At 33.8% G+C, this 70,504-nt stretch overlaps 8 protein-coding genes, 4 non-coding genes and 1 pseudogene across 12 annotated transcripts in view; 10 read left to right on the top strand and 3 right to left on the bottom strand.

Moving 5' to 3' along the window:
* The window catches only part of LOC18015992 (protein REDUCED WALL ACETYLATION 1), a 4,002-nt gene extending 2,967 nt beyond the window's left edge, over positions 1-1,035 (top strand). Inside the window, exons 13-17 of the mRNA XM_006398266.2 lie at positions 1-54; positions 146-202; positions 284-380; positions 466-626; positions 703-1,035. The exon at positions 1-54 is cut by the window's left edge and continues 9 nt beyond it. Coding sequence (XP_006398329.1) covers positions 1-54; positions 146-202; positions 284-380; positions 466-621 — 364 coding nt within the window. The 3' untranslated portion in view covers positions 622-626; positions 703-1,035. The remainder of the gene's footprint in view (positions 55-145; positions 203-283; positions 381-465; positions 627-702) is intronic.
* Positions 1,036-1,819: 784 nt separating this feature from the next.
* LOC18015991 (LRR receptor-like serine/threonine-protein kinase FLS2) lies at positions 1,820-5,607 on the bottom strand. The gene is made up of 2 exons (XM_006398265.2): positions 2,434-5,607; positions 1,820-2,348 (listed from the first exon to the last, which is right to left on the bottom strand). The coding sequence occupies exons 1-2, from the start codon at positions 5,588-5,590 to the stop codon at positions 1,969-1,971; spliced, it is 3,537 nt and encodes a 1,178-aa protein (XP_006398328.1). The 5' UTR covers positions 5,591-5,607; the 3' UTR covers positions 1,820-1,968.
* A 1,833-nt stretch (positions 5,608-7,440) lies between these two features.
* TRNAL-UAG lies at positions 7,441-7,520 on the bottom strand. The gene has a single exon. It is a non-coding gene; the product is annotated as a tRNA-Leu (tRNA).
* A 15,025-nt stretch (positions 7,521-22,545) lies between these two features.
* LOC112086455 lies at positions 22,546-22,652 on the top strand. The gene has a single exon (XR_002899533.1). It is a non-coding gene; the product is annotated as a small nucleolar RNA R71 (small nucleolar RNA).
* A 3,267-nt stretch (positions 22,653-25,919) lies between these two features.
* LOC18015990 (agamous-like MADS-box protein AGL29) lies at positions 25,920-26,697 on the top strand. The gene is made up of 2 exons (XM_006398264.1): positions 25,920-26,228; positions 26,536-26,697. The coding sequence occupies exons 1-2, from the start codon at positions 25,920-25,922 to the stop codon at positions 26,695-26,697; spliced, it is 471 nt and encodes a 156-aa protein (XP_006398327.1).
* Positions 26,698-36,946: 10,249 nt separating this feature from the next.
* On the top strand, positions 36,947-37,053 carry LOC112086452. The gene has a single exon (XR_002899530.1). It is a non-coding gene; the product is annotated as a small nucleolar RNA R71 (small nucleolar RNA).
* Positions 37,054-39,996: 2,943 nt separating this feature from the next.
* LOC112086456 lies at positions 39,997-40,104 on the top strand. Its single transcript, XR_002899534.1, has one exon. It is a non-coding gene; the product is annotated as a small nucleolar RNA R71 (small nucleolar RNA).
* A 2,261-nt stretch (positions 40,105-42,365) lies between these two features.
* Positions 42,366-43,140, top strand: LOC18015989 (agamous-like MADS-box protein AGL29). The gene is made up of 2 exons (XM_006398263.1): positions 42,366-42,674; positions 42,979-43,140. The coding sequence occupies exons 1-2, from the start codon at positions 42,366-42,368 to the stop codon at positions 43,138-43,140; spliced, it is 471 nt and encodes a 156-aa protein (XP_006398326.1).
* Positions 43,141-44,383: 1,243 nt separating this feature from the next.
* Positions 44,384-44,791, top strand: LOC18015988. Its single transcript, XM_006398262.2, has one exon. The coding sequence runs from the start codon at positions 44,461-44,463 to the stop codon at positions 44,671-44,673; it is 213 nt and encodes a 70-aa protein (XP_006398325.1). The 5' UTR covers positions 44,384-44,460; the 3' UTR covers positions 44,674-44,791.
* A 3,981-nt stretch (positions 44,792-48,772) lies between these two features.
* On the top strand, positions 48,773-51,561 carry LOC18015987 (3-oxoacyl-[acyl-carrier-protein] synthase I, chloroplastic). The gene is made up of 7 exons (XM_006398261.2): positions 48,773-49,340; positions 49,632-50,063; positions 50,303-50,476; positions 50,603-50,716; positions 50,811-50,912; positions 51,030-51,096; positions 51,181-51,561. The coding sequence occupies exons 1-7, from the start codon at positions 48,888-48,890 to the stop codon at positions 51,246-51,248; spliced, it is 1,410 nt and encodes a 469-aa protein (XP_006398324.1). The 5' UTR covers positions 48,773-48,887; the 3' UTR covers positions 51,249-51,561.
* Positions 51,562-51,814: 253 nt separating this feature from the next.
* LOC18015986 (DNA replication licensing factor MCM3) lies at positions 51,815-55,887 on the top strand. Its single transcript, XM_006398260.2, has 15 exons — positions 51,815-51,935; positions 52,021-52,121; positions 52,480-52,688; positions 52,775-52,905; positions 52,988-53,226; positions 53,304-53,540; positions 53,622-53,776; positions 53,886-54,094; positions 54,183-54,342; positions 54,430-54,629; positions 54,722-54,781; positions 54,874-54,963; positions 55,058-55,260; positions 55,354-55,573; positions 55,654-55,887. Exons 1-15 carry the CDS (start codon positions 51,873-51,875, stop codon positions 55,708-55,710), a joined length of 2,334 nt encoding a protein of 777 aa, XP_006398323.1. The 5' UTR covers positions 51,815-51,872; the 3' UTR covers positions 55,711-55,887.
* A 365-nt stretch (positions 55,888-56,252) lies between these two features.
* Positions 56,253-59,344, bottom strand: LOC18015985 (la-related protein 6A). Its single transcript, XM_024155257.1, has 11 exons — positions 58,905-59,344; positions 58,561-58,642; positions 58,150-58,244; positions 57,960-58,025; positions 57,780-57,859; positions 57,603-57,687; positions 57,454-57,501; positions 57,287-57,352; positions 57,042-57,197; positions 56,762-56,837; positions 56,253-56,659 (listed from the first exon to the last, which is right to left on the bottom strand). Exons 1-11 carry the CDS (start codon positions 59,214-59,216, stop codon positions 56,481-56,483), a joined length of 1,245 nt encoding a protein of 414 aa, XP_024011025.1. The 5' UTR covers positions 59,217-59,344; the 3' UTR covers positions 56,253-56,480.
* A 7,994-nt stretch (positions 59,345-67,338) lies between these two features.
* On the top strand, positions 67,339-69,404 carry LOC18015984 (annotated as a pseudogene).
* Positions 69,405-70,504: the final 1,100 nt, after the last annotated feature.

Below are 70,504 nucleotides of genomic sequence, written 5' to 3'. Positions count from 1 at the left end.
ATGCCTTCGGAATTTCACCCACCAGCTTCGGAGTGTCTCATTGACTCTCTTTGCGTGAGTAAACTCGCATTTGCATTTAAGCTAAATCCAGGTTTGATATGCTCACCTCATTTCCATGTAATACATTTTACATTTCCCTGTGCAGGTGGCTTGGCAAGATCACATTAGAAACTTACATTTCCCAATTTCATATATGGCTAAGGTTTGTTTTCTGCAACTTAAAAATCTTGTTTTTCCGGAAACTTAGTTTGATCTCTTGTTGACGAAAGATACCAACTTTCAGATCAAACATGCCTGATGGGCAACCAAAATGGCTTCTCTCTATTATTCCGGGATACCCTATGCTCAATTTCATGCTCACAACGGCGATATACGTCCTAGTAAGAAACCAGACCAACTTCTTTCCCCTGTCTTTTCCATTACCAGACTTTCTGAATTATCTCTGTGTTCTTCTTTTTTCTCCAGGTATCTCACCGTCTCTTTGAACTAACTAACACGCTTAAGATAGTTTTCGTACCCACAAAAGACAACAAGCGGCTTTTCTCTAACTTCATAGCTGGGATCGCCATTGCTCTTCCCCTCTATTGCTTCTCATTCGTGCTTCTTCAGATTCATCGCTAAGACCCGTGAGTTCCCTGTTCTTCTCACTGTTTTACTCATCAAAATTCTAATTAAAACTCTGTTGAAATCTATCATCTACAGGCAGAAAGTAGTGTTGTTTTTTGTGTTTCTTCGTTGGAGTCTCTCGTCAAAGCAAAACAAAATAAGATAAAGACAAGTTAGCTTTGTGGATCATTTTCTTGTGCATATTTAGCTTCAGAGTTTGTTCAACAAAGCCAAGACAAGGATCTCAGATACCAACAATGCTTTGCTCTGTTGCCATATGATATCGAAGTAATTGTTTTCAATATTTTTTTTATATAGTTTCTTTAGATTTTTTGTTTTGTTTGTAAGCATTAAGCAAACAATCTGTGTGGTCGTCCAAAAAATGTATATTGATGTTAAAGTATTAATCAAATTGCCAAAAAGGTGAAATAGTGATGTTAGTATTAACCAATTTGCCAAAAAGGTGAAAAACGATCGATATAAGGTCTACACAATTTGCAATAAATAACTAATGCACAAATTAGACTTGCTTTGCCTTTGCAATAGGTGAAACATCATCTTTACAATGCTGTCTTAACCATATGTATCTTCTACACCTTTGATCACGAGCTTTCAATTGCTGAGAAAGTTCAATTCAAATTTTAAGAGTGTGAATCTTTGTGAGTTTAGAAGATGAGAGAAGATAGCAGGACATATATCTATATCTTCTCTGTTTAAACATATGCTTACCATCACTATGTAGATTATCTCATAATCCAGAAACAAATTTGTTCAGACAAGAGTAGCTTGGAGCTTCCTTAACCTGAAAATTATAAGAAGATAAAAGTCACACCAGCCTTAGACAAAGATTATCTTAGTACCATCGGTGCTCAATGACATTGAAATATAACAATGCTAGAGGAGATCAATGATAGTTATTGTATCTTCTTGACTTCTTGTACCTTTGATAATTCTGCAGAATCCATTTCAAGAAAATCTATAATGGAAACTTCAGATAAAACTCACTCAGAGCTGATTTGCTAAATTTCATTGGAGTCTAGTTATCATTAACTACTCAAGAAGGAAAACAAGAGTGACATACTCAATCTTGGATCTTTGTGATCCATTTTTTTACATTCAACACAATATATAAATATCATGTTGCCTGCCACTAGCTAACTTCTTTTTAACTTCTTTTTTTTTTCCCTGCAATTAAGAATACATAAAGACGGTATGTATTTCAATAGTAATAAGAGTTCGGTTTTATATTGTACAAGTTTGCAGAAACAGAGCAAAAACAAAGCAAAAATCAGAAACTTTTTACAATAAAATAAAATTGAATTTGAAAAAATAAAAAAAAGAGGAATTTCATTCCAAGTTGCTTCAAACTTCTCGACCATGGTTAAGATCTGGAACTGAAATCGTCTTTCCTCTGAGTTTCATCAAATGTGTAAGAATCTCATTCATATCTGGTCGATCTTCAGGTCTAGAGCTTGTACAGAACAAACAAAGCTTCAACAGGTCTTCAATGGCTTCTTCCTGTTTCCGAGAAACGATGCTAGCTCTAATTTCTGAATCAAGAACCCTAATTATCCCTTCCGTTCCTTCTCCAATCGATTTCTCCACCAGTTGACGCAGAGTCACGCCTTGTGATTCTTCGTCGCTCAGCGAAGTCGGTCTCTGTTTCGTCATTAGCTCCATCATTATAATCCCGAAGCTAAATACATCGACTTTTGTCGTCACTTTCCTCATATAAGCGAACTCTGATCATGGAAAAACAAAAAGTTTGTCACTTTCAGGTAAATCAATGACGAAACTAATTAAAGTTTCAAGTTTTTTTAGTCATACCTGGAGCCAAGTATCCAATTGTGCCTTCGAATACTGATGTAGAAGCTGTAATGCTTCCATCTTCGCGTAACCCTAGAATCCGAGCAGTCCCGAAATCGCTGACGTGAGCTACACGTTCACCGTCGAGGAGTATATTCGCCGGCTTCAGATCGCAGTGAACGATTGGGAATCCAAACCCAGAGTGAAGATAATCGATTCCGCTCGCGATATCAACACAGAGATCGAGTCTCTCCGAGAAATTCCCAGCCGTTGATGCAGAAGAGCCGTGAATCGCATCCTCTAAGCTTCCTTTCTCCATAAATGGAAGCACCAAAGCTTTCATTTTGCCACTCTCCCAAGCAAACCCTAAGATCTTCACCAGGTTCCGATGCTTTAACTGGCTAAGTGTTTTGGCTTCTGTGTAGAACCATTTGTCTGATTCTGCAGAGAATTGCTTCAGGTTCAATACTTTTACTGCGATCTCTCTTCCATCCTCTAAGTGGCCTTTGTACACTGTGCTTAAGCTACTTGAACCGATGATGTTGGCACTGTTGAAAGAGTCTGTTGCTAGCTCCAACTCTTTGGGATCGAATCTCTTGAGCTTCAGAGCTGAATCCAAATCCGGCAATGGAGATTCTGATGAGTTTTCGATCTTTTTCACCTTTTTCTTGCAACAGGTGAGCATCAGGACAAGAAGCAGTAGTGCAAGAAGAACAGCGGCTGATCCAAGAACAATCACGATGATTGTAGTTCTCTTCGAGAAATGGCTCGTTCTCTTCTTGATCATACATGGCTTGAGAGGCTTCTTGCTACCACAGAGATCTGTGTTTCCCATCAGATCAGATGCGTTGATGTTCTTAAACACACCGGATTCAGGAACGTGGCCTTTGAGGTGGTTTGAACCGAGTTTGAGTTGTTTCAGAGTCGAAATACTGGCGAGGCTCTCTGGAATTTCACCAGTGAGATTGTTACTAGAGAGATCCAGAGAGACTAGCTGCGTGAGATTGTAACCTAAGCTCTTGGGGATTTCACCAGAGAGACTGTTCCTTGAAAGGTTCAAGCTTCTGATCATATCCATGCCGTGTTGTTGGAACACTTCGTCTGGGATCTGACCTGAGAGATTGTTCCTCGAAAAATCCATCAAGAACACGTTTTTGCAGGCCTTTAAAGATCTTGGAATCGACCCGGACAAGAGATTGTTCGAAAAGTCGATTTCTTGAACCATTTCTAGCTTTCCAAGCTCATTGGGGATGGTTCCTGTCAAGAAATTGTTTGAGAAGTTGAGTTTAAGCTGCAAGTTTCTCATGGAAGATATCAGCTCCTCAGGGATGGTTCCGGTGAGAAGATTGTCAGAGATATCTAATGTGTTGAGATGAGAAAGCGACTTAAGGCTTGAAGGGATTGATCCGTTGAACTTGTTTCCATGAAGACCCAAGTAGTTAAGCGACTCAAGCTTCGAGAACAAGACAGGTATTGGACCAGAGAATCTGTTGTTGGATAGCTCAAGCAGTGAGAGTTGCTTCATATCAAACATTTCTTCAGGAATTGGACCTTGTAGATCATTTGTATGCAGCACAAGTCCCTGGAGGAGAGTGAGATTCGATACCTCCCTCGGGATTCTTCCTGTGAAACCATTAGCTTGAAGGTGCAAGATATTCAACTCTCTCAGATTCCCAATCTCTCCAGGAATCTCCCCAGTGAGTGAGTTATAAGAAAGTTTCAAAATCCTTAGTTTCTTAAGCTTCCCAATCAATGGCTTGAGAGTTCCTGTTAAGTTGTTCTCTACCAAATGAAGAATCTCCACGTTTGAACAGTTGAAGATATCATCTGGAATTTCTCCGGTAAACCGGTTGGCTCCAAGAGAAATAAAAGTGAGATTCATAAGTCCGAAACCTCTCGGAATCTTGCCAGACATCTCGTTATTAGACAGGTCCAGGACTTTAAGACTTGTGCAGTTACTTATGCTTGAAGGTATCGGTCCGGTAAGAAGATTGTCGTGCGCTGAAAGGTTCTGAAGATTTGAAAGAAACCCTAAATCCTCCGGGAGCTCACCGGAAATACGATTGTACCCCATCGTTATCATTGTCAAGTTCCTCAAGCTTGTGATGGACTGTGGAAACTCTCCTGTTAAGTTGTTGGAGTGAAGAGTAAGGACTTTGAGTGATGTGAGGAAACCAATCTCTTCCGGTATTGGTCCGACCAACTGGTTTTCCGACAATCCCAAATTTGTTAATTTCGTTAACCGAAACAATGAGGATGGAATTGAAGAATTCAGTTTGTTTTTGTATAACCGGAGTGCCTCCAGCTGAACCAAATTCCCTAATTCAGCTGGTATTCTTCCGGTTAACTGGTTACCATACAGCTCAAGTTGGACCAAGCTCGTGCAGTTTCCGATCTCAGCTGGTATTTCTCCTTGCAACAAGTTATCAACTAAAATGAGAGACTGTAAGTTCGAGAGATTTCCTATCTCTTTCGGTATTTCACCGGTTAACTGGTTACCATTCAGGCCTAAATCAGTTAGATTAACCAAAGTACCAACTGATACCGGAATCGAACCAGTAAAACGGTTTGAGCCTGCTACAAACATCTCGAGATGAACCAAATCTCCCAAGCATTCTGGTATTGTTCCGGTTAAGTTGTTGTTTGCAACTCCTACTAGTACCAAAGATCTAGTTTTGCAGATTGCTTCAGGGAAATCACCGGTTAACAAATTATCTCTCAGATCAAGATACACAATATTCTTAAGCTCCCAAATCTCAGAGGGAATCGAACCAGAGAAATAATTTAAGTAAAGAATGAGCTGGTTTAGCTCGGCTAGTTTACCGATTTCAGCCGGTATTTCGCCGGAGAAATTATTTGAAGTGAGATCAAGAACCTGGAGATAGGTGAGATTTGCTATGGATGGAGACAGAACGCCTTGAAGTTGCTTCTCCATCAAGGAAACTGAGACAACGTGACCGGTACGATCGCAGGTGATTCCGGTCCAGTTGCAGTGTCGTACCGAACCGGTGGTGGTCCAATCCGTTAATACACCTAAAGGGTCGCTGGAAATGCCATTCTTGAAGGATCTTAAAGCTTCAATCTCTGGTTCAAAGCTCTGTTTCGCAAGTGAAAAGCCAGAGAAGAAGAAGAAGATGATGAGAGTAAAGATCAAAGTGGTCTCTGAGAGTGACGTCATGGTTTAGATGAGTTGAAAATGGGGACAAAATTATTATGAGAGAATTATCTATACACACACGGGTCATATGTTTATATATATGAATATGGGCAAGAAGATATAGACATTATGTTTGAGGGATCATGTCACGGATGTGAAAAGGCCAAGACGCAATATATATGTATATTAAGTTCATAATTCACATAATTGATAATTCGGTCAAGTTGCATATAAAGCCACTAAATGCATTCCCACTCATACACAGGCTTAAAATGCATCTATGTTAGTATTATATATGATATTCATTTAATCTCACAATATAAATCACTTTTTTCTGCATCCAAACGTTTTATATTCAAAGTTTTAGATATATCATCAGTAGGATGAAAACACATATATGTTACTCGTTTGAACTAACGATATAGAGTATATGATACATACGGAAAATTCAATATATACATATTCTTCGAAAGATTATTGCTCTTCCTTCTACAGTCTACACTTATCTTTTTATTGGGTAAAGTATTTTATTCAATATAGATTCCTTAGAATGGGAACAATATATGTATATATAATAAATAGTATATAGTTTTTGTGTGTGTTATAAGGCTTAATAATATATAGTACTCTAAGATTCAATGCGTGATTGAAAATGAATTCGAGCTTGGCAAATTAAAAGAAAAGCCTTTTTGGTCAAAGAGTAGCAACATTGAAACTGATACCAATTCATCGTATTTTAATAACAAAACAATTGTCATCTTTTTTTCCTTTTGTTTTCTAAGAAAACTTTACATCCTGTTTTAGGTCTATATAATTTAATTCGTTAACACGTCTTCTAATATCTGACTAGAGGAATCAAAAGCCGTATTGGCTGTCTGCCTGTCTTAATGAGATATTTTATATACAAGTTGTGTTTCGTATGAGCAAATCTAATCCGTCAAAAATTACAGTCCCGGGAAAAAAAAAATGAGAACAAAACTCCCTCTGTCCAAGTTTATTTATATCCTGATCCTGAATCCTAGAAATATTAATCTTATGATGGTAATTGATAAGTAAAGAGATATTGTTATATGATATAAAGTTTTTTTTCTTTCTGAATTTGAATGAGAGCTCAACAAGATTTTTGAGGCATTTGTTACTGGATCTTAGCCATCGGATATCAAATCAATTATGGACTGGGATGGATACGGACAACCTGTATCCGGATACTATGCTTACTTGACCTTGACTCATTTTAATACTAACATTTTTAGAATACCAGTACTAATGCAGTAATGCTTACTTGACCTTGACCGTTTAGTACTTAACTTTTAAAATTTTCAGAAAACTAGTTGACTTGACCTTTTTTCTTAATGAATGTTAAATTTATTCGAACCCGAAAAAAGCATCGTTTTCTACATTAAAGATGCAAGAGTTGGTAATAAATTACATACAATCTTAAAAAATCACTTTACCATTTTCGACTAATATCTCGAAGCGAGCCAGACTTGAAATCCTTCCTAATACTTAGTATCCTCAAGTAACTGGATTGAGCTGAACTGATTCTTGATGCCCTTGTCAATAAACTTGATCAAGAGAGTTGCAGCAGACGGGATAGAGCCATGCTGTCGATCATTTCTCTCCCTCAAAAAAACATGGATAGTCATTTGGAAGAGATACCGAAGTATGAAAGTTGGTAGCCGATCCCTGAAAGGTCGAGATATGAGGCTTACCATTGCTGACCAATCATGCGAGTAATCTTGTTTCAGAATTCTTTTTGCTAGATTTTCCCAGACTTGAACCGTTTAACAATAATATTTAAAAAATTTCAGACACAATTACATATTAATTTGAAAATAAGACAAACAAAGGAGTTGGAAAGAAAACAAAAATGACAGCTGTGGGATTTGAACCCACGCCCTTTCGGACCAGAGCCTAAATCTGGCGCCTTAGACCACTCGGCCAAACTGTCACTTTGTTCTAACACTCTTATTATAAATATAATAAGATTCATTAAAGAAGGGGAACTATCCTCCTAACTCTGGAGTCTATTCTTCGTGTCTGAAAGTGCTTCTCGGTCTTTGATATCGACAACTATGTAATGGGTTTGAATTTGCCAACTGAAGAAGAGTAGAGTGTCATTACCAATAGAGCTAACAACTTTTCTACATATATAATTGACCTATAAGATGTGGTTCTAGTCAAGGCCGACTCTTACACTTCAAAAATCAAATACCAAATTTAAAAATCTGTGCAAATTTCATATCTCTCTCTTATCGAATTTAGTGTTTAAGATTGAAATGGTTTTAGAATTTTTTAAAAATGAAATAACACACTAATCGTCGTTTAATGGCTATATAGCATAGATTTTAAAGAAGAGATAAGAAGAAACCCTTAAAAATTATGATCTGAAGGAGATTATAAGTCTAAATTTGGAGGACTTAACTGCTTTTAAAGAAATGCTTGAAGTTGTCCGAGATGATGAAGCGTAAACATATGGAAATGGAGGCTTATCGTCTCTATTGATGCTCTCAAAAAGTAACAATAAGAAAAAGAAGAAGAAGAATATATAGTACCTTTTTACAAAAAAAGAAAGAATATATAGTACTATAAATCATATTGTTAGCCTAACAATATGTGTGGGATAATTTTGGTTTGTTGTGATAACTGAAGAAAATCACGAGGTTTATCTTTTTAAGTTTTGAACTGGATTTTCATAATAATTTAAGTATGTTCTTATAATTTACAATATGTCCAATCATTTTTCGGACAATAATTATATGCGATCATGTTCGTGTTTTTTCGCTAAAATGCCAAATAATTTTTCCACTGTCCCGGCAACAGCGTGTCACCTTTTTTTGCCAACAATGGGGTTCTACATTTCAAGAACTATAGTTTTGTCAGAAAAGTATATACACCAATTTTTGGATTGTACTTTAGAAAGAATCATATATACACATAGTTTTTAGTAACTCACACACAATTTGGATTGCTTTTTTCTTCTAATAAAGAGGTAGTTCCTAATATTATTTCATATGTTTTTAGTACTACTTGATTTATATTTATAATTACGAATATGTTATTTGTTAATAACATGCATTTTTGTGTCTTTTTGTACCGCTTCGATTGCCATTGTTAATGGACTCCACGTCTTCTTTTGGTCTGTGTGTTTAATAACTGAGGAAGATTTGGAGGTGTCATTGCGGATGTATATTATGTTAAGAGGACATGGGAAAAGATCATGAAATGAGCACATCAGAGACCAAAGAAGAGATTAATAAGATAAGCAACATCATTATCTCGGAGGCTTTATCTAAAACCACAAGAGGAATGGCTTTAGATAAGCTACAAGAGGTAGTTCTTACATTGCTTTGATATTGTTTGTGACATATTTTGATGTTGTTTGTGATGCTTTTTACAGACGTGTGTGACTGTTTTGATGATGTTGTTTGTTCTGATTTTTGGAGACATGTGTGGCTATTTTGATGTCATTTCTGATGATTTTATTGCATAGTATTTAAGAACTACTTTCATGCTTTTTTGATGAGTTTTGCTCAAGCTTGTCATGTGTTTTGGGTGCTGATTCAAGGACTGTTTTGATGCTGTTTCTTAAAAAGGTTTTATATATACCTTCACTATTTTAAAATAATTTAATGAGTTTTCTGAATGATTAAATGTTTTGAGTTACATATTATAACAGAAACGTATTGTTTTTTTTTTTTTTTAATCTGGTATAATAACTGTTATCTCTAAAGTGAAAGAAATATATCTTTTGTTCAGTAAACAAAAAGCTGAAAATTAGAGCTTGTTCAACAGAGAGAAAGATAGGTAGAAAGAGAATCAAAGAGAGACAAAACAAAATTATTAAGACTTATTGATTAATCATGAGAATCCTACATATTTTGAAAGAATGATAATCGACATGATATCTTTTCATTACTACAAAAAATCCCAGATTAGTTATTCCATAAAAGCTTTGAAAGAAGAATTATTTCTTCATATCTGAGAAAATTCATGGAGATGAGGAGTCCTGTTTCTTCGCAATAGAATTGTTTAACATTTTGAGCACAGCGTTCAGTAATGTATCCACAACTTTTTTTTTTTCAGCGTACTCCGTCATCTTCTTTTCCAATTCCTAAATTTTACAACACTCTAATCAACATTTGAACAAAAAAATAAAATAAAATATATAAGAATATTAAAATGAACGCTTACCTTCACATGCTCTTCATCTACTTCTGATGTTTCTTTAACACGATCGACTTCAGCTTTAATCTCGAGAATTTCAGCCTCTGTAAGAACCATTTTTTTTTAAGAACAAGGTGAAAGATTTATGTCTAATATTTTGTTGCCCTTTTCTTGTCAATGCTTGATCCTCATTTTATAGATGTATTGTGACAGGTGAGTAAAACACAACTAATATATATATTTTTAAGGAAATTAAACACGCGTCATCATCTGGATAAATTTCACACTATTCATTTTAACGTATCTATTTTTTCTTTAAAAAATATAATATTTCTATATATTATAGCGCGTGTCGCGTAGTAAAAATAATTCTATACAATAAGCGCGTGATGTTTCATATAGAATATATTTGCAACTAGACCAGATCTTGCGTATACACGTATAATTTAGAAATTCTACATTTGGCTAAAAATTCAAAAAACTTTAAAAAAATAGATTATCCATCAAAATAAATAAAATAAGATTAAAACCGCTAATATGAAATCACTCAGTGATAGAGAAATATACCAGGGTAATAGTTATTTAATTAATTTGAACTCTCTTATTTTTTATTTGGTTTTTCATTAACTTAGGTCATATATTTTCAAATATTTGATTTTCATATTTCTATATCTGTGAATTATGTTTTTTTTTTGGTATTTTTCTTCTCATATGTCTACTATTTTGAAAGAGTAATTAATGGTCATATTTATTATTAAATTATAATAATTCTTTATTTTTATCATTTTGGATTTTTATTTTCTTTTCTGAATCAACAACTAGAATATATCTTCCTTTTTTATTGATAGATATTTTTAAAATACCAAAATCTCATTGTCTGATACATGTCAGGATTATGTTAATTAAAAAGTTTGAGATTTAATTTTTAAGAAGTTGGTTTGTTCATAGTAGAATAAGATTAATTTGCCTTTTATCCAAAATAAAACCTAATTTTTTTTGTTTTTTTTTTATTAAAATAAAAATAATTGTATAATCAATGAGTTAAAATTTAATGTTTTTCTATTAAAAATTGATATTATCTTATTCTATACTATTGTGTTTATTTCAATGACCATTTTTTAAAATATGATTTATTTACCTTTTAAGATTTAATTTATTTTTATTTCTTTTTAATATCTAGTTTTTTTAATTTAATTTTTATTAGAAATAAATACAATCCTTTCTACGTGGACGAATCGCGTACAAGCACGTGGCGTTCATGACTTTTTTGCAGGTATAGCCCTCAGGGCCAACTTAGGATTCGTATTGGGCCTCCGACCTAATGCGGCCTAAGCTCGTAGCACCGGACCTCGAGTCCAGTTGGATTCGGGAGATCCGACGTGATGGGCCACTTGTTCCTAGACACCTCGTGTCTGACTGCACAGGCCATGTTGTCAGAAACAAGAAAGTCGGAAACTGAGTGGTCAAGAGGAGGAGAAAACACATTCTCTATGTCCTTGACCTAAACTCGGTGATCCAGAAGGGTCAGGATATAAGGAAAAGTGACCCACACAGGTACTCGGAGAACATTGTCTTCCATCAACGGCAGTTTGGTCCCCTTATCGAAGGATCCGAACCAGGTATGAGTGAATCATTTTGAGCAGGAATACTAATCAAATTTTTCTCCATTCAACAATAGGAATATGTCTTAGTCTGATTTGATTGCCCATACCCTTTCGCGCCCAAGAGAGTGGCATTTAATGCATTTTTCTTATGTGTATTAGGTGACAGTGACCTTTCGCAGGAGCCAGGAAGAAAAGCAGAGGTTCAGAAAAAAGCCATACCGCGTCTAAGCCTCCGACCCAAATTGTACACTGAGAACGAAAAGAACGCACCAAAAGGTGGTCTCGTTGCAGGCAGAACACACCAAAGAAATTTGGTGAGACCATCAGAAGCGTGACGCCATCACAAGATTGGAATCAGTCAAGTCGGATCATGGGATGACCCATCCGATCTCCATCCATGGGCCAACCCGGTATACTAACCTGGGTCAGATAATTCCCTATAAATACTTTATCATTTCCTACGGAGAAGGGGTTCACACACTTGGCCATCTTAAGTCTCATGATATCTCTCCAAATACTTGTGGTTCTTAAGTTCAAGAATACTATGTGTGTTGTATTATTATTGGTTTCTTTGATACATTTAGATTTTTTTCTATATAGATAATTTTTTTTATCTTTAAATGAAAATTGACGTGTGTCGAACATACAAATCAATCAAGATATATCAACATTTTATTTTAGTCAACATAATTTTTTTGTTTTAGATAGCTAATACTACAACACGCATATTATTCAAACAGTAACTAATTTAAAGATAAGTTTTAAGAAAATTACTAATAATACTTTCTAAAGGTTTTTTTGTCACAAAATATTAGCTAGTAATACTTTCTCAAAATTTATTTTTAAATTAATTACGGATTGAATAATATGTGTGTTGTTTTATTGTTGGTTTCTTTGATACATTTAGATTTTTTTTATATAAATAGTTTGTTTTAATTTTTAAAAGAAAATTGTCGCGTGTCAAACTTACAAATCAACCAAGATATATCAATATTTTATTTTAGTCAACATATTGTTTTGTTTTAGATAGCTAATATTTTGTGACAAAAAAACCTTTAGAAAGTATTACCAGTAATTTTCTTAAAACTTATCTTCAAATTAATTACTGTTTGAATAATATGCGTGTTGTATTATTATTGGTTTCTTTGATACATTCAGATTTTATAGATAAATTTTTTTATCTTTAAAAGAAAATTGCCGCGTGTCGAACGTAAAAATCAACTAAGATATATCAACATTTTATTTTAGTCAACATGATTTGTTTATTTTAGATAGCTAATACTTTGTGACCAAATAACATCAAAACTTTAAAAAGTATTATCAGTAATTTTCTCAAAATTTATTTTTAAATTAATTACGGATTGAACAATATGTGTGTTTCTTTGAAACATTTCGATTTTTTTCTATATAGATAGATTTTTTTCTATGTAGATAGATTTTTTAACTTTACATGAAAGTTGCCGCGTGTCACACGTACAAATCAACCAAGATATAACAATATATATTTTTAGTCAGCATAATTGTTTTGTTTTAGATAGCTAATACTTTGTGACAAAAAAAACTTCAAAACTTTAGAAAGTATTACCAATTATTTTCACAAAACTTATCTTTAAATTAATGATGGATTCAATAATATATATGTTGTATTATTATTGGTTTCTTTGATAGATTTACATTTTTTTCTATATAATTTTTTTTATCTTTAAATAAAAATTGATGCGTGTTGAACATACAAATCAACCAAGATATATCAACATTTTATTTTAGTCAACATAATTGTTTTATTTTAGATAGCTAATACTTTGTAACTAAAAAACATCAAAACTTAAGAAAGTATTATCAGTAACTTTCTCAAAACTTATCTTCAAACTAATTATTCTTTGAATAATATGCATGTTGTATTATTATTGATTTCTTAGATATATTTAGGTTTTTTCCTATATAGATAGATTTTTTATCTTAAAATTAAAATTACCGCACGTCAAACATACAAATTAACAAAGATATATAAACATATTATTTTAATCAAAATAATTGTTTTGTTTCAGATAGCTAATACTTTGTGACCAAAAAACATCAAAATTTTAGAAAGTATTACCAGTAATTCTCTTAAAATTTATTTTCAAATTAATTACTGTTTAAATAATATGCATATTGTATTATTATTGATTTCTTAGTTACATTAAGATTTTTCATATATAGATAGAGTTTTTCTATCTTTAAATGAAAATTTCTGCACGTCAACATAAGTATTTGTTTAGATAGCTATACTTTTTAACAAAAAACAGTGAAACAATTTAGAAAGTATTACCAGTAATTTTCTTAAGACTTATCTTTAAAATTAATTATGGATTGAATAATACATGTATTGTATTATTATTAGTTTCTTTGATACATTTAGATTTTTTCTATATATAGATTTTTATCTTAAAAAAATATTATCGCATGTCGAACGTACAAATCAACCAAGATATATCAACATATTATTTTAGTCAGCATATTTGTTTTGTTTTAGATAGCTAATATTATGTAACCAAAAATCATCGAAACTTCAGAAAGTATTACCAGTAATTTTCTCAAAACTTAATTTTAAATTAATTACGGATTGAATAATATGTGTGTTGTATTATTATTGGTTTCTTTGATACATTTAGCTTTTTTCTATATAGATAGATTTTTTTATCTTTACATGAAAATTAACGTGTGTCACACATACAAATCAACCAAGATATATCAACATTTTATTTTAGACCACATAATTTTTTTTTGTTTTAGATAGCTAATACTTTGTGATAAAAAAAACACTAAAACTTTAGAAAGTATTACCAGTAATTTTCTTAAAACTTATTTCAAATTAATTATTGTTTGAATAATATGTATGTTGTATAATTATTGGTTTTGTTTGATAAATTTAAATTTTTTTCTATATAGATAGATTTTTTATCTTTAAAAAAAAATTGCTGCGTGTCGAACATATAAATTAATCAACATAATTGTTTTGTTTTAGATAGCTAATACTTTATAACCAAAAAACATCGAAACTTTAGAAAGTATTAGGAGTAATTTCTGATAACTTATCTTTAAATTAATTACAGATTGAATAATATGTGTGTTGTATTATTATTAGTTTCTTTGATACATTTAGATTTTTTTCTATATAGATAGATTTTTTTATCTTTATTAAAAAATTGTCTCGTGATGAACGTACAAATGAACCAAGATATATCAACATATTGTTTTACTTAACATAATTATTTTGTTTTAGATAGCTAATACTTTGTGACACAAAAACAGTAAAACTTTAGAAAGTATTACCAGCAATTTTCTCAAAACTTATTTTTAAATTAATTACGGATTGAATAATATCTGTGTTGTTTTATTATTGGGTTCTTTGATACATTTAGATTTTTTTCTATATAGATAGATTTTTTTTGTTTTTAAAAGAAAATTATCGCGTGTCGAACTTACAAATCAACCAAGATATATCAATATTTTATTTTAGTCAACATATTATTTTGTTTTAGATAGCTAATATTTTGTGACAAAAAAACCTTTAGAAAATATTACCAGTAATTTTCTTAAAACGTATCTTCAAATTAATTACTGTTTGAATAATATGCGTGTTGTATTATTATTGGTTTCTTTGATACATTCAGATTTTTTTCTATATAGATAGATTTTTTTTCTATTAGCTATCTATAGGTTTCTTTGACACATTCAGATTTTTTTCTATATAGATAGATTTTTTTCTATTAGCTATCTATAGGTTTCTTTGAACATTTAGATTTTTTTCTATATAGATAGATTTTTTTTGTTTTTAAAAGAAAATTATCGCGTGTCGAACTTACAATCAACCAAGATATATCAATATTTTATTTTAGTCAACATATTGTTTTGTTCTAGATAACTAATATTTTGTGACAAAAAAACCTTTAGAAAGTATAACCAGTAAATTTCTTAAAACTTATCTTCAAATTAATTACTGTTTGAATAATATGCGTGTTGTATTATTATTGGTTTCTTTGATACATTCAGATTTTTTTATATAGATAGATTTTTTTATCTTTAAAAAAAAATTGCCGCTTGTTGAACGTACAAATCAACCAAGATATATCAACATTTTATTTTAGTCAACATGATTTGTTTATTTTAAATAGCTAATACTTTGTGACCAAATAACATCAAAACTTTAGAAAGTATTACCAGTAATTTTCTCAAAATTTATTTTTAAATTAATTACGGATTGAACAATATGTGTGTTGTATTATTATTGGTTTCTTTGAAACATATAATTTTTTTTCTATATAGATAGAAATTGTTGCGCGTTAAACGTTAATACTTTCTTAAGTTTTGATGTTTTTCAGTAACAAAATATTAGCTATCTAAAATAAAACAATTATGTTGACTTTTTATTGATTTTTACGTTTAACGCGTTACAATTTTCATATAAAGATAAAAAATCTATCTATATAGGAAAAATCTAAATGTATCTATGAAACCAATAAAAATTAATAATACACATATTATTCAAACAATAATTAATTTGAAAATAAATTTTAAGAGAATTACGTGTAATACTTTCTAAATTTTTTAAGTTTTTGGTCACAAAGTATTAGCTATCTAAAACAAAACAATCATATTGATTAAAATAATATGTTTATATATCTTTGTTAATTTGTAGGTTTGATGCGCGGTAATTTTAATTTAAAGATAAAAAAATCTATCTATATAGGAAAAAACGTAAATATATCTAAGAAACCAATAATAATACAACACGCATATTATTCAAAGAGTAATTAGTTTGAAGATAAGTTTTGAGAAAGTAACTGGTAATACTTTCTTAAGTTTTGATGTTTTTAGTTACAAAGTATTAGCTATCTAAAATAAAACAATTATGTTGACTAAAATAAAATGTTGATATATCTTGGTTGATTTGTATGTTCAACACACATCAATTTTTGTTTAAAGATAAAAAACAATTTATATAGAAAAAAATCTAAATCTATCAAAGAAACCAATAATAATACAACATATATATTATTGAATCCATAATTAATTTAAAGATAATTTTTGAGAAAATAACTGGTAATACTTTCTAAAGTTTTGATGTTTTTTGGTCACAAAGTATTAGCTATCTAAAACAAAACAATTATGCTGACTAAAATAATATATTGTTATATCTTGGTTGATTTGTACGTTTGACACGGGGCAACTTTCATGTAAAGATAAAAAATCTATCTATATAGAAAAAAATCTAAATGTTTCAAAAAAACCAATAATAATACAACACACATATTGTTCAATCCGTAATTAATTTTGCGAAAATTACTGGTAATACTTTCTAAAGTTTTGATGTTATTTGGTCACAAAGTATTAGCTATCTAAAATAATAAAATCATGTTGACTAAAATAAAATGTTGATATATCTTGGTTGATTTGTACGTTCGACACGCGGTAATTTTCTTTTAAAGATAAAAAAATTTATCTATATAAAAAAAATCTGAATGTATCAAAGAAAGCAATAATAAACAACACACATATTATTCAAACAGTAATTAATTTGAAGATAAGTTTTAAGAAAATTACTGGTAATATTTTCTAAAGGTTTTTTTTGTCACAAAATATTAGCTATCTAAAACAAAACAATATGTTGACTAAAATAAAATATTGATATATCTTGGTTGATTTGTAAGTTCGACACGCGACAATTTTCTTTTAAAAATAAAAAAATGATCTATATAGGAAAAAATCTAAATGTATCAAAGAAACCAATAATAAAACAATACACATATTATTCAATCCGTAATTAATTTAAAAATAAGTTTTGAGAAAATTGCTGGTAATACTTTCTAAAGTTTTACTGTTTTTGTGTCACAGAGTATTAGCTATCTAAAACAAAATAATTATGTTAAGTAAAACAATATGTTGATATATCTTGGTTGCTTTGTACGTTCGACATGCAGCAATTTTTTTAAAAAGATAAAAAAAAATTATCTATACAAAAAATCTTAATGTATCAAAGAAACTAATAATAATACAATACACATATTATTCAATCTGTAATTAATTTAAAGATAAGTTATCAGAAATTACTGGTAATACTTTCTAAAGTTTTGATGTTTTTTGTTTATAAAGTATTAGCTATCTAAAACAAAACAATTATGTTGACTAAAATAATATGTTGATATACCTTGGTTGATTTGTAAGTTCGACACAAGACAATTTTCTTTAAAGAAAAAAATCTATATATAAAACATCTAAATGTATCAAAGAAATCAATAATAATACAACACATATTATTGAATTCGTAATTAATTTAAAGATAAGTTTTGAAAAAGTTACTGATATTACCTTTTAAAGTTGTTTCGCTGTATTTTTGTCACAAAGTAGTAGCTATTTAAAACAAAATAATTATATTGACTTGAATAATATTTTGATATATGTTGATTTATTTGTATGTTTGACGCACAATAATTTTCATATAAAGATGAAAAAAAACCTATCTATACAGGCAAAATTAAAATGTATCTAAAAAACCAATAATAATACAATACGCATATTATTCAAATAGTAATTAATTTGAATTTAAGTTTTAAGAAAATTACTAGTAATACTTTCTAAAGATTTGATATTTTTTGGTCACAAAGTATTAGCTATCTAAAACAAAACAATTATGTTAAGTTAAATAATATATTAATATATCTTTGTTAATTTATACATTTGACGCGTGGAAAGTTCCATTTAAAGATAAAAAATCTATTTATATAGAAAAAATCCTAAATGTTTCAAAGAAACCAATAATAATACAACACACATATTATTCAATCTGTAATTGATTTAAAAATAAGTTTTGAGAAAATTACTGGTAATACTTTGTAAAGTTTTGATTTTTTTTTTGTTACAAAGTATTAGCTATCTAAAACAAAACAATTATGATGACAACAATAAAATGTTGATATATCTTGGTTTATTTGTACGTTCGACACGCGATAATTTTCTTTTAAAGATAAAAAAAATCTATCTATATAGTATTTTAGGTATCGAAATCCACAAGGACCAAGTATACGCTACGAGAATGCAGAAAGAAAGTAAAGCTAAGCCTAATGACAGGTTGTTTTGTGGTTTAAGACTTCTAGAAACTAAGAAAAACAAAGTAATGAGATGTAGATTCAAATGAGAAAAACGCTAGGTCTTCGGGTAATTCGCAGGAAATCAAAACTCAATAAACAGATTATCAAATAAGGAATGAATTAAGGACCGTTCTCGAACTCAAACATAAACGTCTAGCTAACCCACTGTCGTGGAACTAACTACTATGTCTAATAACCTAAGTGTCTAAACTGTCATTTGACCTTAAAGTTCTAGACATGCATTAAAGTTCTGGTTTGATAAGTTCACAAATCACCTTAGCATCAGCTTTCGTAGCTTTCGTTGGCTAAGGACGATTTGCTCATCTAAGTTCTGTCACGAAATCTATATCACTTTCATGTTTAGATTAATCCTAAGATCATAAACTAGGTGATCAATCTAGTCTAAACCTTAAACTCAACAATAGATGAAGAACTCTATGTGATTCCCTAATCTAAGAAATCCAATTTAGTGATTCATGTAAATCCCTTGAAATCCTAAAAACCTAACTGGAGAACTACTCAGACATAGATGCAGATAAAACACAGAAAGACGGAGAATAACTCATGATCAATAAAATAGAAATCCAAAAGGGTTCAGAAATCTTCTTAGAGATGTAGAGTCAGAGATTCGTCTCCCTAATCTTACAAATTTCCAAAAGCTCAAAAGTCTGAATATAATAGAAAGCGTGTCCAGAAAAGTGATGAAAATAGGTTTAAATAAGTTTGCAGTCGTCCAGGGCCGAAAACAGAAGAAATTGGGCTGAAACAGGAAAAAAATTTCCTTCTTCTCTGGGGAGGTGGAACGATCGATCTGAAATATCTGGAACGATCGTTCCAGCATAGATCGATCGTGCCTTACAGAATTGGCCGTGCTGGAAAATGTCCGTAATTTCTGGCCGGATCATTCCAAAGCTGGCCGGATCGTTCCAATCTTTTTTTCGCACTTTTTACCGTTTTTGCTCCAAAGTCTCCAAACTTCATCGTGAAACGTTTTCTGACCTGAAATGATTCTAAAATGACTAAAAGACTCGGAAAACACTCTAAAACTCAGGTTAGAATGCGTTAAAAATGCAACACATCAACTCCCCCAAACTTAGCGTTTTGCTTGCCCTCAAGCAAACAAAAGACCAAGAATAAGGAAGAAGTTTAAAAACGCGGAGATTCACCTTTTCTTTTGGAAACTGCAATAACCTCCCAAATCAGTGATTCGCATATTTTAGAATTAATCCCAGATCAATCACCATGTACTTCTCTGTAAGCATCACAGCCTTTCAAATTCAACCCATAGTTTCACAGAATAGCTCGACAGCCTTCATCGCTGGGTCTCATTGATGATTCCAATGCCAAGGACCTTCTAGACTTATTCCCATACTGTATACCACAACAAACTGACCATAACACACAAAAATACTATTCCTCTCCCCAAGACTTATTCATTTGCAATATCTTTTTTTTTTATTCATCAAAGGCGTAGATGAATAATTGGGTCCCGGGAAACTTTCCTACCCCTCACTTCCAACCCTTGTGTGATCATTTCTTTCCAAAGTAAAATGGTGAGGTCCTGGGAAATTTTCCTACCCCTTTACTTTGGAAGAAAATCATTTCATCTTTTGTGCTTTAGTTAATGCTTAGAATAAGGGAGAGGAGTACCAAGTTTTTCACCACACAGGTTCTTTTTTTGTCACGTATGAATGAGGAGTCAAGCCATTTGAACATCAGTCACATCGATGAGGTAAAAGGAAGAACTCAGAAATTAGCTCAGGCTTTCTAAATTCTTCTGGAAACATGGGTGCCTCTGATTACCTGGTCAACTTTTGGATTTTTTATTAGTCTAATCCAAAACTAATCCTGCAATCACTCAACCAAGAAATCAGAACAATAATCCCAAGAAAAAGATCATAATCTGAAACAAGGTTTTGACTCAATAAAACTCAAAATAACTCAAGAAAAAAAAACAAAAGTAAGAAAATAGCATTAGTAAACGATAAAGGCCCTTCCCCAGACTTAAATCACACCGTTCCAGTGTGAAAAAAAATCAGGAAGAGGACATTAACAAGCTCCACATTCAGACATCTCTAGCTTCAGAATTCTGCTCATGATACCCTTCACAACATCCCTTTCCCTTTAAGCTCTGAATTGAGAATAGTTCTAACCTTAGAGAATGGCTTTGAGGTTCCTTTTCACTTCACCTCATACTCAATCGAGTCTCCATCACATTTCTGAAGGATCAAGGTCATATGAGAGTGTCCTTTGACTCTTTTATTCTTCATCTTCCCCTCTGCCTTAGACTTTTTGATGACTCCCTCGGTGATGATAGAGGGAACATCTAAAACATTCATGACTTCATTTTCATCATAAGACTCTTTCCAAGAATCAACCACCAATGTTTCTCCCATGATAACACTAATGCAAGAGACATGTTTGGGAGCTCCTCTAGTGGGAATGGCTTTGTGGAAGATCATCTTGTCAATGTTAGAGAGTGAGATTCTCTTACTAGGCATGTCTATAATTGCACCCATTGTAGCCATGAATGGCCTTCCAAGGATTAAAGGCATTTCTGATCCTTCGATCATCTCCACAACCTGAAAATCAGTAGGAACCAGATCATCTCCAACTTTAACAAGCAAATCAGGGATAGTACCATATGGAATTGTGGTAGAAAAATTCGCGAATGCAAGAGTCATCTGAAGGTGTCTTATACATGTATCAACAATTCCCAACCTCTCTGCGACAGCCTTTGACATTAAATTCACACTGGACCCAGAATCAACAAGAGATTCTTTGAACTCAACTCCAGAGATGGAACATGGAACAGCAAACTTTCCAGGGTCTTCAATCTTACTCAACTTTTTCATTGGTGGTGGTGTACTTCTTGCTCTGATAAAGAGTGCCTTAATCTCTTCTAGAGTTTCTCTGCAATTCTCGAAGAAATCATACAAAGGCTTGTTTTTCCATGCTTCTTCAAATGACATCTCATAGGGAATTCTCCTCACCATCTTCTCAAAATCACTCAGCTTCTCTGCAGTAATGGAATTCCTGAGATGTTTGGGGGTTTTAGGATATGAGACCTTAGGGACATATACTCGTGGCCTGACAGGAGTGCACTCCTTTTCTACCACAACATCATGTGCCCCTTCCTCATCTATCAACTCAGGGCTGTCACCATCTTATCGTAAACCATTACAGCGTTGCAATGCTCTCTTGGATTTATCTCTGGATTTCCAGGAAGATTTCCAGGTTGTCTTCTAATAGCATATGCAGTCTGTGCTACCTGTGTGTCAAGCTTCTTTACTTGAGTGGCAAGGGACTCATACTTGTAATCGATATTATCAATTTTATTGCTGAGATCATGATACATCACATCTACCATAACATGGATCTCTTTTGCAGTCGTCTGCTAATTAATCATGACTTGCTGCATCATCACTTCAAGTTTAGACTCTTGTGTAGCTAGATTAGAGCCGTTCTGATTCTGAAAGTTGTGCTGTCCCTGATTCTGCATGTTTGTCTGGCCCTAAAATCCCTTAGAGAAAATGCTGACACCTTGGTATTGCACAAATGGTTTCTGCTGAAACTGCAGACCCTGATTTTGCGCACCTGCTTGTTGTGGGTAAATTTGATCTTGAGGATTTTCAACAATGGGACTTCTGTAGGACAGGTTGGGATGATTTCTGTAATTTTGGTTGAATCCTCTGTTGAAATATCCTTGGTTCTGCACGTAGTTCACCTCAGCATGATGTCTTTCTGAATCATCTTCAGCAAATTCTTGATACAACCTCTCATCACCAGCGTTGTCACAAAAGTTGATAGCCTTTTGATTTTCCTTCAGTAACAAGGCTATGATGCTGACTTGGTTAGTCAGCTCGTCTATCTTCCCAGACTCAATGCTATTGATGCGTCTCGATCTGTCATACTCAGGATTGCGCTGGCTGGAACTAACAGAGAGATTCTCAATAAGCTCAATGCCTCCTCCTTAGTCTTTGTCATGAAGTTACCATTTCTAGCAGCATTCAGACTATTCTTTGCCTCCCAGTCTACTCCATCATAGAAGATGTTCAGTACCTGCTCATCTGAGTAACCATGATGAAGACATTTTCTGAGATACTCTCTGAATCTCTCCCAAGCTTCATTGAAAGAATCACCGCCATTCTGTTGAAATTGAGTGATCTTAATTCTGAGTGATGCTGTCTTAGCCTTGGTGTAGAACTGATCCAAGAAAGATGACCTGAATGCTTCCCAAGAAGTCAAAGAATTAGGTTCAAGTGATTTCAGCCATCTAGCTGCTCAATCAGTCAAAGAGAAAGAAAAGAGTTTGCACTTCAGATAGTCTGCAGGGACTCCATTTGAGCTTGTAGTACTGCAAATCTCTTCAAATCTCTCAATGTGATCCATGGGATTTTCTGAAGCCTTCCCATAGAACTGTTGCCTTTCCAAAAAAGCGATGATTTGAGGTTTGATCTCAAAGTTCTGTCTCTGAATAGGTGGTGGACGAATTGGTGACCTATCCTGGTAGAATGAGAATCAATTGCCCCAATAGGTATGCGCGGAGGCTGCCTCTGGTTCCTCTAGAATTTTTCCTGCCTGTTAACATTGTCCCCAAGTTGCACATGTCCAGCTGCAGCAGCTGCGGCTTGCTTCTGAGTTTCAGCTTGTCTCTGAGCCTCAGTTTGCCTCTGAGCTTCAGCTGCAGCTCGTGCTGCAGGATCATCAGCAGCATTTGGATCAATGAGATCATCACGAGCAGGAGGAGGAGGGTTTATGGGGTTCCCATCATCATCAAAGAGGCACTGGAGATTCAGATCATCTTGATTTTGAGCCATGTTTCTCCTTCTTCGTCTGCTCTCACGTTCTAGTTGTGCTAGCTCCTCGTTGTTCAAATCCAACAGATTTTCAGAATCGTGGCTTCTGGTCATAAACCTGAAACACTAAAAAAAAACAAAAAAAAAAACAAATTAGCAAAAGAAAAAGAAAAACTTAGTCTGAACTTTTGTCCAAGGCTCGTAGGCACTCATTTGGTCCCCGGCAACGGCCCCAATTCTTGAAACACTTTAGGAATAATCCTAAAATTCACTGCAAGAGCACAGTAATCAAAATAGTATTTTAGGTATCGAAATCCACAAGGACCAAGTATACGCTACGAGAATGCAGAAAGAAAGTAAAGCGAAGCCTAATGACAGGTTGTTTTGTGGTTTAAGACTTCTAGAAACTAAGAAAAAAAGTAATGAGATGTAGATTCAAATGAGAAAAACGCTAGGTCTTCGGGTAATTCGCAGGAAATCAAGACTCAATAAATAAATTATCGAATAGGGAATGAATTAAGGACTGTTCTCGAACTCAAACATAAACGTCTAGCTAACCCACTGTCGTGGAACTAACTACTATGTCTAATAACCTAAGTGTCTAATCTGTCGTTTGACCTTAAAGTTCTAGACATGCATTACAGTTCTGGTTTGATAAGTTCACAAATCACCTTAGCATCAGCTTTCGTTGGCTAAGGATGATTTGCTCATCTAAGTTCTGTCACGAAATCTATAGCACTTTCATGTTTCGATAAATCCTAAGATCATAAACTAGGTGATCAATCTAGTCTAAACCTTAAACTCAACAATAGATAAAGAACTCTATGTGATTCCCTAATCTGAGAAATCCAATTTAGTGATTCATGTAAATCCCTTGAAACCCTAAAAACCTAACTGGAGAACTACACAGACATAGATGCAGATAAAACACAGAAAGATGGAGAAAAACTCATGATCAATAAAATAGAAATCCAAAAGGGTTCAGAAATCTTCTTAGAGATGTAGAGTCAGAGATTCGTCTCCCTAATCTTACAAATTGCCAAAAGCTCAAAAAGTATGAATAAAATAGAAAGCGTGTCCAGAAAAGTGATAAAAATAGGTTTAAATAAGTTTGCAGTCATCCAGGGCCGAAATCAGAAGAATTTGAGCCGAAACAGGAAAAATCAAAATTTCCTTCTTCTCTAGGGAGGTGGAACGATTGTTCCACCATAGATCGATCGTGCCTTACAGAATTGGTCGTACTGGAAAATGTCCGTAATTTCTGGCCGGATCATTCCAAAGCTGGCCGGATCGTTCCAATCTTTTTTTTGTACTTTTTGCCGTTTTTGCTCCCAAGTCTCCAAACTCTGTCCTGAAACATTTTCTAACCTGAAATGACTCTAAAAAAACTAAAAAAAAACTCGGAAAACACTCTAAAAGTCAGGTTAGAATGCGTTAAAAACGCAACACATCATCGACACATGACAATTTTCTTTTTTTTTTAAAACAATTGATATATATAAAAAAATCTAAATGTATCAAAGAAACCAATAATAATACAACACACATATTATTCAATCCGTAATTAATTTAAAGATAAGTTTTGAGAAAATTACTAGTAATACTTTCTAAAATTGTTTCACCGTTTTTTGTCACAAAGTATTAGCTATCTAAAACAAAATAATTATGTTGACTTATATAATATGTTGATATATCTTGATTTATTTGTATGTTCGACGCACTGTAAGTTTCATATAAAAATAAAAAAAAACTATTTATATAGGAAAAATCAAAATATATCTAAGAAACCAATAATAATACAATACACATATTATTCAAACAGTAATTAATTTGATGATAAGTCTTAAGAAAATTACTGATAATACTTTCTAAAAATTTGATTTTTTTTTGTCACAAAGTATTAGTTATCTAAAACAAAACATTATATTAACTTAAATAATATATTGATATATCTTTGTTAATTTGTACGTTGACGCGTGGAAATTTTGATTTAAAGATAAGAAATCTATATATCTACATAGGAAAAATTCAAAGAAACCAATAATAATATAACACGCATATTCTTCAAACAGTAATTAATTTGAAGATAAGTTTAAAGAAAAATACTGGTAATACTTTGTAAAGTTTTGATGTTTTTGGTTACAAAGTATTAGCTATCTAAAATGAAACAATTATGTTAACTAAAACAAAATGTTAATATATTTTGGTTTATTTGTATGTTCGACATGCATCAATTTTTATTTAAAGAGCAAAAATCTATCTACATAGGAAAAATCTAAACGTATCAAGAAAACCAATAAACAGACAACACGCATATTATTCAAACAGTAAATAATTAATACTTTCTAAAAGTTTGGTATTTTTTGCTCCCAAAGTATTAGCTGTCTAAAACAAAACAATTATGTTGACTAAATTTTTTCATAAATACTGTTTAAATAACATATCTTGACAATAATTTAAGGGAAAACTGGCAAATTCATTCAAGATAATTAGAAATACGTAAAAATGGTAAATTTCAAATATTTTGTAAGAACAATAGTTAAAACATACATTATTGCATTTAACCTACTTGACCCTGTCCATCTATATAATGTAGTAGAGTAGTAACAACAACAATAACAAAACAAAAAGAGAGATCTAATCATAAGAAATGGGGTTTAGAAAGATTAAGATAAACTACATTGAAAAGAGCCTCACAAGACGAATGATTATCTCCAAATGTCGAGCAGGTATATTCAATAAGGCCAATGCACTTGCAAGGCTACACAATGTCGAAGTGGCTGTCTTCATCAACTCTCCTGCTGGAAGACAGTACCTGTTCAGAAGTCCTGGCTTCAACTCTTATTCAAGAAAATCAGGGCGATCTTCGGCCTCGTTGAAGAAAGCTAGGATTCTCAAACTTCAGGCCAAGCTTGTTGGTGTTATGAAAAAATTGGAAGCAGAGAAACAACGTGAGAAGGTAAATTGTCACATTTTTAATATTTGTTATATCATTTATTTACTTTGTTAAAATATGATGAATTTACACAAACGAAAACAACATTTACAACCTTAAAAAAAAATAACCAACTTGTTTAAAACAGTTTAGCACTATGTCTTGATATTGAAATCTTCGACCAAAACTAACCCGCATTTATTGCTTATCTATTGTCAAGTCATGGAAAAACTATAGCTGGAGGGGTGGAACCTATTGATCTTTACATCTTTTATCTATTTTTTTTTCTTTTTGTCCACAAAACATTATATTCTTTTTACATAAATTATAGGTTTTGAAGAAGAGGTTTGAGGAGACACTTCAAAAGTACAATATGAAAGAGATTGAAAATTCATCATTAGAAGAGTTAATTGCCTTCAAAGAAAAGCTCGAAACTCTTCGAAAAACCGTGAACCAAAAACGTATGGAAATGGAGGTTTCGTTGTCCTATTGAAGCTCTCAAGAAATAAGAAAATGAAAGAGGACATAAAGTAGTCATATCGTTTATCTTGTTGTCTTTTTTCTGGGTCAAATCTTGTTGTCTTTTTTAATTTTGAATTTTCATAATGAAATTAAAGTTTTCTTTTAATAATTTTCAAAATATGTGATCGTTTGCATTGATATTTGCCATAATGTTCCATGAACGTACGGTTGGGTTAAATTTGTCTAATTTTTTTATGTGGCACCTTTCAACAGTTTTCATGTGTTATGTGGACGAGATTAGAATCGAGACAATTTCATATCTATACATTTTTATATAGTTTCTGATAGATGTAATATATAAATCATTATATATGTAGAATTCTAAAGGTATCCTAGATTTAATATTTTATTTTACATGGTATCATTTAGAGACCCTAGTATCATTATTGTAATGTGTAGGAGACTAATCTTTTTTTGTTTGTGCCTAGTATCGTTTTTTTGAATGTTTTAGAGACCCTAGCTAGTATCATTTAGAGACCCTAGTATTATTACAAATCTTTTTTGAATGATACAAATAAAACATTTAATCCTTTTTGAATGTTTTGTTTGTGTGTAGTGCTTTTGCCTCGTCGTTAGTATTCTCTAGTATACTAAATATAAAAAAAATAGTTAAAACACATTTTGGACTATATTTTCTTATAAAAAGAGGTAGTTCATGTTGACCCAAAACAAAATGGTTACACTTACACATGACTATGCTCTTTAGATAAAATCAGAAGCAGATTCATTCATTGTACACACATACTATTCAATCCATAATTAATTTAAAGATAAGTCTTACTGGTAATACTTTCTAAAGTTGTTTCACTGTTTTTTGTTAAAAATTATTAGCTATCTAAAACAACTTATGTTGACGCGCAGAAATTTTCATTAAAAGATAAAAAAAACTCTATTTATATATGAAAAATCTAAATGTAACTAAGAAACCAATAATAATACAATATACACATATTATTCAAACAGTAATTAATTTGAAGATAAATTTTTAAGAGAATTATTGGTAATATTTTCTAAAATTTTGATGTTTTTTGGTCACAAAGTATTAGCTATCTAAAACAAAATAATTATATTGATTAAAATAATTTGTTTATATATCTTTGTTAATTTGTATGCTTGACGCGTGGTAATTTTAATTTAAAGATAAAAAAATCTATCTATATAGGAAAAAACCTAAATATATCTAAGAAACCAATAATAATACAACATGCATATTATTCAAAGAGTAATTAGTTTGAAGATAAGTTTTGAGAAAGTTACTGATAATACTTTCTTAAGTTTTGATGTTTTTTAGTTACAAAGTATTAGCTATCTAAAATAAAACAATTATGTTGACTAAAATAAAATGTTGATATATCTTGGTTGATTTGTATGTTCAACACACATCAATTTTTATTTAAAGATAAAAAACAATTTATATAGAAAAAAATCTAAATCTATCAAAGAAACCAATAATAATACAACATATATATTATTGAATCTCTAATTAATTTAAAGATAAGTTTTGAGAAAATAACTGGTAATACTTTCTAAAGTTTTGATGTTTTTTGGTCACAAAGTATTAGCTATCTAAAACAAAACAATTATGCTAACTAAAATAATATATTGTTATGTCTTGGTTGATTTGTACGTTTGACATGCGGCAACTTTCATGTAAAGATAAAAAATCTATCTATATAGAAAAAAATCTATCTATATAGAAAAAAAATCTAAATATTTCAAAGAAACCAATAATAATATAACAGACATATTGTTCAATCCGTAATTAATTTTAAAATAAATTTTGAGAAAATTACTGGTAATATTTTCTAAAGTTTTGATGTTATTTGATCACAAAGTATTAGCAATCTAAAATAAATAAATCATGTTGACTAAAATAAAATTTTGATATATCTTGGTTGATTTGTACGTTCGACACGCGGCAATTTTCTTTTAAAGATAAAAAATCTACCTATATAGAAAAAAATCTGAATGTATCAAAGAAACCAATAATAATACAACACACATATTATTCAAACAGTAATTAATTTGAAGATAAGTTTTAATAAAATTACTGGTAATACTTTCTAAAGGTTTTTTTGTCACAAAATATTAGCTATCTAAAACAAAACAATATGTTGACTAAAATAAAATATTGATATATCTTGGTTGATTTGTAAATTCGACACGCGACAATTTTTTTTTTAAATAAAAAAACTATCTATATAGAAAAAATCTAAATATATCAAAGAAATCAATAATAAAACAACACACATATTATTCAATCCATAATTAATTTAAAAATAAGTTTTGAGAAAATTGCTGGTAATACTTTCTAAAGTTTTACTGTTTTTGTGTCACAAAATATTAGCTATCTAAATAAAATAATTATGTTAAGTAAAACAATATGTTGATATATCTTGGTTGATTTGTACGTTCGACACGCAGCAATTTTTTAATAAAGATAAAAAAAATCTATCTATACAAAAAAAAAATCTAAATGTATCAAAGAAACTAATAATAATACAACACACATATTATTCAATCTGTAATTAATTTAAAGATAAATTATCAGAAATTACTGGTAATACTTTCTAAAGTTTTGATGTTTTTTGTTTATAAAGTATTAGCTATCTAAAACAAAACAATTATGTTGACTAAAATAATATGTTTATATATCTTGGTTGATTTGTACGTTTGACACAAGGCAATTTTTAAAAAAAAAAAATCTATATATAGAACATCTAAATGTATCAAAGAAACCAATAATAATACAACACATATTATTCAATTAATAATTAATTTTTAGATAAGTTTTGAGAAAGTTACTGATAATACCTTTTAAAGTTGTTTCCCTGTATTTTTGTCACAAAGTATTAGCTATCTAAAACAAAATAATTATGTTGATTTAAATAATATTTTGATATATGTTGATTTATTTGTATGTTCGACGCAAAATAATTTTCATATAAAGAAAAAAACTATCTATATAGGAAAAATTAAAATGTATCTAAGAAACCAATAATAATACAATATGCATATTATTCAAACAGTAATTAATTTGAAGTTAAATTTTAAGTAAATTACTGGTAATACTTTCTAAAGATTTGATGTTTTTTGGTCACAAAGTATTAGCTATCTAAAACAAAATAAATTATGTTATGTTAAATAATATATTAATATATCTTTGTTACTTTATATGTTTGACGCGTGATAATTTTCATTTAAAGATAAAAAATATATCTATATAGAAAAAAATTTAAATGTTTCAAAGAAACCAATAATAATACAACACACATATTATTCAATCCGTAATTAATTTAAAAATAAGTTTTGAGAAAATTACTGGTAATACTTTGTAAAGTTTTGATTTTTTTTTGTTACAAAGTATTAGCTATCTAAAACAAAAAAATTATGATGACTACAATAAAATGTTAATATATTTTGGTTTATTTATATGTTCAACACGTGGCAATTTTCTTTTAAAGATAAAAAAAATCTATCTATATAGTATTTTAGGTATCAAAATCTACAAGGACCAAGTATACGCTACGAGAATGCAGAAATAAAGTAAAGCTAAGCCTAATGACAGGTTATCTAAGTTCTTCGGGTTATTCGCAGGAAATCAAGACCCAATAAACAGATTATCAAATAGGGAATGAATTAAGGACCGTTCTCGAATTCAAACATAAACGTCTAGCTAACCCATTGTCATGGAACTAACTACTATATCTAATAACCTAAGTGTCGAAACTGTCGTTTGACCTTAAACTTCTAGACATGCATTAAAGTTCTGGTTTGATAAGTTCCAAATCGCCTTAACATCAGCTTTCATTGGCTAAGGACGATTTACTCATCTAAGTTCTGTCAGGAAATCTAAATCACTTTCATGTTTAGATTAATCCTAAGATCATAAACTAGGTGATCAATCTAGTCTAAGCCTTAAACTCAACAATAGATGAAGAACTCTATGTGATTTCCTAATCTAACAAATCCAATTTAGTGATTCATGTAAATCCCTTGAAATCCTAAAAACCTAACTGGAGAACTACTCAGACATAGATGCAGATAAAACACAGAAAGACGGAGAATAACTCATGATCAATAAAATAGAAATCCAAAAGGGTTCAGAAATCTTCTTAGAGATGTAGAGTCAGAGATTCGTCTCCCTAATCTTACAAATTGCCAAAAGCTCAAAAGTCTGAATATAATAGAAAGCGTGTCCAGAAAAGTGATAAAAATAGGCTTAAATAAGTTTGCAGTCGTCCAGGGCCGAAAACAGAAGAATTTGGGCTGAAACAAGAAAAATCAAAATTTCCTTCTTCTCTGGGGAGGTGGAACGATCGATCTGAAATATCTGGAACGATCGTTCCAGCATAGATCGATCGTGCCTTACAGAATTGGCCGTGCTGGAAAATGTCCGTAATTTCTGGCCGGATCATTCCAAAGCTGGCCGGATCGTTCCAATCTTTTTTCGCACTTATCACCGTTTTTGCTCCCAAGTCTCCAAACTCCGTCGTGAAACGTTTTCTGATCGACCGGAAATGTTTTCTGACCTGAAATGATTCTAAAATGACTAAAAGACTCGGAAAACACTCTAAAAATCAGGTTAGAATGCGTTAAAAATGCAACACATCAACTCCCTCAGACTTAGCATTTTGCTTGCCCTCAAGCAAACAAAAGACCAAGAATAAGGAAGAAGTTTAAAAACGCGGAGATTCACCTTTTCTTTAGGAAACTGCAATAACCTCCCAACTCGGTGATTCACATATTTTAGAATTAATCCCAGATCAACCACCATGTACTTCTCCGTAAGCGTCACAGCCTTTCAAATTCAACCCATAGTTTCACAGAATAGCTCGACAGCCTTCATTGCCAAGGACCTTCTAGACTTATTCCCATACTATACCACAACAAACTGACCATAACACACAAAAATACTATTCCTCTCCCCAAGACTTATTCATTTGCAATATCTTTTTTTTTTATTCATCAAATGCGTAGATGAATAATGGGGTCCCGGGAAACTTTCCTACCCCTCACTTCCAACCCTTGTGTGATCATTTCTTTCCAAAGTAAAATGGTGAGGTCCAGGGAAATTTTCCTACCCCTTTACTTTGGAAGAAAATCATTTCATCTTTTGTGCTTTAGTTAATGCTTAGAATAAGGGAGAGGAGTACCAATCTTTTCACCACACAGGTCCTTGTTTGTCACGTCTGAATGAGGAGTTAAGCCATTTGAACATCAGTCACATCGATGAGGTAAAAGGAAGAGCTCAGAAATTAGCTCAGGCATTCTAAATTCTTTTGGAAACATGGGTGCCTCTGATTACCTGGTCAACTTTTGGCTTTTTTATTAGTCTAATCCAAAACTAATCCTGCAATAATGGTCACTCAGCCAAGAAATCAGAACAATAATCCCAAGAAAAATATCATAATCTGAAACAAGGTTTTGATTCAATAAAACTCAAAATAACTCAAGAAAAAGAAAACAAAAGAAAGAAAATAGCATTAGTGAACGATAAAGGCCCTCCCCCAGACTTAATCACACCGTCCCAGTGTGAAAATAAATCAGGAAGAGGACATTAACAAGCTCCACATTCAGACATCTCTAGCTTCAGAATTCTGCTCATGATACCCTTCACAACATCTTTTCCTTTCCCTTTAAGCTCCAAAGTGAGAATAGTTCTAACCTTAGAGAATGGCTTTGAGGTTCCTTTTCACTTCACCTCATACTCAATCAAATCTCTATCACATTTCTGAGGGATCAAGGTCATATGAGAGTTTCCCTTGACTCTTTTATTCTTTATCTTCCCCTCTGCCTTAGACTTTTTGATGACTCCCTCGGTGATGATACAGGGAACACCTAAAACATTCATGACTTCATTCTCATCATAAGGCTCTTTCCAAGAATCAACCACCAATGTTTCTCCCATGATAAAACTAATGCAAGAGACATGTTTGGGAGCTCCTCTAGTGGGAATGTCTTTGTAGAAGATCATCTTGTCAATGTTAGAGAGTGAGATTCTCTTACTAAGCATGTCTATAATTGCACCCACTGTAGCCATGAATGGTCTTCCAAGGATTAAAGGCATTTCTGATCCTTCGATCATCTCCACAACCTGAAAATCAGTAGGAACCAGATCATCTCCAACTTTAACAAGCAAATCAGGGATAGTACCATATGGAGTTGTGGTAGAAGAATTCGCAAATGCAAGAGTCATCTGAAGGTATCTTATACATGTATCAACAATTCCCAACCTCTCTGCGACAACCTTTGACATTAAATTCACACTGGACCCAGAATCAACAAGAGATTCTTTGAACTCAACTCCAGAGATGGAGCATGGAAAAGCAAACTTTCCAGGGTCTTCAATCTTACTCAACTTTTTCATTGGTGGTGGTGTACTTCTTGCTCTAATAAAGGGTGCCTTAATCTCTTCTAGAGTTTCTCTGCAATTCTCAAAGAAATCATACAAAGGCCTGTTTTCCCATGCTTCTTCAAATGACATCTCATGGGGAATTCTCCTCACCATTGATTCACACTGGAAGTACTCCTAGTTTCTACTGCAATAGAACAGTGATGTAGTTGTAATATAAAGGATTCAGAATCCAGAGGACCAGTGTTACTCTATGATTTTGCGAGGATTGAATTAAAGCTAAGACGAAAGATGGTTGGTTGCGAAAACTAAAAAGTAAACAGAATGGCAAACAACGATTTAAATTCAAATTAAAACAAGCACTAGACCAAATCAATTCGCAGGAATTTCAGAGATAAGAACCAGATGACTATTCAGGGCACAAGTGTAATGCAAGTCTCGAACTCAAACAGAAAAGCTTATCGATCCACTATCGTGATCTCGATAACTTTGTCTAACAACCTAAATCCTAAACTGTCGTTTGAACCTAGAAAATTGCAGACAAGCATTAGCTAGCAGGTTTGATCTGTTCACGATTTGCCTTAACTTCAACTGTCGTTGGCTAAGAAAAAATCGCTCACCAATGCTTATTCTAGCAACCTATTACACTTTTGATGAATAGATTAACCTAAAATCGCAGATTGAGTGATCAATTCAACCTAAGCATTAAGTCTGACAATGGTGAAGATGAAAGATATCAAGCCCTATTTGCATCTAATCCTTTAACTCATGAAATCCTTTGAACGCTTTAATCTAGCTAAGAGATCTACTCAGACATGGAGAAAAGAAACACGGCAACAGATGAAAAGAAATTCATGGATTAAAATTGCAGAAGAGATAATAGGGTTCACAATTCTTCTCAAAGTGTAGCAGATTTCTTCTCCCAAAAGCTTACAAGTAAAAACTCTATGGTTCAGGAAATTGTAAAAAGAAAGCGTAAAAAGTCTGTAGAAAAATGTGATAATAAAACACAGGCGGCTGTGAACTTTTTATTCTCTTTCTCCTCCTAAAATTAGGTAAAAGTCGATTTCCTTATTTCTCTCCAGGCGGTTGGAGCAGGTGCTCCACGAAAGGGTGAAATCGGGTCCCGACCAAGAATGATCCAACTTCGTGTAAATTAGCCTCTTTTGCTCAGCTTCAGCTCCTTTTTGCACCAAAAGCCCCAGCTGCTCCAAACCGTCGCCTTAAGCCTCCTAGTTACCTGAAACGACTTGACAAAGACTCAAAAGACTTTAAAAAGATCAGTAAACACAAGTTAGAATGAGTCAAAATCTCCATTCATCAACCATCTTCTCAAAATCACTCAGCTTCTCTGCAGTAATGAAATTCCTGAGATGTTTGGGGGTTTTAGGATATGGGACCTTAGGGACATATACTTGTGGCCTGACAGGAGTGCACTCCTTTTTTACCACAACATCATGTGCCCCTTCCTCATCTATCAACTCAGGTGTTGTCACCATCTTATCGTAAACCATTACAGCGTTGCAATGCCCTCTTGGATTTATCTCTGGCTTTCCAGGAAGATTTCCAGGTTGTCTTCTAATAGCATATGCAATCTGTGCTACCTGTGTGTCAAGCTTCTTCACCTGAGTGGAAAGGAACTCATATTTGTTATCGATATTCTTAATTTTATTGCTGAGATCACGATACATCCCATCTACCTTATGGATCTCCTTTGCAGTCGTCTGCTAATTAATCATGACTTGCTGCATCATCACTTCAAGTTTAGACTCTTGTGTAGCTAGATTAGAGCCGTTCTGATTCTGAAAGTTGTGCTGTCCCTGATTCTGCATTTTTGACTGGCCCTAAAATCCCTTAGAGAAAATGATGACACCTTGGTTTTGCACGAATGGTTTCTGCTGAAACTGCAGACCCTGATTTTGCGCACCTGCTTATTGTGGGTAGACTTGATCTTGAGGATTTTCAACAATGGGATTTCGGTAGGACAGAATAGGATGATTTCTGTAATTCTGGTTGAATCCTCTATTGAAATATCCTTGGTTCTGCACGTAGTTCACCTCAGCATGATGTCTTTCTGAATCATCTTCAGCAAATTTCTGATTCAACCTCTCATCGCCAGCATTGTCACAAAAGTTGACAGCTTTTTGATTTTCCTTCAGTAACAAGGCTATGCTGCTGACTTGGTTAGTCAGCTCGTCTATCTTCCTAGACTCAATGCTATTGATGCGTCTCGATCTGTCATACTCAGGATTGCGCTGGCTGGAACTAACAGAGAGATTCTCAATAAGCTCAATGCCTCCTCCTTAGTCTTTGGAATTTGGTTGATCTATCAGCGAACACCAGTGAGATTTTCGTCGGTTTGAATCTGGTGTAACCCAATCGCTTGGCTACAGAATAAGGCATCAGATTCACACTTGAACCCAGATCGCATAGAGACCTTGCAAACAGCACATTCCCAATCCTGACTGAGAGAACAAACCTTCCTGGATCACTTCTCTTCTTCAACACTTTTTTCTGAAGCACAACACTGCACTCCTTCGAAACCATCATGACATTCTCTTCCTCAACAGCTTTCCCAGACACTAACCCCTTCATGTATCTTTTAAGGGCTGGTATCATCTGAACATCATCAGCTAGAGGGAGTTTTACAGTCAAATCCTTCAGCATCTTCCTGCACTTTGCCTCCTCTAAGTCCTTGCGAGACTTCTTTGTAGGAACTGGGTAAGGTACCTTAGGCGTGTAAACTCTTGCAGGAATGTTTGCTGGAGCAGGTGGCTGGAGCAGGTGCTCCCTCGTTGACTCAGGGTGCTCCATCGTCAAATCTACATCTGGAGCAGGTGCTCCCGATTTTGGAGCAGGTGCTCCGATGGGGGAAGAGTGCTCCTTCATCTTTTTTACGTCATGAGCTGGTTCCTCTTCTTGGAGCAGGTGCTCCACGTCCTTTTCCTTCCTCTTTTCTGAGACAGAGCTTGTTGGTGCAGCATGTAGAGTCTTCCCACTTCTCAGCTCAATAGCATTCACAAACTCATTCCTGGGGTTTTCACCTTTTCCAGGGAGAGTTCCAGGTGATCTCTTCACAGCTTCTACAGTCTGAGCTACCAGAACATCCAGCTTCTTCACATGAGTCCACACTGCTTCATACTTGCCATTCAAGTCATTGTACATGGTGTCCATTTTGACATTCATCTCCATGGAAGACTTTTGCTGATTAACCAGCAGCTGTTGCATCAAGTTTTTCAGCTCATCCTGCGAGTTATTTGAGGAACTCGAAGAAGGCTGGAGACTTGTGAAAGGCAACTTCTGCTGATTTCCACCTTGAAACCGATTCTGATTGGTGATGAACTGCTTTCCTTGGAAGTTGCTGGAGAAGTTCTTCTGAAATACTGACTGATTCTGCACTCCTTGCTGCGGATAGACCTGATCCTGAGGGTTCTCAACATTGTTGCTTCTGTAAGATAAATTCGGGTGGTTTCTGAAGTTGTTGAAGCTGCGATTCTGCACATACCCTTGTCCATTTACGAAGTTCACCTCCATTTGATCATCATTCTCTGCATCTACAAACTCTCGAGCAAGAGGTGCATCACCAACCTCATCAGCAAAATGCACAGATCTCTGGTACTCTCTCAACAGCAGATTCACCTTTGCTGTAAGCTCATCGATCTTGCTCAAATCCACACTATGAACTGTTTTGCTAGACTTGTCATAGTCTTGGGATTTGTTGCTGGAGCTTGCAGCTAAGTTCTCAATCAAATAAGCAGCCTCTTTGGACTTAGTCATGAAATCGCCATTGCTAGCTGCATTCAAAGCATTCCTGTAATCCCAGTTGACACCATCATAAAAGGTTGACAGAATCTGCTCATCAGAGAACCCATGGTGAGGGCACTCTCTTCGGTACTCCTTGTACCTTTCCCAAGCTTCGCAAAAAGCTTCACCAGGTTGCTGTTTAAATGACGAGATCTTGTTCTTCAGAGCTGCAGTTTTGGCCTTAGCGTAGAAATGGTCCAAAAATGCTGATCTGAACTCTTTCCATGTAGTCAATGACCCAGGTGGTAATGACTTCAGCCAGCGCAAAGCTTTGTATGCAAGTGAGAATGTAAAAAGCTTGCACTTCAAAAAATCGGCTGGTATCCCATTTGATCCAGTCGTGCTGCAAATCTCCTCAAAATTCTCGATGTGATCCATCGGAATCTCAGCAGGAAGCCCATGAAAAAGGTGCTGCTTCACCAATGAGATCAGCTGAGGTTTGATCTCAAAGTTTTGCCTCTGAATGGTTGGAGGAGCAATCGCAGCCCTATTGTGATAGTAAGCATGCGGACTGTCCTTGTCTCCAATAGCAGGTTGTGGCTGCTCCCTGTCTTGCTGCGCCTTTTGCAGCTGCTCCAATTGCTGTCGAAGCTGTTGCAGCTCGACAGCCATGTTGTCATTGTTGCCTTGATCGCCCCCGTTGGCTTGAATAGGCCTTTGACGTCTGTTTTCTCGCTCGACTCTTGCTAGCTCGGTGTTCGACAAAGAAACAAGATCGGTGCAGTTGCTCCTTGTGGATATGTTTGACATACACCTGAAACACACGCAAACAAGAGAACAAGAGAAAAAAATTAGTAAAGTCTTAGTCTGAATTTCAAACCAAAAATCAAAGGTAACGAATTGGTCCCCGTCACAACGGCGCCAAAATTTGATTCACACTGGAAGTACTCCTAGTTTCTACTGCAATAGAACAGTGATGTAGTTGTAATATCAAGGATTCAGAATCCAGAGGACCAGTGTTACTCTATGACTTTGCGAGGATTGAATTAAAGCTAAGATGAAAGATGGTTTGTTGCGAAAACTAAAAAGTAAACAGAATGGCAAACAACGATTTAAATTCAAATTAAAACAAGCACTAGACCAAAGCAATTCACAAGAATTTCAGAGATAAGAACCAGATGACTATTCAGGGCACAAGTGTAATGCAAGTCTCGAACTCAAACAGAAAAGCTTATCGATCCACTGTCGTGATCTCGATAACTTTGTCTAACAACCTAAATCCTAAACTGTCGTTTGAACCTAGAAAATTTCATACAAGCATTAGCTAGCAGGTTTGATCTGTTCACGATTTGCCTTAACTTCAACTGTCGTTGGCTAAGGACAAATCGCTCACCAATATTTATTCTAGCAACCTATTACACTTTTGATGAATAGAATAACCTAAAATTGCAGATTGAGTGATCAATTCAACCTAAGCATTAAGTCTGACAATGGTGAAGGCGAAAGATATCAAACCCTATTTGCATCTAATCCTTTAACTCATGAAATCCTTTGAACGCTTTAATCTAGCTAAGAGATCTACTCAGACATGGAGAAAAGAAACACAGCAACAGATGAAAAGAAATTCATGGATTAAAATTGCAGAAGAGATAATAGGGTTCAGAATTCTTTTCAAAGTGTAGCAGATTTCTTCTCCCAAAAGCTTACAAGTAAAAACTCTATGGTTCAGGAAATTGTAAAAAGAAAGCGTAAAAAGTCTGTAGGAAAACGTGATAATAAAACACAGGCGGCTGTGTACTTTTTATTCTCTTTCTCCTCCTAAAATTAGATAAAAGTCGATTTCCTTATTTCTCTCCAGGCGGTTGGAGCAGGTGCTCCACGAAAGGGTGAAATCGGGTCCCGACCAAGAATGATCCAACTTCGTGTAAATTAGCCTCTTTTGCTCAGCTTCAGCTCTTTTTTGCACCAAAAGCCCCAGCTGCTCCAAACCGTCGCCTTAAGCCTCCTAGTTACCTGAAACGACTTGACAAAGACTCAAAAGACTCTAAAAAGATCAGTAAACACATGTTAGAATGAGTCAAAATCTCCACTCATCAACCATCTTCTCAAAATCACTCAGCTTCTCTGCAGTAATGGAAGATGTTTGGGGGTTTTAGGATATGGGACCTTAGGGACATATACTCGTGGCCTGACAGGAGTGCACTCTTTTTTTACCACAACATCATGTGCCCCTTCCTCATCTATCAACTCAGGTGTTGTCATCATCTTATCGTAAACCATTACAGCGTTGCAATGCCCTCTTGGATTTATCTCTGGCTTTCCAGGAAGATTTCCAGGTTGTCTTCTAATAGCATATGCAATCTGTGCTACCTGTGTGTCAAGCTTCTTCACCTGAGTGGAAAGGAACTCATATTTGTTATCGATATTCTCAATTTTATTGCTGAGATCACGATACATCCCATCTACCTTATGGATCTCCTTTGTAGTCGTCTGATAATTAATCATGACTTGCTGCATCATCACTTCAAGTTTAGACTCTTGTGTAGCTAGATTAGAGCCGTTCTGATTCTGAAAGTTGTGCTGTCCCTGATTCTGCATGTTTGTCTGGCTTTAAAATCCCTTAGAGAAAATGATGACACCTTGGTTTTGCACGAATGGTGTCTGCTGAAACTGCAGACCCTGATTTTGCGCACCTGCTTATTGTGGGTAGACTTGATCTTGAGGATTTTCAACAATGGGATTTCGGTAGGACAGGATGGGATGATTTCTGTAATTCTGGTTGAATCCTCTATTGAAATATTCTTGGTTCTGCACGTAGTTCACCTCAGCATGATGTCTTTCTGATTCATCTTCAGCAAATTCCTGATTCAACCTCTCATCGCCAGCATTGTCACAAAAGGTGACAGCTTTTTGATTTTCCTTCAGTAACAAGGCTATGCTGCTGACTTGGTAAGTCAGCTCGTCTATCTTCCTAGACTCAATGCTCTTGATGCGTCTCGATCTGTCATACTCAGGATTGCGCTGGCTGGAACTAACAGAGAGATTCTCAATAAGCTCAATGCCTCCTCCTTAGTCTTTGTCATGAAGTTACCATTTCTAGCAGCATTCAGACTATTCTTTGCCTCCCAGTCTACTCCATCATAGAAGATGTTCAGCACCTGCTCATCTGAGTAACCTTGATGAGGACATTCTATGAGATACTCTTTGAATCTCTCCCAAACTTCATTGAAAGACTCACCACCATTCTGTTGAAATTTGAGTGATCTTAATTCTGAGTGATGCTGTCTTAGCCTTGGTGTAGAACTGATCCAAGAAAGATGACCTGATTGCTTTCCAAGAAGTCAAAGAACCAGGTTCAACTGATTTCAGCCATCTAGCTGCTCGATCGGTCAAAGAGAAAGAGAAGAGTTTGCACTTCAGATAGTCTGCAGGGACTCTATTTGAACTCGTAGTATCTCTTCAAATCTCTCAATGTGATCCATGGGATTTTCTGAAGCCTTCCCATAGAACTTTTGCCTTTCCACAAAAGCGATGATTTGAGGTTTGATCTCAAAGTTCTGTCTCTGAATAGGTGGTGGATGAATTGGTGACTTATCCTGGTAGAACGAGAATCAATTGCCCCAATAGGTATGCGCGGAGGTTGCCTCTGGTTCCTCCAGAATTTTTCCTTCCTGTTAACATTGTCCCCAAGTTGCACATGTCCAGCTGCAGCAGCTGTGGCTTGCTTCTGAGCTTCAGCTTATCTCTGAGCCTCAGTTTGCCTCTGAGCTTCAGCTGCAGCTCGTGCTGCAGGATCATCAGCAGCATTTGGATCAATGAGATCATCACGAGCAGGAGGAGGAGGGTTTATGGGGTTCCCATCATCATCGAACAGGCCCTGGAGATTAAGATCATCTTGATTTTGAGCCATGTTTCTCCTTCTTCGTCTGCTCTCACGTTCTAGTTGTGCTAGCTCCTCGTTGTTCAAATCCAACAGATTTTCAGAATCGTGGCTTCTGGTCAGAAACCTGAAACACTAAAAAACAAAAATAAAACAAATTAGCAAAAGAAAAAGAAAAAATTAGTCTGAACTTTCGTCCAAGACTCGTAGGCACTCATTTGGTCCCCGGCAATGGCGCCAATTATTGAAACACTTCAGAATAATCCTAAAATCTACTGCAAGAGCACAGCAATCAAAATAGTATTTTAGGTATCGAAATCCACAAGAACCAAGTATACACTACGAGAATGCAGAAAGAAAGTAAAGCGAAGCCTAATGACAGGTTGTTTTGTGGTTTAAGACTTCTAGAAACTAAGAAAAACAAAGTAATGAGATGTAGATTCAAATGAGAAAAACGCTAGGTCTTCGGGTAATTCGCAGGAAATCAATACTCAATAAACAGATTATCGAATAGGGAATGAATTAAGGACCGTTCTCGAACTCAAACATAAACGTCTAGCTAACCCACTGTCGTGGAACTAACTACTATGTCTAATAACCTAAGTGTCTAAACTGTCGTTTGACCTTAAAGTTCTAGACATGCATTAAAGTTCTGGTTTGATAAGTTCACAAACCACCTTAGCATCAGCTTTCGTTGGCTAAGGATGATTTGCTCATCTAAGTTCTGTCAGGAAATCTATATCACTTTCATGTTTAGATTAATCCTAAGATCATAAACTAGGTGATCAATCTAGTCTAAACCTTAAACTCAACAATAGATGAAGAACTCTATGTGATTCCCTAATCTAAGAAATCCAATTTAATGATTCATGTGAATCCCTTGAAACCCTAAAAACCTAACTGGAGAACTACTCAGACATAGATGCCGATAAAACACAGAAATATGGAGAAGAACACATAATTTGTTCGTTGACGCGTGGAAATTTTCATTTAAAGATAAGAAATCTGTATATCTACATAGGAAAAATCTAAATATATCAAAAAAACCAATAATAATACAACAAGAATATTATTCAAACAATAATTAATTTGAAGATAAGTTTAAAAAAAATTACTGGTAATACTTTGTAAAGTTTTGATGATTTTTGGTTTTAAAGTATTAGCTATCTAAAATAAAACAATTATGTTAATTAAAATAAAATATTGATATATTTTGATTTATTTGTATGTTCGACACGCATTAATTTTTATTTAAAGAGCAAAAATCTATCTACATAGGAAAAATTTAAACATATCAAAAAAACCAATAAACATACAACACGTATATTATTCAAACTGTAAATAATTAATATTTTCTAAAAGTTTGGTGTTTTTTGCTCCCAAAGTATTAGCTGTCTAAAACAAAACAATTATGTTGACTAAATTTTTTCATAAATATTGTTTAAATAACATATCTTGACAATAATTTATGGGAAAAATGGCAAATTCATTCGTGATAATTAAAAATACGTAAAAATGGTAAATTTCAAATATTTTGTAAGAACAATAGTTAAAACATACATTATTGCATTTAACCTACTTGACCCTGTCCATCTATATAATGTAGTAGAGTAGTAACAACAACAATAACAAAACAAAAAGAGAGATCTAATCATAAGAAATGGGGTTTAGAAAGATTAAGATAAACTACATTGAAAAGAGCCTCACAAGACGAATGATTATCTCCAAATGTCGAGCAGGTATATTCAATAAGGCCAATGCACTTGCAAGGCTACACGATGTCGAAGTGGCTGTCTTCATCAACTCTCCTGCTGGAAGACAATACCTGTTCAGAAGTCCTGGCTTCAACTCTTATTCAAGAAAATCAGGGCGATCTTCGGCCTCGTTGAAGAAAGCTAGGATTCTCAAACTTCAGGCCAAGCTTGTTGGTGTTATGAAAAAATTGGAAGCAGAGAAACAACGTGAGAAGGTAAATTGTCACATTTTTAATATTTGTTATATCATTTATTTACTTTGTTAAAATATGATGAATTTTCACAAACGAAAACAACATTTACAACCTTTAAAAAAAAACCAACTTGTTTAATACAGTTTAGCAATATATCTTGATATTGAAATCTTCGACCAAAACTAACCCGCATTTATCGCTTATCTATTGTCAAGTCATGGAAAAACTATAGTTGGAGGGGTGGAACCTATTGATCTTTACATCTTTTATCTATTTTTTTTTGTTTTTGTCCACAAAACATTATATTTTTTTACATAAATTATAGGTTTTGAAGAAGAGGTTTGAGGAGACACTTCAGAAGAACAATATGAAAGAGATTGAAAATTCATCATTAGAAGAGTTAATTGCCTTCAAAGAAAAGCTCGAAACTCTTCGAAAAACCGTGAACCAAAAACGTATGGAAATGGAGGCTTCATTGGCCTATTGAAGCTCTCAAGAAATAAGAAAATGAAGGAGGACATACAAATAAGAAAATGAAGGAGGACATACAGTAGTCATATCATTTATCTTGTTGTCTTTTTTTTGGGTCAAATCTTGTTGTCTTTTTTAATTTTGAATTTTCATAATGAAATTAAAATTTTCCTTTAATAATTTTCAAAATATGTGATTGTTTGCATTGATATTTGCCATAATGTTCCATGAACGTACGGTTGAGTTAAATTTGTAATTTTGTTATGTGACACCTTTCAACAGTTTTCCTGTGTTATGTGGACGAGATTAGAATCGAGACAATTTCATATCTATACATTTTATATAGTTTCTGATATATGTAATATACAAATCATTATATATGTAGAATTCTAAAGGTATCCTAGATTTAATATTTTATTTTACATGGTATCATTTAGAGACCCTAGTATCATTATTGTAATGTGTAGGAGACTAATCTTTTTTTGTTTGTGTCTAGTATCATTTTTTTGAATGTTTTAGAGACCCTAGTATCATTTAGAGACCCTAGTATCATTACAAATCTTTTTTTGAATGTTTTGTTTGTGTGTAGTGCTTTTGCCTCGTCGTTAGTCTTGTCTAGTATACTAAATATATATATATAAAAAATGGTTAAACACATTTTGGACTATATTTTCTTATAAAAAGAGGTAGTTCATGTTGACCCAAAACAAAATGGTTACACTTACACATGACTATGCTCTTTTGGTAGATAAAATCAGAAGCAGATTCATTCATTGTACTCACAAAACCCTATTTTTATTGAACTTTTGCAACTAATCAATTGGGTTGTTGCAAGCTTTGCAAATCATTGGTGCTTGGTTTATTTCAAATTACCTCAAAAATGCTTCAGCGAAATAGAGAACTTAGGTGATGGCCGTGAGGCTTATAATCTTTGGTCAGTCGCTTGGGATGAAGTTTGTGAATTAGCTACTGACAAAATAATATAAAAAAACTTGTACATCCCTAAGAAAGAGGATAATCACTTGACGTTTTAAACTATGTATTTATAAAACTATATATAGAAAAAGATAGATAACGACACATCTACGAAAATTCTTTGGAAAAGAAACAGAGTGCTCTCACGTCAGGACACCTACGTTGATCAGTGGAATTTGGAATATTGAAACGCGCTTCTAATTTACGACTCGTAATTACCAAAATACCCACGAATTCTGTTTGTATAAAACTCTGTTCGTCTGCGAAGACTTTATAACAACAAACCAGAAACAAAACATAAACCCTAATTATTTCCTCTGCACAATTCGGTTCCCAAAGGATCTCAAAACAAAATTAGGAGATGATAGGAAAAGGGAGTTTTTCGTTGTTTAAGACGAGGAAGGAAAGGACGAGATTGAAATTTCTGGGACTTGGAGGGCTAAAGTGGAAGAGATTGAATCTGAAGATGTCTTTTTTCGAAACTTTGAAATTCAGATTCATGTCTATCATCGAAGCAATGGTTTTGGTCTCTAAGCTTGCTTTCTTCTTTCTTTGCTGCGGTTGCAGATTCTAACACCTTTAGTTTTTTTTTTTTTTTTTTCCTTGCGATCAACTCTGTATTTTTTTATTATTAGTTTAAATGTAAAATTTGACTTTTATTCTTTCAATTCAATACGAAAATTTCTTCTTCATTTCTTCTTTTATGAATTCGTCCCTGTTAGTGTAACTAATGACTTCAATCTGCAAATTATCATCATGATATTAACAGAATTATGGGTAAAAGCTATGTCATTACTTATAAATTATTGAAAATATATCTTGCATTTCACATTAAGCAAAAGTTGGTTACATAGGGTGTGTATTTGAGATTAAATTAATATTCGATATACGTGATTTTTCGGATGAGATAACTATTGTTGACTGTGTAATTGCGTTTTGATACATAAATGATCATGGTTTTTAATCAGCTGATCTGTATTAGCGTTTTGTCAATGTGCTTCTTTTGTTCCATTTTAGTTTTGCTTAATCGTGTTTGAGCTGATTCCATCATTTTAGGTGAAATATCACTGTCTTTGCTTGTTTGATGAAGCGTGAGAGTTCTGCTCCTTCGGCCTATGGCCTCCCCCAGTATCTAGAATTGGTTTTTAGATATTTCGATTTCACCATCTTCACGTGGTATATAATCAAATGCTAAGAGTTTTCATATGTGAGTGTTATAAACAAAACAAAAAGGAACATCGCAGATTGACATTTTTAAACAGGCCCACATAAGGTGTGGATGGAGTCGAACGCTATGCATGTGAAGCCAGCTTTGGTGCACTGGGCACCCTTCCGCAAAAGATAATCATTTAGAAAAGCAAAAAATTAAAAAGATTTATACAAATTTACAAGTTTTAAATTTTAATTATACACAGAGTATTGGAGACTATACTATATAGTTTCAAACACTGAAATCTAGTTCTTACAATCGGAAATTTATATGAAAGTTCGAACTAGCTATAGACTGTATTGGTAATATCGTATTACGCTATATATAGTCTGATTATTCTATTTGGATTCGAGCCAAATCGAATCTCAGATTCTTCAACAGTTGTACGTAGTTGTATTGTATCTACGTACATAGAAAGGGTCACACGTCTCTTTTTGTTTCCAGCTGTTTATTTTATACAAATTGAGAGTCGATGTAATGTTGAATTGACTGATACAAACGGATGTTGAATCTGCCAATAAAGTCAACGTAGTGTTGTATTAGTCTCTAGAACGTCTATATCTGTAAATGATCTCGAAGACTAAAATATTTCCTGGTCTCCTATATATGCCCAAGGTTCTCTGTCAATTTTAGTCTAAATTTTAACCCTTTTTTTTTCTGTCATTTGAGTTCGACAGTGTTTAAACACGAATTTTACATTTGATTTCACATGTTAAATGCTACTTTTATATTTATGTTTTTTATTTCGTTAATAACATATCTTTACAAATTTGAAACCAAAAAACGCTAAACTTAACAACTCTTTGAGGGTATGTAGGTTTCGTTTTCTTCTGATGATTGATATGTTTTTTTTTGGAAAATTAGAAAGACTAGTCAACTGATTTTGCAAATCATTTAAAAAGTTGTTTTTTTACTCTCAACACAAATACGTTTAACTACGTTTAACTGTGGAGTTTTGTAAAATAGAAAATTTGAAAAACCGATTATATTTTAGGCGATGTTAGGAGTCAAATAAAACTTTTAATTTTTTTTTTTTCACATACATCACTAAAATTTCTAAAAATTACAACATCAAATCATGAAAAGTAATGTTCAAACGATGGTTTTAGAACTAAATGTCGTCGATCAATTGATGAAAGTAGTGTGATCATGTCATTGCAAAACACGATAACAAGTATTTAGTTGATTTACTTCGAACTTTTGTTTTCTAGTATTTGGGTATAGTACGTAATATATGAAAAACATTGTTCAAGATTACATTAATGTGATTTCCAGTATCATATTATAAGGATATTCCAAAAATGATAATATTAATTATTATGGCCATTTGACATGTCTGTTGGAGGTGAACTGTGCACAGTCCTCTTTAGGATTCAGCTCATGTCAAAATCGGCCAATTAAGTCTAGTAAAGCCCGACAATCCTAATAAAGTCTAGTGATCTTCAAAGACCTGATAAACGTGAAGAGCTTGACCGTACTAGCCACATGCAAGAAGGATAGATCTCCCCCACAACATCAAGAAAGGCGATCGGTCTGATCTATCAGACCGACCGTACAATTTAATCTGCCCAAAATTATTTAATCGATTTTATTATAATTACACATGTTACTTCATTTAATACGGGACCGATAATCTGAAATAAATGCTCTAAGTTCACTACTTTAACACATTCGATTTACTCATTTTCTTCGTAACTCGCTTAATCTACAAACTCAAATATCTCTTTGTAGTTCGCTAATTAAACGATCTATTTATGTATTCCAAGCAACAGTTTGATCCTCAGTACTGTCGACCAATAAACTCGCTCTTCTTTTGAACTTATAAAGATATTTCCCATTCTTGCTCTTACGTTAAATCAATGTCATTTGAGCTTTATGGGATATCATATCGGCAGATAAAATTTTTTTTTTTGAAAACCATGGAATGGGTATGAGTGTGTGATCCATAAGCAGTGTTGATCAAGGCGTTACAAATAATCGCTAGGTGGTTATTTTTTAGCGACTAATGCATAACAATCGCAACAAGCCATCCATTCTTTACTTTTAAATTGACATTTACGACTAGCATACAATTTTCCAAACAAACTCTCAATTTTTCCCTACAAGTTTTAACCAAAATTTTGTTGTTATTTGTAAATGTAAAAGTCAAATAGAATGTTATTCTTTAGTTTGCATTTGATGTTTGTGTTTGAACTTCAACGTTTATAGTTTACACATCGCCAAAATATTTTGAAATAATCGAAACCTAAACCAGCTTGTTATGAATGGTGACGAGTGTACCACATTAACATTCAAACAAGTAGCATAAAGTGTTACTCTTTGAGAAGACTTTAGAGAAGTTAAGAGTTTAATAAAGATGAACAGAACTTAGGTGGTGAACAACTTATACCAGCTTTCTACTTACAACTTTCATTGGCTTGGCTATTTTAAGATCAACACGTGAGTATCGGTTCGGTTCACCTACCTTACCCATCTCTATTAAATTATGTCTCGAGTATTTGTTTTCCGGTAATATGTTTTCAACTTAAAAACTAACAATATCTTTTAAAATCAAAAGAGTCTATATTTTTTGTAAAGTTCATGCTCAATTTTGAAATGTATTTTACAGGAGGCTAAATCTTGAGAGAAAAGAACTACGAGGCTACAAAGCGAGCAGTGTAAACATTTAAGGGCTTTTGTAAATTAAGCCAAGTGGCTACGTTATTTCTGAGTTGGATAACCAAAGCCACATAGGAAATCCAAAAATAGAGAAAGTCCAATTAAAAACTAAACTAGAAAAAGAACAGCAACTTGAACTATTTTCAGAATTAAAGTATTTGATTAAGAATCAAACTTAAACAAAAATCAAAACTATACTTAGATTAGTTTTATAAGTAGTAGATAAAAATTTCTAAAGAAGTCTCTAAAATCCAAAAAGCTAAAAAACCGAACCTAAACAAAATTGAACTAATGCATTAAAAATTTTACATTGCAATTTTTGTTTTTTTTGTTTGTTTTTGTTTTTGTAAAATAGATGCGCGGTAAAGAATCGTTAAATTATAATGATGTATTATATTCTAAATATGAAAAAAGTGTCTTAACATTAAAAGTTTAGTTGGTGTATTATTATCATTGTAGTCTATATTCTTTCAAACATCGTTTCCAGTATTACTAATTAGATAGGACTTCTAAAATCATATCCCCAACAGTTCCTATACCTAAAAGATTTGATTTTGAAAGATGAACAAGTGTATTCGCAAGAAAAGACAGACCATAAATGATAATCAGTCATATCCCATTTAATTCAGAAGATTATAACACCTCCTGAAGACCAAATTGTAAGATAATATAACTAAAAGGCTAAAACCAAAACAGTTGTAAATATTAAGGGACTTGAATTAAAAAAAAAAAAGTTACTCTCCTCTGAATTTTTCGGCGTTTTTATAATCGACAGAGAGAGAGAGAGCTCGTGAAATCTGACGAACTCAGGCTCTTTTCGCAAACGCACACATTCACACACACCATTTTCACAACATCGTACTTATCGCCTCTCCTTCGCTTTCGCTTTCGCTCTCGCTCTCTATCTCTTTGGATCCGCCATGCAAGCTCTTCAATCTTCGTCTCTTCGTGCTTCTCCTCCGAATCCACTTCTAAGGCCTTCGAATCGACAGTCGCATCAGATTACCAATGCGAGACCCACGAGGAGACGCTCGTTCATTTCCGCATCAGCCGCTGTTTCCGCTCCCAAACGCGAGACGGATCCGAAGAAACGTGTTGTGATTACCGGTATGGGTCTCGTTTCTGTGTTTGGGAACGATGTCGATGCTTACTACGAGAAATTGCTTTCCGGTGAGAGTGGAATCAGCTTGATTGATCGATTCGACGCCTCCAAGTTCCCGACTCGATTCGGTGGCCAGATCCGTGGGTTTAGCTCCGAAGGTTACATCGATGGGAAGAATGAGCGTAGGCTTGACGATTGCTTGAAGTACTGCATTGTCGCTGGGAAGAAGGCTCTTGAGAGTGCCAATCTTGGTGGCGATAAGCTTAACACGGTACATTCTCATTCTCACTACCTTAGATTGATCAATTTCGATTGATTTGAAGTTAATTCAGTTTAAGATTTCTGCTTTCTCCTTGTACCAATAAATCAATCTTGGTTTTGGACTGAAAATTGATGAATTTCGATCGATTAAGCACATATATAGCTTAAATTTCAATTTTTTTGTCCAACTGTCTTTAAACAGAAGCTTGAAACCTATTTGAAGGGATTAATTAAGTTTCTCATGAGTTGATTACGTTACTCTTCTTTGTTGTTTACATTACTGGTTTGGGTTATCTTGTAGATTGATAAGCAGAAAGCTGGAGTACTAGTTGGGACTGGTATGGGTGGTTTGACTGTATTTTCAGACGGTGTTCAAGCTCTGATTGAGAAAGGCCACAGGAGAATATCTCCATTTTTTATTCCTTATGCCATTACAAACATGGGTTCTGCTTTATTGGCGATTGATCTTGGTCTTATGGGTCCAAACTACTCGATCTCAACCGCTTGTGCAACCTCCAACTACTGCTTTTACGCTGCTGCGAACCACATTCGTCGTGGTGAAGCTGATATGATGATTGCTGGTGGAACCGAGGCTGCCATTATTCCCATTGGGTTGGGAGGTTTTGTTGCTTGCAGGGCTTTGTCACAGAGAAATGATGACCCTCAAACCGCTTCAAGGCCATGGGATAAACAGAGAGATGGCTTTGTCATGGGTGAAGGAGCTGGTGTTCTGGTATGTTTCATAAACTCTTACTGTTTTGGTCTTATTAAACTGATGGGTTTGATACACTGCTGTCTTTAGCCGAGGACTCTTACTCCTTTTGTAGAAACTTGTGTTCCCATAGTTGACTAGCTCGGGAAGTGTCCTTGCTCTTGAATTGTACGAAGTTGGTTCATGAGATTGGGTCATACATGTGACACGTTGTTTCCGCAAGTTCAACGATTGTGTTAATTTAATTCTAGCCCTAATAGGTGATGGAAAGCTTGGAACATGCGATGAAACGTGGTGCTCCAATTGTAGCAGAATATCTTGGAGGTGCTGTTAACTGTGATGCTCATCATATGACTGATCCAAGAGCTGATGGGCTTGGTGTGTCTACATGCATTGAGAGCTGCCTTCAAGATGCCGGTGTATCACCCGAGGAGGTAAAAACACAAACTTTTCATGTTTCTAATGTTTTGTGGCTGTTTGTGACAAAGGGTTTCCATTTCGTTACCTGTCATATTTCCTACCTATATCCATAGCTTGTGATTGTCTGAACTTTTTTTCAGGTAAATTACATCAATGCGCATGCAACTTCCACTCTTGCCGGTGATCTTGCTGAGATTAATGCCATTAAAAAGGTATTCAAGAGCACTTCAGGGATCAAAATCAATGCAACCAAGGTTCGTCCCCAACACTCCGCTATTTTGTCCTCCTCTGTTTCTTGAATTTGCTTTGCATTTCCTATGATGACAATCTTGTGAATGCATGTTACAGTCTATGATTGGTCACTGCCTCGGTGCAGCTGGAGGTCTTGAGGCCATCGCCACCGTGAAGGCTATCAACACTGGATGGCTTCATCCTTCAATCAACCAATTTGTAAGCATAATCTCTCTTTTCCTAAAACAAAATCATTCACAAAGTCGAGATAAATGTTGCAAGATTTGGACTTGTGCTTTCTCTTAGACTCTTTACACTTTGTGTTTCTTATTGTAGAACCCAGAACCAGCCGTGGACTTTGACACCGTCGCTAATGAGAAGAAGCAGCACGAGGTTAACGTTGGTAAGTGACGACTCGCCTTCTTGTCATTGGGTTAAACCGACGACTGTTTCTCTGATAATAATGTCTATTTTTTTTTTGCTGCAGCCATTTCAAACTCGTTTGGGTTCGGTGGACATAACTCAGTGGTGGCTTTCTCTGCCTTCAAACCCTGATTTTTCAGACCCATTAGATTCTCTGCCCCATCTGTTACATCATCATCATCGATCATCCATCACCAATCATCGTCCTTGCAGCTTCTTGGTTCACAAGTTGGAGCTCTTTCTCTGGCCATTTACGTTTCATTCAGCTTTTTGTTTCTTATTGTTATTGAGCTGTTGAGATTTCAGATTTTGCTTCTTCCCTCTTGTAAGGAATGTTTGTATCTTAGTTCGTTCCATATTTGCCTAATTTATAAACTGAACTAAGAATCTTTGTAGTAACGGTGTTAGTGTCAGAATAAAATCCAATTAGGGGATTTTTCATTTACAATATTTCTCGGTATTTATGACTATTTATCATAAACTCTTTTAATGGGCTGCCAAATTATAGTAAAAACTAGCGCGTAGACGCCACCGCCAGAAAACTCGTGAAGTAGTGTAATAAAAAGGCCCAATATGTATCGGCCCAACATAACTCTCTCTCTTCCCGCCAAAAAGGGAACAGATCATCCCACAATATCCCGCCAATAACAATACCCTTTATGCCTCTCGAAATCGAAATTACATTTTGTTTGTCAATCGCTACTCCGACTTGAAGGAAGAAGAAGACGACGGACGAGATTTCGTAGGAAGAAAAAAATGGATGTGCCGGAAGAGACGAGGCTTCGCCACAAGCGAGATTTTTTCCAGTTCCTGGAAAACGTAAGTCCTATTACTCTCTCTCTCTCTCACACACACGAGACATATCGAGCTTCTGTTGGTATAACTGGGATTTTGGTTTTGATAGATCTACATGGATGAAATCAAGGCGCTGGTACAGCAGAAGCGTCGCCGTCTCATTGTTAATGTCGCTGATATCCATACCTCCTTCCCCGGAACTGCCTCTAGGTTTGTCACTCAGCTTCTGAATTTTTTTTTCGCTTTAATTCTCTAATTTCTACTCGGTTCCATAATCTTATTTCGTCTCTTAGTAGAAGGGATAGTAGATTTCGTTGGGTTTGTCAATTTTTGGAGTTTTTAGGGTTTTTTTTATGCTATTTCAGTGGTGTGAATTTGGGGATTTCATTGGATTTTCCCGTTTTGCTTTAATTAATAAGAAATATGGGATAGGAGAAGTCTAATATGAAGAATGGATGGTAATTCGAAAAGCGAGCTGTTTGAGATTTTATAGTATGGCTCAGTGAATAGATTTTTTTTTTGGTGCTATGTGTTTCCTGACTCAAGTTTGTTGCTTTCGTTTGCGTAGGATACTGAAGAATCCAATTGAGTATATGCAGTCGTTTTGTGACGCAGCCACTGAAGCTACCCGCAATATCGACCCAAAATACTTGAAGGAAGGAGAGCAAGTCCTTGTTGGGTTTGAAGGTCATTTTGTCTCTCGACGTGTCACACCTAGAGACCTTCTCTCTGAGTTTATTGGATCTTTGGTCTGTGTTGAGGGCATTGTCACCAAATGTAAGCCTTTTCCTTCTACACATCTGCTTAGTGAAATCGATGAGAGAGAGAGAGTTGAAATCTCTGACGCATGTTTTGCTTTTCAGGCTCTCTTGTGAGGCCAAAGGTTGTTAAAAGCGTACATTTTTGCCCATCTACCGGTGAATTTACCAATCGAGATTATCGAGACATTACGTCCCACGCGGGTTTGCCCACTGGGTCTGTCTATCCCACAAGGGTATCACATGTCTTTTCTATGTTTTGTTCATCTACCTTTATTGCTTGAAGATTTACCTGTTACTGAGTTTTTTTATATTTAGGATGATAACGGCAACTTATTGGTGACTGAGTATGGGCTGTGCAAATACAAAGATCACCAGACCTTGTCAATTCAAGAAGTGCCTGAAAATGCTGCTCCTGGTCAGCTTCCACGAAGCGTGGATGTCATAGCTGAGGACGACTTGGTTGACTCATGCAAGCCAGGAGACCGAGTGGCTATTATCGGCATTTACAAAGCTCTTCCAGGCAAAAGCAAGGGTAGCGTAAATGGAGTCTTTAGGTGCGTATTCCTACTACCTCTGAAGCTCAAGATGTTCTTTTCACTGCGATAATCTTGACTGAGCTCTATCTGTGTAGGACTATCCTCATAGCCAATAACATCACTCTGCTCAACAAAGAAGCAAATGCACCTATATACACCCCGCAAGACCTGCAGGAGATTAAGAAGATTGCAGCAAGAGATGATGCATTTGATCTCCTTGCTAGTTCCTTGGCACCTTCTATTTATGGGCACGCTTGGATAAAGAAAGCAGTAATACTACTGATGCTCGGCGGTATGGAAAAGAACCTCAAGAACGGAACCCACTTAAGAGGGTAAGGCCATACTTAGAAATAAAATTCCAGCTTCAGTTCACTGGTATGACTTTTGCTAAATTTACAAACTTTCGCTTTTAGGGACATCAACATGATGATGGTTGGTGATCCATCTGTTGCCAAATCTCAACTTCTGAGAGCAATAATGAATATTGCACCATTGGCTATATCAACTACAGGCCGTGGTTCTTCCGGTGTTGGGTTAACTGCTGCTGTGACGTCTGACCAAGAAACAGGTATAATCACATATAAGCCTTTTGCAAAAAAATTTCCATAGACTTCAAATCAAAATTAGAAAAACGTGAAAGTGCTGTTTCATGAAAATCAACTCTCTTTTTTTATCAGGGGAACGAAGACTAGAAGCTGGTGCAATGGTCCTCGCTGATAGAGGTGTCGTGTGCATTGACGAGTTTGATAAGATGAACGATCAGGACCGAGTTGCTATACACGAAGTGATGGAGCAACAGACTGTAACAATCGCGAAAGCCGGTATTCATGCATCACTAAATGCTAGATGCAGTGTCGTTGCAGCAGCAAATCCCATATATGGAACGGTAAGTTTGCATAGAACTCATCCTGATCTGTTAACTCTATAGACTAGTAAGTATCCCTTATTCTAATATCCTACTCTTGTGCCTTTAGTATGACAGATCACTGACTCCAACAAAGAACATTGGACTTCCAGACTCGTTGCTTTCTCGTTTTGATCTGCTGTTTATTGTTTTGGATCAAATGGATGCTGGTATTGACAGCCTGATATCGGAACACGTCCTGCGCATGCATCGTTACAAAAACGATAGAGGTAGGCTGCAAATCATATTTCTCCGGTGTACTAAACATTTTGACAATCATTGACTTGAAACATATCTGGCTTTTGAGTGAATTATAGGTGAGGCAGGGCCAGATGGGAGCTTGCCGTACGCAAGAGAGGAAGATGGTGAAAGTGAAGTGTTTGTTAAGTATAACCGAATGCTGCATGGGAAGAAGAAGAGAAGAAGCCAAACAAATGAGAACACTCTTACGATTAAGTTCTTGAAGAAGTACATTCACTATGCTAAGCATCGAATTCAGCCAGAGCTCACTGATGAAGTGCGACACTGAACTTAAATGCAGATTTACGTGTTTGATATCTGATAAAGATTTTCCACTAAAATCTCTCTTTCGTTATCGAAAAATTTCAGGCATCCGAACGTATTGCAGAAGCATATGCAGATCTCAGAAATGCAGGTTCTGATACGAAGGTAACTATTCCTCACAACGTAACCTTGGATACTGAGTGTTGTGTTTTCGTCTTAGGAACTTGTATTTGACACGACCACCTCCATTTCTGCAGACTGGAGGTACGCTTCCTATAACAGCCAGAACGCTAGAAACAATAATTCGTCTTGCCACGGCACATGCCAAAATGAAGTTGAGCAGACAGGTAACAAACAAACCTAAATCTTCTGCCTTGTCCTCGTAGTCGTGAATAAGTTCTACTGAGATTCACTCTTAAAATGATATATTTATTTTGAAAGGTTACTAAAGCCGACGCAGAGGCTGCCTTGAAGCTTATGAACTTTGCAATATACCATCAAGAACTGACAGAGATGGATGAACGCGACCAAGAAGAACGTCAAAGGGAACAATCAGAACAAGCACGAACACCAAATGGTCACAGAGGCAAACAACGCAGGGGTAATGATAATGGACAAGAGAACGTCTCTGCACATGTCGAAAGGTAGCTAATTTGACCTTTATTTTCATGTAAACCCACATCGCAGCTATCTTAATTCTAATACATTGTTCTTTTTCTCTTTGCTGGTTCATTCAGTGAAACAGCAGGTCCAATGGAAGTAGATGAACCTCCTGTAGAGCAATTTAGTGGCACGGTCTCTGCAGCAAGGATTGAAGCGTTTGAGCGAGTGTTTGGACAGCACATGAGGACAAACAGGCTCGACGACATTTCTATTGCAGAGATAGAGACTGTAGTCAACAACAATGGCGTTGGAGCTTCTCGGTACTCTGCAGATGAGATTATGGCGCTATTAGAGGTACATCACAAAATAAGAAACAGCTTCTCAATTTGGTCATGGAGTTTCTTCATTACTTACGTTATTGTGGATTTGTGCAGAAACTGCAAGATGATAACAAAGTGATGATCAGCGATGGAAAAGTTCATATCATTTGATTAATCATCATGAGAGAAATGCACCTAAAGAAGTAATTTCCTCATATTAGAACTCAAAGTAGTGTAGTGGGAGAAGAACAACTCTTGGAGACCAAAGTATCTTTTTTGTAAAATCATACTTTTTAAGTTATTTGTTTGCATCTATTAGCGAAGTAAGAACCGCATTTGATTCCAAAAGTTGTGGTGTTTAAAGATAACAACAGTACGGTCCAACAATCAAAAGTACTTTGCTTTATCAATGTTGCTGTTTTCACCAATGATTCTCTTACAACGGCTCTGTCTCCAGACAACGTTGGCAAGAAGAAGGCGATGTGGTTGAACCACTTTAAGGCCGGTTTGAGCTTTGGTGTTATACTCTTTCTTGGAATGTAATGCATGCGCCATTAGCCAAATTCTCCGTTGTTAAAGTTAACATAAACATACTCTTAATCGAGCAAAAATGACGGTTAACCACTTTTTTAAGTGATACGTTGAGTAATTAACGAGAACCAAATAAAAGAAAGATAGAGGAAAACAGCAAAACAAAAATAAGAGACAACATGAAGTCATCAAATGAATTCACTTTTCCATTAAACGAAATTTAGCATTAACAACAACACCAAAGCTAACTCCAAGTGAGCATTCAGAGGACTCGTAGAAGCCAAAAGGAAACCCAAATCCCACACAACATCTCACTTCCCATAACTACATACATGTTTCAATTTCTTTTTCTTAAAAAAAGGCGAAACGAAACCACACAATTATACAAACAGAGATGAGAAAACATGTTATCAAACTTCGTGTGAAGATGTGGGAGGAGGAGGAAGCGGTTTACCACGCCCCATTGTAAAACCTCTCGTCCCATCAGGCATTCTCGGGCCAGGCGGACGCTTTGAAACCTCAACAGGATGATGATTATAATTTTGATGGAAAGACGATGAGCTTGATGGTGAGGTTCCATGTCCTGTGGCTGTGGCCACATAACAAAAAAAGAAATGAATAGGTCACCACTTTCCATTGTTGCAAGAAGTATAGAAGAAACGTTTTTTACTCTACAAAAATGTACTCATACCATTGCTGCCTACATGATTCGGTCGCCTTACCCGTCCCCGACCTCTGCTTTTGTTCCCATTTTTGTGCCCCCCTTCCTGAAAATGGTTTAAGAGGAAAAATCTGCGATTAAGAAACAGCTGTTTCGTATCCTGTTTTATCATAAATATGCAAGTAAATCCAACTACTAAAATATCACAGACCGTAATGTTTGATTCCAAAACCTTCAATCAAATTCTTTAACAACGCCATCAAAGATGGGCCATTATATCAAGTAATATTAGAAATAAGATCGAACTTACATCATCAGCCGGAGTATCAGAATGATGGTGACGATGATGCTGATGTTCATTTGACTTTTTGTTCTCCTCACCTCCAGTTTTGTCATGCACTCGGCCTGTACTGTCCTTCTCTGTATCGACTTCCCTCCTAGCTGGTCTTCTCTGAGCAAACTTTCCCTATGGTGAATACGTAATCGATTTATAAAGCTATATTTTGACTCTATATACATGTTTTTAAGTTAAAAGATCCTTCAGGGATTACTTACTGCTTGTTCAAGAAGCTTAACTCGCAACCCATTTCTCCAGTCTTGCTCATTATTTAATGTAGCTGCCTGCACCAATTAAAGAGGTAGATATAGACACCCATTCTTTAGGTGAGACGAAACCAAATTAATGCACAATACTGATCCTGTAAGTTTTATTTGACACTCACCGCTTTCTCAGCTGCCTCCACTGTTTCATATTCCACAAAGGCATGTAACTATAGCCACAAAAAGAAAAAGTCAGTTACTTACTTACACATAAATATACATATACGTGACTGTGATTCCATACAAAAATATTCTCCACAAAATTCCTTACTCTGGTTCTGATAAATGTGTCCTTCTTACAACCCTTATCTGATTCTTCAACAGCGTTCGGATCACATATGGATACACTTTTTATGCTGCAATTAGGGAGAAATGTTAATAAGTAATATGTGTAATTGATGCAGCCAAGATGTAGCAATGATATGACATATGAAAAGACATGGCCTACCTTCCAGCTTTACCAAATATCTCCCGAATATTCTCATCTGAATGATCCTCTGGCAAATTTTCTACCAACACAGTGAAAATCTGTGGTATACTAGTTAGGACGAATATATCTCAAAGGAAGTAAAGGCACAACATATCAGTCAGACAGAGAAAGAAGAATCATGTTTGAGGCAATTAATACCTTTGGATCCCTGACCTCAGGAAGAGGACTCAGACGCTTCACCTTCTTCCCATCCGAGCTAACAACCTGCAGGTTGACAAAACAGATATACAACCTCTGTATTAGCTTTATCTGGTACTCCACTTTACTTTTTCATGGCAGTTTCAATTCATATTACTTGTAAGTTTGTAACAATTATGAAAAAGCTTACAAGAAATGACGACTCCTTTAAAGCTGATACTATCAAAGCGTGGTCTCGAGTAAGCTTCTTCATTTTATGGAACGTAGCAATAGTAGATATAGGAACTGCACATCGAAAAGAAAGACATTGACATTGTTCTTCAACAGTATGATAAGTACCTTTGAAGTAAAATTGAAACAAAACGACTTTATTTCATCAATTAGGTGAAAGAAAAAACTTTCGGCAAAAGCAATCGATCATACACAAAACTACAGTTCACAAATTGCAACATCTAATCAAGAGATATTTTTATTCGACTACATGTATCAGAAATTTCATAACTACATGAGCGATTCCTCAAAGTTGGTCTCAGATAGTAGCAAGGAACATAAAAATCTAGGGGTCTATCTGCCTGTTTCAGAGTCAAAGAAATATACTCACCAAAGCCTTTTTTGTTTTTCTTCATAGCATTGAGAAGAAATTTGTCAGTAGGCAAATTCTCGTCACTGAAGTAGTATTCAACCTGCAACAAATAGAAGGAAGAACAGAGACTAGATTCAGAAATAACCTTTCGGCAAAGTAATTCGACAGAACAGAAAACAAAAAACCTGAAAAATTAAACACAGCAAGACGAATACGAACTTGACTAATTCCATAATTTCTCGATCAATTCGGCCAATTTATTTGGAAACGTGAAAACGCAATAGAAATTCAAGATTTCAAAATCTTCTTGTTCATCTTTTAATCAAACAAGCAAAAAAAAAAAAAAAAGCTAAACCCCTTGCCTGTCTAATGATCTTCTTTTTCAACTCATCGTTGTTAACAACAACGTCAGTCTCGACCGGATTATCGCCGTGATCGTGGTCAAGATCCTCGCCGCTATTTCTACCGTGGTCAAAATCATCATCCGACGGAGGTAAACACGGTAAATCCGAGCCAACGACATCTTCGAAAGATCCAGAAACTGGTAACGAATCGACTTCACGTGACGGCGGCTGCGATTTTGGAGGTTGGGTAATATCCGCGGTTGAGTCAATCGCGTCTTCCGCTGACTGCAATTTGACGGCGGCGACGGAGGAAGTCTCTACCATATCCATCTTCCCGGAGTGAAGAGGAAGAGACGACGAAAGACCGCCGGAGAAGAGAGAAGAACTGAGTTGAAAAAAAATCCTCCCGCCTCTCCCTTTTTTCCTTTGAGTCTCTCTTCTTCCTCTTACCTCTCAGCCGACGCGTCTTCTCCTTCCTCCATTTTTATATGATTAAGACTTTTTTGTGATCGGTCAAAGGTTAATTTCGTCATTTTCTATAAAACGACACCGCTTAGCCCAACTCGATTCGAGGTAAATATTAATGGCTTCTTGATGGGCTTTGATATAGCCAACCCACTCTAAGAGGCTTTTAATATCCAATAGTTTTCAAATTATTTGTATTTAGCAAACAAGGGTGAAGCTGCAAGAGTAATATATCAAATTAAATCAAGAATTATGTATTCGTAAACTACAAGACATAAACATGAAATTGGAATATTTGAGTAAACTGAATATATATCTCAAAATATTGTTATAAAACTGATGATTTGAGTAATTATTTTTTTTAATTAATGATTTGAGTAGTTATAGAAATTGATTTCATTGTATACTGTACTAATTTGTATGCATTGCAGCATTCATCTGGCCATTGGTTTTGGTTAATAACTTGATAACTAGATAAAAGATGGATATTTAAGACTTTATTTTTCACAAGACATCGAACATTAGAGATTGATCAATACCGGAAAAAAAAACTACGAGATTTTCTTCTTGAATAAAAAGAAAAGAAAATACCTGTTAACAAGTAAAATTTATTGAAAGAAAACATCTTGTAAGTTTATTTTCAATTTCACTGTGTATTGTGCTCTATGTAATGCATACAATAACTTTGTAAGTTCAAGTTGATCAGTGATGAAGCAGATGTTAAAAATGAAAAAAAAAAAAAAAAAAAAAAACGATGGATACTGCATATTTGTCAATGATGTGACAAAATGGTGGCTTGTATTTGAACCCTAAACGATTAAGACATGAGAGAGCAACTAATCTTTAGAAAACTCTAATGGAATAATGACTCGGAGATTGAAGTTTTATAGTCTCTCTTATCAACCACTTAAAAAAGAATGTTGATCTATACACTAGCATATCATCAAATATTTATATATATATATATATATATATACCTATAATGATCATTATACATGTTGAAAATGACCAACTAAGAGTGATGTATTAAGTTTATATCACACTTTAATTTGATTTCCTATGTAATTGACGAATCATGTAAAATTTACTTTAGAATTATTGAAATAGATAGTGCATAGGCAATATTTAAACAACAACAAAAAAAGATATGTGGATTAGGCAATATATACATATTCACTAGTGTGGAGAGAAATATAAATGGTGGAAATGAAAATGAGATGACATTTGAACACAGTTCTGTAAAATAAAATGTAAAGTCTGATGCATGTTACGTTCTAATTAACCATATCAATTAAAATTCGAAATAACTATGAAGCTTCCGCATTGCTCAATAGAGATCATGTCAATAGAAAGCGTAATCAAGCAGCGGATGTATTAGCAAATGAAAGTTTTTCATCTTTTAATGTTTTCCATTGTCCGCTTATATGGCTTCGGAACTATTTGTATCATCCATTTACGGTTTAATTAATATAAAAGATGTTACACACAAAAAATAACTATGGGCTCCATGTAATTATCAAGTTTAATGCATTCCTGACTTTATCAATGAAATATATATAGTATTAAAGCAATTGATTGAAAAATCGGTCCAAGTAATTTTCATAATAAATAAAAAACTATAAACAAAAATTTGAAGGATTAAATGAAAAACTATAATTGCATGTCCATATACAGTTTTTTTTTTACAGGACCATATGCAGATCTTTTCACTTGCCTTGAGATGGGATTGGCTAAGTTGTTTTTTGGTCCACATTTGGTCCTCCACCAAATAAATGAGAACATTTATATTCTCTTCTCGCTTTCTACAATTTGTATCGTGTCTATATCAAGTACAAATTCTTATAATACTTTTGGTTGTGGATGATAAATACATTGTTTGATCAAGAATGTTATCGATGGTATAGTATTATTATAATAACTAAAAGTTTTGTTTAAGGCATCTCATTGCTTTAAAAAAAAGACGATCAGTTTATATCGTACACACATGTTGTTTTCTATTTTAAATTAGAATATTTGACGTAACAACACTACATTATCACTTTAGCAATATAGATATATTCTACATATAATCAAGTATTAACGATAGAATTTTAATGACTACTTGGCCCGTAAGTACAACTTCTACAAATCATAACATTACTAGGATTTATATTCGGTCTTCTTTCTAATTATATATGTGTTGTGTATAATGTGAAAACGTTTCAATAGGGAAGAAAAATGCTTATTCCAATTCTTCGCGTAGATATGAGATATGCAGTCCATATATATTCCGATTTGCAGTACTTTATTTGAGCTTTTAAGAAAAAAAAACATTTCTTAGAAATTTACAAAAAGGAAAAAAAAAAACATTGAAACTTTTTTGGCTAAAATATATAAAGAATTAAACTTCGAGCAAAAAGGGTCTTAGAAAATCATTAGGGTTTTACTGTTTAGAAATAGTGAGAGACTTAAGACTCTCTCTCCCCCTAAATACTAGGGATATGCTCTTTTGTCTTGGTCTCCAATTTAGTAAATGATCTTTTTTTTTTTTTCAACATTTTAGTAGATGATCGAGTTGAACATATCCGAAACCCCCACTCATACATCTCATGTGGAAGTCACGTGAACCTCGGAGGCAGAAAAGCCCATCATATCACAAGGGAAAGAAACTGAATTTTGGTCTCATAACAATTTGATTATTCATTGCCATTATAAATTCAGCTAGAACCTATTTAAACAGGAGGCTATAATTTGTAATAAGGAAACAAATGTACAATTTAGTGTTCTCTTTTGCATAACTATTGAAAAATGGAAGCTTTTTACTTTTGTTTTTGACTAGAACGATAGGTGTGAATCTTTACAAGAGATGAAGAGAACCATAAAGTATTATTTACTTAATGATTTTTGAACTAAAAGTTGCTCCCATATCAATCATTCCCTGATAAAAACCTAAAAAGAAGCAGGAAATTTGCAAGCTAAATTGAAAAATTAAGTAGTTATGTAAATCACAGAGAATCATATATATTGTAAAATATAGCTTTAGTAAATTATGTAAAAAAAAATAGCTTTAATAAAAAGCTTTTTGTCAACAATTGCGTTAGTATTTCATAAACATATATTATTCTAAAATGATTTTTTTCATTAAATCATACAGTTCCCAACTCTGAGTTTGTGTACTTCTATAAACATAGAATGCACCAATATATTTATATAGATTCAATCTGAAAAACTGTAAAAATTCTATGATTAACTTGAAATACATTTATAATCTAATTAAGATAGAAAATAAACATGTAGCATACCAAAATCTGTCGTCTATTGGCTTCCACTAACATTTTTAGGAGTTTATGTCTGTGACAATATTCAGTCTTACTTAAATGTGGTATGACGAATTAACGGTAAAGAAAAAATGGTGTACCAAAAAAAAATGGTATCTATCCACCGTGACACACTGTACCTACAAAAAAATGGAAAAAAAAAGTGAATTGTTTAACAAAATTCCAAAAGAAAACTTTCGAGGGGTTGCTTGATTATCAATCATGGTATCTTACTTTCCTTATGGTGAATCTAATTTTCTCTTTCTAGTAAATAAGGACGACCCCTACGAAGTACGAACACATTTTAATAAAATTGGTACCCGTTATAATATTATAATGTTTATCTTTAGATTTTATGTAACTTTTCTTCACCTATATATTCTAAGCATTTTCTTGATGATCATAACAACTTTCTAAACATATTTAGATTTTACACGACTATGGCGTGAAGAACTTTGATAAGGAGAAGCGAACCAAACCAAACAAAAAATGGTTCCCTCATTATGTTTAACAAAGTATAAAATTAGTTTATAATATATTCGACCTAATCAATATGATGATGTCAAGTCACTGTTTAGTAATTCGAAAGAAGTAAAAATCTTGTTTTGATATCTTATAAGCGTGATCTTCATTTTCTGTGTATCATTCTATCATTTTCATTTACCAACCTATGTGTGTCTCAGTGTCTCTGTAATACTTGTTTTGTAACTTCTTTTCATATCTATTCGTTGTAACTAGTCTCAAATAGATCTTCAGTTCTCAAAACAAGAACAAAAAATTATTGACAAAAAGAACTAAATGTAAATTCCATTACTGTATAACCATGGTATATGTAGGTTTAATTGTCCGCTATATAGTTTTGTATGTTGTATAGCTGGCTATGCGTAAATTGTTCATCACCATTTTCCGTAGTTTCGTGATTGTGTGCGGATACATAGTTAGATTAGATCCATTAAAAATCGTCATTTGCAATAAAATATATTTAAAAATATCGGGAAATATGATAAGGCAGTGGTTAGAATTCATAGCTTTAACTTGTAATGCCCACTTTTTTGCCATTCAAAAAGAAAAGAACCCAATCAGTTTGAGCATATATCTGATTAATCTAACTGATCATTTCAAAATATCATCAGCTTAAATATACACAGCACTTTTTGTGATTTTCAGATCATGATTATCCATCAGAATCAAAGTATACGGAATTCACTAACACTTTGTGATATGTGGTGGCTTGATTTCATTCACCATTTATAAATGATTTTGCTATATATTATATTAGATTTATTCTTCTAGAAAACACTTGTAGTGAAATTTAACTAATGATTCTGTCGTAAGGAATAATAAATAGGTCTCAACTCAAGGTCAATCGAGCTTTATGAATATATACTATGACTCTTTGAAAAATCAAGCGATAGTAATACTTCGAAACTCTTCCAAGTTACTCAATCGAGCTGCCAGTTCACGCATTTTCCTGATATATAAAATTGTCAAATTTGATTTTACATACTCCTCTATCTTTACTAAAAACTAAATAATAAACTGTTTTGAAAATTCAACTATTTGATTTCAAACGTAATTTTTAATCTTCATTTTCGTCATTTCACGTACCTACAAATTAAATATATCTCATTTATTATAGTATTCTTATTTAAGAAAAAAATCAAAGTGAGTTGAACACTATATATCATTTCCAATAGATTTTCAAAATGTTTTTTTATTAACAATCTCTCATGAATCAATCTGTTAAGTACATCTTTAATGTGTTTACAACAGACTCTTGTTAATAGTCTCATCTTCATATCATCCTTGTTGTTCATGATATCTTATCTTATATTTTTGTTTTAATATATCTATCAATTAATTTCATCTCTCCAGTTTTTTAATAACAATGGATTTATTTAAAACCTGGAGTATCCCAAAACAAAAATCAAGTTTAATCTTCGAAATGTATGTAAAAAACTAAACAGTTTTTGCCACTTAACATTATATAGTTGCTACGAAGGATCTAATAGAGAGATTTATATCAAAATTATAGTATATCTAATATCAAGATTTATATCTAATAAGGAAAAACTTTACCACTTACTACAACTCTTTGAAATTATAATATCGTTTCATGGAAAAATTTTGTTATTATAAAAATTGGTACAAATCATCAAACAAATTATTAGCAGTACTGTTTATATATCTTCTTTCATTTTCATTTCTCTAATAAACAAAGCATATAAGATAAATATATTTGGTCTTTTGAATAACTTTTGGTTTAATGTTGTTTTGGTAAACATGTTAGTACGATACCTTTTAAGGAATATGCTATTTTAATTGTTTGCCGGAAGGAAATTAAAGCACCTAATTACGGGGAGGAAATTAAAGAGCAAACTAACAGAACTTTTGGTCGTGTGGTTCCTAGAAAAAGGGAGTTTGAAAAAAGAGTTTGAAAAAAGAGTTTGAAAAGCTTAAACCGTTCTTACTTCACAGGCTATATATACCTACCCAGCAAAAAAACAAAAGATGTATGAATGATTTTAGTTTTGCTTTATAGCAAAAAGTTTTCCACGTTGTAGGACAGTGGCGAGAATTTTCCTTATGGTTTTGACCCTACTCGACATAAATAAACCTAATCGCGTTATATACACAACCTACCTAAAATTATTGAATCTAATTAATCACATGTTTTAAATACTTCTATAAAATGCAATGTTCAATTGAAAAAAAAAACAATTCTGAATATTTCGGAAAAATTTTATCGTACCAATTACTATTTGATTTGTTGTGAAATTTCAAATAAAGAATAAAGAATACGAAATTCATAAAAAGATACAAAAGTTTTAGCAAATGAGACAAATATCCTTTTGTCATAATTCTTATTTATTAATAACTGTGTGAATTATGATTACAAATTCTTATGATCCGTATATTTCAATTTAAGTGATGTTTACGAACAATTTTTTTTTTCAAATTAAATGATATTTTCAACGTTCTATGCTATTTTTTTGTGACCATGTATTATACATTATATTTAATTATTGGTTGAATTTTGTTTGGATAGACTATAATAATGTTTTAGTTTAGAAAAAAAATAGTAAATGATATTTTTATATGCGTGGAAAAACCTCAATCATCTTTTTAATTAAAATAGAGTAAGATCGTTTTGAAAAAAAAAACAGAGTAAGATAAATACTCCATTGCATTTATATTATTAAATATCAGGTCACCTAGTATAGCATTATTATTTCTTCATTTTTTATAACTATTAGAGTATTAGGTAAATTGTAGAGAACTATCAATTTTGGTATTAAATGGTACTTGTCACTTGAGGAAAAACCTTTTTCATGTGTTTTTTAACAAGCGTTGTGGTAAAAACATGAATTGACTTGCCCTTTTTTATGTCTGCTGATATTAAAATAATATCACACTCATGTTTTTTTTTTTTTACATCAATATCACACTCATGTTTTTACCCGTCTATGAATCATATTACCCTTTTCACGTAGGAGTGTGAAAACAAACAATAGTTAAAAGTTTAAACCATAGTACCTTCTTTTTGTAGTAGTTTTCAGAATTTTATTATTTAAGCTGTACAAAGATATATGTTTGTTGGACACATGGCATTTCTCTCTTTAAAGGTCCCGAATTTTATTAGTTTTATCTTTTTATTTTCATCCTTTTTGGTTTTACTTTTTGTTAATAGTTGTAATATTAATACAATTTCTGGTTTTCCAGTAAAAAGGAAAAAGTAGAGCAGGGGAGAGATTTGGTTATAACTTTCTTTTTTTGATCTTTTTTTTCAGACAATTAACGGATCATAACTAAACATTCGGGTCTCGAATATAAACATTGACACTAACAAAAACTAGTACACTACATATCTTCATCATTGTTATATTATAGACGTTAAAAGTATTGTAGTCAAATGGTAATGAGAAGGGTTTAGAATACAATAGTTGACTTTTAATATAATGGAAGATTTATTGGAAAATGTCTATATCTGTTATCTAGTATTGGATTCAATATTAATTTGCAATAAATGTGGGGTACTCTATCCCAAGGAAAAAATCAGGATTTTTTAGATAACAATATTATTTTGTAGTGGAATAGACCAGCATGGTTCAATCTGGTTGTTTCTAAAAAGACCAATCGAAAACAGACCCTATTGTTTTACAGATCAATAAAACCATCAAATTTAAAGGTTAAAAAAATGTTTAACCGCTTTGGTCCAATTCATCACTCTTATACCAACCGGAGACCAATATGGTTCCACATGATCGTTTCGTTTTTATAACAGACACTAATGTTTTAGACTATACCTAATATATACAGATCAATTCGTAGTTACCATCGAATTAGTAAAACAACAACCTTTGATAATTCGGTCCAACTCACTAGTTCTATACCAACTGATGTTGGTCCAGCTTTTATTATCCTCAAAATTGAATTAGTCGAGTCAGGGCCGGATTTGGGCAAAGCCTAGTGAAACATTTGCTTCAGACCCCCATATTTTTTGACTAAAATTCAGCCCATTAATTTTGTATTCAGTCCATAAAAACTAAAAAAAAAAAAATTCAGCTCAAACATTTAGGCCCACTTCGACCAGACCCAGAAAAAAAAAGTTAAAGAAAACAGTTTTTTCAAAATCTCACATCGACAATTGAGTGAAAAGAACTTCTAACTTTTCTGTATAAATAAAATATATGCTCCAGCATTGGCTACTTTATTCAAAAGTATCAGATCGAGCATATTGTTTTTGCTGCAAGTTGTTTGGTCGAGATCAAGATGCTAATCAGTTGTCAAGCAAGGGGTTCAATGATTGGAAGAATATCAAGATACGACTGAGTCAACATGAAACTAGTCACTACCATATTTGGTGTATGAGTCGGTAGATGGAATTAGAATTTAGGCTAAAGAAGAATCAGACGATTGATAAGGGTCTCCAAGAAGAAATTAATAAAGAGAAAACCCATTGGAGAGAGGTTTTGTTGAGAATATTTTCATTGGTGACAACTCTTGCTAAACAAAATTTAGCTTTTCGTGGGACTAATGAAAAGCTTGGTCAAAGAAACAATGGAAACTTTCTGAGTTTTATTGAATCATTTGGAGATTTTGATCCAGTCATGCGAGAGCATATCAGACGGGTTAAAGGAGGTGAGATTCATTATCACTATTTAAGCCACACTATTCAGGATGAGTTGATTGTTATGCTAGGGTCTGAAGTCAAATCTATGATCATCAACAAAATTCAAGAAGCTAAATATTTCTTGGTTATTCTCGATTGCACTCCAGATAAGAGTCATAAAGAACAAATGAGTCTTATTATCAGATGTGTGGATGTCTCCATGGCTAAAACACAAGTTGAAGAGTTTTTTGTGACATTCTTAGAAGTTGCAGATAAATCTGGAGAAGGGTTTTTTGAGTTGCTTTGTTCGACATTGGTTGGTCTTAATTTGAGTATTGATGATGTGAGAGGGCAAGGCTACGACAATGGATCTAATATGAAGGGAAAACACAAAGGAGTACAAAAAAGATTGCTTGACATCAATTCAAGAGCATTTTATACACCTTGTGGTTGTCATAGTCTTAACTTGGCACTTTCTGATATGGCTAAATCATCTTCAAAAGCGATTGCTTTCTTTGGAATCATTCAACGGATATATTGTTTGTTTTCATCATCTTCAAATAGGTGGGAGCTATTTAAGCAGATGGTAGGAGGTCTCACACTTAAGTCACTATCAGAAACTCGTTGGGAAAGTCGCGTTGAAAGTGTTCGAGCAATTCGATTTCAAGCTCCAAAAATAAGAGATGCTTTGGATTACTTGGCAGAAAACTGTGATGATCCTGGAGCTCGTAGCGATGCTGAAGCTCTTACCACAAGCGAAACTCATGGAATTGGAGGGTTTGAGTTCTTATTTGGTATGGTTATTTGGTATGATCTTCTGTTCGCCGTCAATGCCGTAAGTAAGATGATGCAATCAGAGCATATTGATATTGATAATGCTATTGTTCAATTGAAAGGGTTAGTATCGTTTCTGAAAAACTATAGAGAAACTGGATTTGAAAAAGCAAAAGCAGAAGCTAAGATTATTGCAGAGTCTATGGATATCGAACCAGACTTTTCAGTGAAATGAAAGCGCATTATTAAAAGGAAGAAGCATTTTGATGAAGCAGTAGAAAGAGATGATGAATCTGAGATGCTAAGTGAGAAAGAGATTGATTATTTCTTGAGAATCGTGGATCAAGCTATAGTATCTCTTCAAATAAGGTTTGAACAATTTGAAGAGTATGAAAAAACTTTTGGATTTTTGTTTGATTTACATAAGCTCAAATCGGCAACGGATGATAGTTTGAAGGCAAAATGTATCAACCTTAAATCTTCTCTTAAACATGGTGCCAATTCAGACATTGATGGATATCATTTATATCTAGAGATCAAAATTCTAAGAAATGTTTTGCCAAGTGAGATCAAGAAAGCTGTTGAAGTGTTAGATTTTTTAAGAAGATTTGAAGGTCATGGTTATCCAAATACGTGGATTGCATATAGAGTGATGCTAACTATTCCAGTTTCTGCTGCTTCGGCTGAAAGAAGTTTTCCAAGCTGAAGTTAATAAAGTCTTACTTGCGGTCAACTATGTCAGAGGAAAGATTGAATGGTTTGGCAATGTTGTCAATTGAGAGAGATATGGTTGGAAAGCTTGACTACCAAAGTTTGATAAATGATTTTGCGGAGAAAAATATAAGAAGACTTATTTTTCGAAATCCATAGATTGCTATTAGTTTTTTTTTGGATTACTTGTGTATCATTAATATTAGTACGTTCGCACTTTTAAAAGTTTTTTTTATCTAAATTTTTTTTTATAAAAAAAATAGCGACCCCCATTTTTTATTTTGTTTCAAGCCCCCAAAATCTCAGATCCGGCTCTGAGTCGAGTTCGATGATGTTGAATGAAACTCAGCTCCACTTATGTTTTAAGACATATGTAAAACCGGTTTAGTCAAACCCATTGGAAGACATATGGCCCACAACTAAATCTTTCAAAAATAACTAACAATTTTTTGGACCCTACATCACTCTTAGCATGTGACAACTTAACCGAATTAATAAAGTCGTTAACATTAATGACCCTACTTGCACTAGGAAGCAGCAAGTGGCAAACTATCTGTTATCGATTTCCTGGTTTTTTTTTTTTTTTTTTTTTTTAAGGTTTTGGGCTGAAGTTCCAAACCAACGATCAGAACATGTATGTAATATGAGTTATGAGTTTTTTTCCTAATATCAGAACATACAATCTTCTGGTCTTTCTTGTTAAGTTAGAAAAAAAATCGGAAAAAATATATATGGTAAAAGTAGAGTACATTATAAATATTAAAATTTTAAGATTTGATTTTGGATATCTAATAATTTCCAATTTTAGTTGTAATTTTTCAATTTTCCTACGTCAGAGGCAGCAAACAAAAATTCAATAAGGAATCATGAAAGATACATTCGAACGCAAAAGAAAAGATTGGAACGATTTAATAAACAATTTTGGCGAAAAGGTTTGGAGAATTTATACTTGGCATTCTTCATTAGCGAACGAAAACAAAAGTTTAGTCAAATAACTAGAATTACCAAAAAAATCAATATTCGTGTACGAATATGTTTGTTTTTCTCTCTATAAACAGACTTATATTTTCTTTAGGGCTAAGGACTTTTTTGTAATCATTCATACATCATGTTAACTAGCTAGATTCGGCTTCACTACGTGGAGACTCGCTATAGCCTAACAGGTTCGTGTGGTTTCAATAGTTTCATACTATAAAAGAGGTATTCATGTGGCTTCTAGAAGCTGTTACATGTAAAAAGAGTATGAGTTTCTCTCCCTC

This window comes from Eutrema salsugineum, unplaced genomic scaffold (assembly GCF_000478725.1).
Source record: "Eutrema salsugineum unplaced genomic scaffold, Eutsalg1_0 scaffold_20, whole genome shotgun sequence".
In the NCBI taxonomy this organism is placed as follows: Eukaryota; Viridiplantae; Streptophyta; class Magnoliopsida; order Brassicales; family Brassicaceae; genus Eutrema; species Eutrema salsugineum.
This window is presented reverse-complemented; position numbering and strand designations above follow the sequence as displayed.

Excerpts from the sequence above, each read along its gene's own strand:
- LOC18015986 (XM_006398260.2), top strand. The coding sequence starts at position 51,873 with ATGGATGTGCCGGAAGAGACGAGGCTTCGCCACAAGCGAGATTTTTTC. Across the intron at positions 51,936-52,020 it reads TTTTCCAGTTCCTGGAAAAC|ATCTACATGGATGAAATCAA; the intron begins GTAAGTCCTATT and ends TGGTTTTGATAG. Across the intron at positions 52,122-52,479 it reads TTCCCCGGAACTGCCTCTAG|GATACTGAAGAATCCAATTG; the intron begins GTTTGTCACTCA and ends TCGTTTGCGTAG.
- LOC18015985 (XM_024155257.1), bottom strand. The coding sequence starts at position 59,216 with ATGGATATGGTAGAGACTTCCTCCGTCGCCGCCGTCAAATTGCAGTCA. Across the intron at positions 58,245-58,560 it reads GAAAAACAAAAAAGGCTTTG|TTCCTATATCTACTATTGCT; the intron begins GTGAGTATATTT and ends TTCGATGTGCAG. Across the intron at positions 56,838-57,041 it reads CTGATACTCCGGCTGATGAT|GAAGGGGGGCACAAAAATGG; the intron begins GTAAGTTCGATC and ends AACCATTTTCAG.
- LOC18015991 (XM_006398265.2), bottom strand. The coding sequence starts at position 5,590 with ATGACGTCACTCTCAGAGACCACTTTGATCTTTACTCTCATCATCTTC. Across the intron at positions 2,349-2,433 it reads AATTGGATACTTGGCTCCAG|AGTTCGCTTATATGAGGAAA; the intron begins GTATGACTAAAA and ends TTCCATGATCAG.
- LOC18015989 (XM_006398263.1), top strand. The coding sequence starts at position 42,366 with ATGGGGTTTAGAAAGATTAAGATAAACTACATTGAAAAGAGCCTCACA. Across the intron at positions 42,675-42,978 it reads CAGAGAAACAACGTGAGAAG|GTTTTGAAGAAGAGGTTTGA; the intron begins GTAAATTGTCAC and ends CATAAATTATAG.
- LOC18015990 (XM_006398264.1), top strand. The coding sequence starts at position 25,920 with ATGGGGTTTAGAAAGATTAAGATAAACTACATTGAAAAGAGCCTCACA. Across the intron at positions 26,229-26,535 it reads CAGAGAAACAACGTGAGAAG|GTTTTGAAGAAGAGGTTTGA; the intron begins GTAAATTGTCAC and ends CATAAATTATAG.
- LOC18015987 (XM_006398261.2), top strand. The coding sequence starts at position 48,888 with ATGCAAGCTCTTCAATCTTCGTCTCTTCGTGCTTCTCCTCCGAATCCA. Across the intron at positions 50,064-50,302 it reads GTGAAGGAGCTGGTGTTCTG|GTGATGGAAAGCTTGGAACA; the intron begins GTATGTTTCATA and ends TAGCCCTAATAG. Across the intron at positions 50,717-50,810 it reads TCAAAATCAATGCAACCAAG|TCTATGATTGGTCACTGCCT; the intron begins GTTCGTCCCCAA and ends TGCATGTTACAG.
- LOC18015988 (XM_006398262.2), top strand. The coding sequence starts at position 44,461 with ATGATAGGAAAAGGGAGTTTTTCGTTGTTTAAGACGAGGAAGGAAAGG.